Genomic DNA, 72,089 nt, shown 5'->3' with positions numbered 1-72,089 from the left:
TAAAAAAGTTCTTAAGTGTCTGCTTAAGGACATTTGAAATCAGCTAGGAATTGCAAGAAACCCACTTTAAATGCATATCTCTGGCACGAGCCCATTGCAGTGCATCCACCGGAATGGTGCTGAGTCAGGCGTTCATGTACAGGGTACATGAGCAATTGGATGGGAACATATTCCAGCATCCAAATCTCATCTCAGCAGGAGGCCTGGCTTGTGCTGCCTGTGTGTCAGGCTTTAGGCATGGCTGTGACTTCCACAAAAGCCAGAAAAAACAAATGGGTCACCCCAAGCCCCTACCCTCATACAGTTTAAAAGGGGGAACTCACCAAGTGAAACAGAACTTGCCTGGCAGAGCACATGTTCAGGAAGGCTTATTTTCCAGCATGGCCTGGGCCCACAGGAAAAATGAAGGCCTCTCGGTAAAAAAACCTCCATCTATTAGGAAAAAAAATCATAAAGAGGGGCATCTCCGCTGGCACAAAGTAATCCAATTAGGTCAGATCAAACCAAATTAAAATGCCCATTGTTTTATTAAATATGATGCTCTTGGATAGCCGAGCACATGGCAGGGAGACAGGAAAGTGGGGAGCACATGCAAACCCGAAACCTTGTGTTTCTCCTCTTGCGAGCCCACTTAATACCCTGTGGGAGTGGTTCTGACCCTCCCCGATGGAGAGGCCAGGACCTGGCATGCTGGGATTCGGAGTCCAGACTAATGCAACTCCCAGGCCAGGGGTGCTGGGATGGATGCCAGAGTTTGGGGGGCTACACTCCAGACATAACAGCTGGGTTATAGTAATTCAGGTCGGAAAGAGAAGCTGAGAGGTCTCCCTACTGAAAAACCCCACTTGGTATTACCAGCGATTCAGGGTCTGCCAGTGTGGCAAATGGATAGTGGTGCCCGTGAGACTGCGAAGCTGAAACAGGGATCCGGTTATAATAACGTAAGAATTTGGGTCTTTGGATGTGGTGACAACTTTGTACACTGACTGTATATGAATCATTAGGAGAATGAGATACAGTAGATTGAACACAAGCTCCACAAAGATGCCCATGGCCACCCACAGCAGCCACAGTTCCACTCAGACACTCGGGGTAAGAGCAAGCTGTTTTTGTTTTTTGTTTTTTTATTGAGAAAAGGAAAAAAAAAAACAAGTTTCCGTCTCCTCCCAGCCTCCCATTTCCCTCCCCCTTCTCTCACCCTTCTCCCCCTCCTCCCATCATTCTTCCCCTCCTCCCACTCCTCTCCCCCTCCCTCTCCAGTCCAAAGAGCAGTCCGGGTTCCCTGCCCTGTGGTAAGTCCTAGGTCCTCTCCCCTCTGTCCATATCTAGGAAGGTGAACATCCAAACTGGCTAGGCTCCCACAAAGCCAGCACATTAAGCAGGATCAAAACCCCGTGCCATTGTCCTTGGCTTCTCATCAGCCCTCATTGTTCACCATGTTCAGAGAGTCCAGTTTTAACCCATGCTTTTTCAGTCACAGTCCAGCTGGCCTTGGTGAGCTCCCAGTAGATCAGCTCCACTGTCTCAATGGGTGGGTGCACCTCTCCTGGTCCCGACTTCTTTGCTCATGTTCTCCCTCCTTCTGCTCCTCATTGGGACCTTGGGAGTTCAGTCCAGTGCTCCAGTGTGGGTCTCTGTCTCTATCTCCATCCATCACCAGATGAAGGTTCTATGATGATATGCAAGATATTCGTCAGTATTGCTATAGGATAGGGTCATTTCAGGTTCCCTATCCTCAGCTGCCCAAGGAACTAACTGGGGACATTGCCTTGGGCTCCTGGGAGCCACTCTAGGTTCAAGTCTCTTGCCAACCCTATGGTGGCTCCCTTAACTAAGAATAGTTCTTCCGTGCTCCCATATCCAACCTTCCTTTATCCCAATCATCCTTTTTCCCCAAGTTCCCCCCCTCCTTCCCTTCTAACTTTTCTCTCCCCATCTCCCCTTACCCTCATCCCACCCCACCCCCAAGATCCCAATTTTCTCCCCGGCAATTTTGTCTACTTCCCATAGCCAAGAGGATAATTATATGTTTTTCCTTGGGTTCACCTTCTTATTTAGCTTCTTTAGGTTCACCAATTGTAGACTCCGTGACCCTTATTTATGGCTAGAAACCAATTATGAGTGAGTACATCCCATGTTCATCTTTTTGGGTCTATGTTACCTCACTCAGGATAGTGTTTTCTATTTCCATCCATTTGCATGCAAAATTTGAGAAGTCATTGTTTTTTACTGCAGCGTAGTACTCTAATGTGTATATATTCCACACTTTCTTCATCCATTCTTCCATTGAAGGGCATCTACGTTGTTTCCGGGTTCTGGCTATAACAAATAATACTGTTATGAACATAGCTGAACAAATGCTCTTGTCATATGATAGGGCATCTCTTGGGTATATTCCCAAGAGTGGTATTGCTGGGTCCAGGGGTTGATTGATCCCAAATTTCCTGAGAAACCGAAACACTGATTTCCACAGTGGTTGCACAAGATTGCATTCCCACCAGCAATGGATGAGGGTACTTCTTCCTCCACAGCCTCTCCAGCAAAGGCTATCATAGGAGTTTTCGATTTTAGCCATTCTGACAGGTGTAAGATGATATCTCAAAGTTGTTTTGATTTGCATTTCCCTGATCGCTAAGGAGGTTGAGCATGACCTTAAGTGTCTTTTGGCCATTTGAACTTCCTCTGTTGAGAATTCTCTGTTCAGTTCAGTGCCCCATTTTTTAATTGGGTTAATTAGCATTTTAAAGTCTAGTTTCCTGAGTTCTCTATATATTTTGGAGATCAGACCTTTGTCTGTTGCTGGGTTGGTGAAGATCTTCTCCCAGTCAGTGGGTTGCCTTTTTGTCTTAGTGACAGTGTCCTTTGCTTTACAGAAGCTTCTCAGTTTTAGTAGTTCCCATTTATTCAATTTTGCCCTTAATGTCTGTGCTGCTGGGGTTATACATAGGAAGCGATCTCCTGTGCCCATCTGTTTGTTTACTTAAATTTTCCATGTCCAGCCAGCCCTCTGTTTGTGTTTTCTTCTTTGCCTCCATTTCAGTTTTCAAGTCTTGAACTGTTTCCATTATCTGTTTGATTGTTTTTCCTTGGTTTTCTAGGGTATCATTCACTGATTTATTCAATTCTTCAAACTTTCTGTTATATTTCTCATCCATTTCTATAAGGGCGTTTTTTACATGCTGTTTAAGGGCATCAATCACTTTCATGAAGTCACTCTTTTCTACTTCTTCTTGATTAAGGTGTTCATGTCCTCCCGTTGTGAGGTCGCTGGTTTCTGGTGGCTTCATGTTGCTTTTCAGCTTGTTGGGTGAATTCTTGCATTGGCGTCTGCCCATCTCTTCTTCCGAATGCTCCCTTATGGATCTTCTTTTACCAGATCAGGTCTCCTTGCCTACTGATGTACCTTCCCAGTGATGGCTCTCCTGGTGCCAAGATCAGATCTCCATGCCCAATGATGGCTCTCCCCAATGCTGGCTCTCCTGGCACCCAGATCAGGTCTCCGTGCTGGTTGGGTAGCTCGCAAACAAAGCGCCTACCTTGCTTGGCGCAGGCAGGCTATAGAAACAAAGGAACTCCCGCCCGCTTGGTTGCCCTGAGGATTCGGACCCAGTGCCGAGACAGGCTGGGCTGGGTGATGTTATGTGCTGAAAGAGGGCAGTGGGGCCAAAGTGGGGAGGGTTCTGGATGCAAGCTGGGTGGGATAGGAAGAAAGAGGCAGTATGTAGGGAGTATAGTCCCCGCATAGAGCCCAAGAAGGATAGGGGGCTGAGGAACTTCTGAGTTCCCAGTCCTGGGCTGGCGCCGCGGGGTCAGAAACTCACCCCAATGTTGGCTCTCCTGGCGCCGAGAGATCAGGTCTCTGTACTGGTTGTGTAGCTCACAAACAAAGAGCCTACCTTGCTTGGTGCAGGCAGGTATAGAAACAAAGGAACTCCCGCCCGCTTGGTTGCCCTGAGGATTCGGACCCAGTGCCCAGACAGGCTGGGCTGGGTGATGTTATGTGCTGAAAGAGGGCAGTGGGGCCGAAGTGGGGAGGGTTCTGGATGCAAGCTGGGTGGGATAGGAAGAAAGAGGCAGTATACAGGGAGTAGAGGCCCTGCAGAGAGCCCAAGAAGGATAGGGGGCTGAGGAACCCCTGAGTTCCCTACCCGGGCTGGTGCCGAGGGGTCAGAAACTCATCCCAATGTTGGCTCTCCTGGCGCCGAGAGATCAGGTCTCCCGAGCAAGCTGTTTTTAAGATTTGTGTAGACAGGATCAGCTTTTTTAAAAAAATAATTATTTTTTCTTCTTTTCACGTTATGCATCTCAGTCTTTTCCGTCTCCCCATTCCTATGTATCTACCCTTACCCTTTCACCCATAATAGTTGCTGACTTCCTGGGACCACAAGGTGCTGGGTGGGCCTGTGTTTTCTCCCTGGAACCCAGGGTGAAGTGCCCCGGGTATGGGACAGGTTCATATTTGGTGAGCGCTTTGTTTCTGTGTTTAGAATAATATTCTGAGAGTTCATTCTATGTCTGTGTATAATGTATTTTATACCTTTTCTGCTGCTACATAGGACTGCATGGTATGAAGGTATCCAAAAGTGTTAATCTGTTTTCCATGGTGTAGACATTAAAATCTTTTCTGGTTTTAATTGTTTTATATACAAACCTCTGTAACTCATTCAGGTCCTTATCCTGTGTGGGTGGATATTTACATTTCAGAAAACTGAACCACATAAAGGAATGTTCTCCAGTTTTATTGGTTCCGGGTTGGAATTGTGTTCAAAGATAATGGACTTTAAGACTAAATGAATATAACCCTTATAGAATATAAATAATGTTATTGTAAATATTCTTGAAGTACTCATTCACATGGCTCAGATGAGCTACATCAGCCTGGACTGAAATGTGATGTATGAGGGAACACATTTTCTGACTTCTAGGTACATCAGATGGCAACTTGTTTGTCTAAGGTGTTTCTAGGTAGAAGTTTTTAGCATTTGTTTGAATAGACCATTATACTTTGCTATAATTTACTGCAAGCTCCAATCCCTTGGATCTTGTCCAACCACTAAATTGCTTAGCAAACATTTCGTTGCAGGAAGTGTGAGCTAAACAATGGAGACATAACAGATTCCTGGCTGATGAGGCCAATTAATAAAGCTGTAACTTAATGTGAGTAGAATTTAGACCCCAGTAACTCAGCCCATGAGGAGGAGCAAGTCCCTAAGATGCTAAGTGAGTCCATGGGAGCAGAGGCTGATGTTCAGTGTCGCAGCACTGAGTGATAGGCTTCTTCTAAGCACACGGCCCCTGGTAGGATATTTTAAAGAAAAATGTCACAGACAGGAAGGGTGTGCTAAGCTAAAGCAGTAAAAGCAGAAATCTTAGTTCTGAGCATACCAGCTGACCCTGGTGCTCAAACTTAATTACCTAAGAATTAATCTCAGGAGAGAGGAAAGTGGGAACACTACTAAATCCATCCTCCCATATAGATAGAGTAGAAATTGTGTAGTTGATGGTCAACAAGACAAAACAGATGCCTATAGAATGGGAAAAAGATTTTCACCAACCTCACATTGAACAGAGAACTAATCTCTAAAATATTCAAAGAACTCAAGAAATTGGTCATCAAAAGCACAAATGCTATGAAAGAAAGGGAATACAGTCCTAAACAGGGAACTCTCAACACAGGAATATAAAATGGCTGAAAGACACATAAGGAAATGCTCAACATCCTTAGCCATCAGAGAAATGTAAATTAAAAAAAACTCTCTAAGATTCTATCTTACACTTGTAAGAAGGGCCAAGATCAAAACACTGATGACAACTTATGCTGGAGACAATCTGGAGTAAAGGGAATACTCCTGCATTGTTGGTGGGAGTGCAAACTGGTACAGCCCCTTTGGATATCAGTATGGTGGCTTATCAGAAACTTAGGAAACAACCTACCTCAAGACACAGCAATACCACTTTTGGGTATAAACCTAATGGATGCTCAGTCGCACCACAAGGATATCTGTTCAACCATATTCATAGCAACATTATTTGTCATAGCCCAAACCTGGAAACAGCCTAAACACCCCTAGACCAAAGAATGGATAAGGAAAATTGGTACATTTACACAATGGAGTACTACACAACAGTAAAAACAATGACATCTTGAAATTTGCAGGCAAATGGATAGATCTATAAAACATCATATTGAGTGAGGTCATGCAGACTCAGAATGGCAAATATATATACTCACATATAAGTGGCTTTTAGACATAATGCAAAGGAAACCAACCTACAATTCACAATCCCAGAGAACCTAGACAACAATGAGGACCCTGAGAGAGACATACATGAATCTAATCTACATGGGAAGTAGAAAATGACAAGGTCTCCTGAGTAAATTGGAAGCATGGGGACCATGGGAAAGGGTATAAAGGCAGGGGAGAGGAAGGGAGGAGAGCTGAGGAAAATATATAGTTCATTAAAAACAATTTATAAAAAATATATTCTAATAAAGGAAATAAAGAAAGAAATTGATTGCTTTAGAACTTTCACCAAAGATAGAAAATTGGGAAAATGCAGAGCCTTAGCCAGGACTTTGCAGGAGTGCTGAGGTTGGAAGCATCCTTTCCAGGTGTCTCAGCTGGGCTGAGCCTCTTTCAGGCATCTCATCTGGAGCTTATTTCTTCCAGGCTGCTTGGCCTCTCTGAGAGTGACTCTCAGCACTCTTTACTGTTCATAGGCTTAGGCAAGGAGAGGCCTTGGGAATCAGGTCAGTTACAGGGATTTCCTGAAGCATTTTGAGGTGATCAATTCCTGTATTAATGAGCTTCCCTCTAAGATGAAATGTTTTCACCCAGGAGGGAACTGATACACAGCACAAATGTATCCATCAATAAAGTTAGGTTTTTGAGGAGATAGAAGTAGGGTGATTATTCCTTGCCATGGGGTCACTACTAATTTTTTTAAATGGAGTAAATGGTTTAAATCTTAGAAGAAAATTGCCATATGATGGAGGAAGGTCATTGGCTTATAAAGGCACTGCCCTGGCCCATTTTATTGGTTAGAGGATAGGTGGGAGGAGTAAACAGAACAAAATTCTGGGAGGAAGAGGAAGTGAGCTCAGAGACTTGACAGCTCTCCTCTAGGGAGCAGACGCCTGAGAGAGACGCCATGCCCCGCTCCCGGCATGAAGCTCCGACCCAGGATGGACTAGGCTAGAATCTTCCCGGTAAGACCGGTTCTCACAGATTATTAGAGATGGGTTGATTGGGATGTGAGAAATAGCCTGTAAGTGCTAGAGCTAAAGGGCCAAGCAGTGCTTAAAAGAATACAGTGTCTGTGTAATTATTTTGGGGCATAAGCTAGCCGGGCAGGCAGCCGGGGTGTTGGGGATGCAGCCCAGCCACCTTTATTACTACAGCCATAAATTATGAGAAATCCAAAATATCAAGAAACTAGACCGTAAAAGGCTAACCAACCCAATTATAAAATGGGGCATTGAGCTGAACAGAGAATTCTCAACAGAAGAACTTCAAATGGCCAAAAGACACTTACGGTCATGCTCAACTTCCTTAGCGATCAGGGAAATGCAAATCAAGACAACTTTAAGATACCATCTTACACCTGTCAGAATGGCTAAAATAAAAAACACCAATGATAGCCTTTGTTGGAGAGGTTGTGGAGAAAGGAGTACACTCATCCATTGCTGGTGGGAATGCAAACTTGTGCAACCACTTTGGAAAGCAGTATGGCGGTTTCTCAGGAAATTCGGGATCAACTTACCCCTGGACCCAGCAATACCACTCTTGGGAATATACCCAAGAGATGCCTTATCATACAACAAAAGTATATGCTCTACGATGTTCATAGCAGCATTGTTTGTGATAGCCAGAACCTGGAAACAACCTAGATGCCCTTCAATGGAAGAATGGATGATGAAAGTATGGAACATATACATATTAGAGTACTACTCAGCAGTAAGAAACAAGGACTTCTTGAATTTTGCATACAAATGGATGGAAATAGAAAACACTATCCTGAGTGAGGTAAGCCAGACCCAAAAAGATGAACATGGGATGTACTCACTCATATTTGGTTTCTAGCCATAAACCAAGGACATTGAGCCTATAATTAGTGATCCTAGAGAAGCTAAATAAGGAGAACCCAAAGAAAAACATATAGGCATCCTCCTGAATATTAACCTTCAGCAAGCGATGAAAGGAGACAGAGACAGAGACCCACATTGGAGCACAGGACTGAAATCTCAATGTCCAAATCAGGAGCAGAAGGAGAGAGAGCACGAGCAAGGAACTCAGGACCGTGAGAGGTGCACCCACACACTTAGACAATGGGGATGTTCTACTGGGAACTCACCAAGACCAGCTGGCCTGGGTCTGGAAAAGCCTGGGATAAAACCGGACTCTCTGAACATAGCGGACAATGAGGACTACTGAGAACTCAAGAACAATGGCAATGGGTTTCTGATCCTACTGCACACACTGACTTTGTGGGAGCCTAGGCAGTTTGGATGCTCAACTTACTAGACATGGATGGAGGTGGGGGTTCCTTGGACTTCCCACAGGACAGGGAACCCTGATTGCTTTTCGGGCTGAGGGGTGGAGGACTTAATTGGGGGAGGGGGAGGGAAATGGGAGGCGGTGGCGGGGAAGAGACAGAAATCTTTAATAAATAAATAAATTAAAAAATTAAAAAAAATATGAGAAATCTTGGGTGCTTGGCACAGGGAGGCCAGGTGGATCTATAAGGAGTTAGAGTGAGGAGTGACTATTGCTGTTAGGGTTTCTGTCCCACCTAGTCCTTGTTCTGCCTGATTCTTGCAATCATTAAGTCCCAAAGAAATCACATGAGAGGTGTACATTAACTATAAACTGATTAGCCCATTAGCTCAGGCTTCTTATTAACTCTTATAACTTATATTAGCCCATTATTCTTGCCTATGCTAGCCACATGGCTCGGTACCTTATTTCAGTGAGGCAATCACATCTTGCTTCTTTTGTGGCTATGTGAAAAAATTCCCATAGGAAATAAGAAACATATATTCTGGAAGACTTCTATAAATGATCAAAGACCAAAGCCAAGAGTGCATATTAATGGCATTAGAATTGTTAGTTTGATAGACACAAGTGCAGATGTGAGTCATTACTCCAGAATCTTGGCATCCAAATTGGCCTCTTCGGGAGGCAGATGTTCAACTACTAGGAATTGGAACCATATATCAAGTTAAAGAAAGCATGAGATGGGAAGATTGTATTGGGTCAGAACATCAAAGAGCTGAGGCCATATGTGGGTAATATTGCAATAAATCTATGGGGTCATGACCTGCTGCAGCAACCAGGAAACCTTTAGAGGTATCAGCAGACCTACCTTTAAAATGGTTAACTGAATAGCCTATATGGGTTAAACAGTGGCCTATAGCTGAAGATAAGTTACAGGCTTTAGAACAGCTGTTACAAGAACTACTAGATGCTCACCATATTGAGAAATCAATCATCTCTTGGAATTCTCATCTATTTCTTGTAAAACAGAAATCTGGTAAATGGAGAATGGTGACAGATCTAAAAGCTGCCAATAAGGTAATTCAATCTATGGGTCCTCAACAATCTTGAATTTCTCTGTCTTTTTTATTACCAAAAGGATGGCCTATTATAGTTATTGACTTGAAAGATTGTTCACTATATCTTTATAAGAACAGGATAGGGAAAAATTTTCCTTCACAATGCCTACTTATAATAATTCTCAGCCTACTAGGAGATACAAATGGATTACCCACCCACAAGGAATGCTTAATAGCCCTACTCTGTGCCAATACTTGTAAATCAGCCATTGGAAATAACATGTAACCAATTTCCTAAATCTATAATTTACTATTACATGGATGACATTTTGCTATCTGATACAAATATAAATACTTTATAAAGAATGTTTGAAGACAAAAAGAAAGTTTTGCCAAAATGGAGATTGCAAAGTGATCCTGAAAGAAATACAGAGAGGAGATTCTGTTAATTACCTAGGTTATAAAACAGGTTTGCAGAAAATTAGGACACAAAAGGCACAAATTAGGAGAGACTAGTTGAAGACTCTTAATGACTTTCAAGATTGTTAGGAGACATTTCCAGTCTACGACCAGCTATTGGGATAACACCTGATCTAATAATTCATTTAAACATTAAACCTTAAAACCTTAAATGGTGATAAAGACTTGAATAGTCCCAGAGACTTATCAGATGAAGGAGAAAAGGAATTGACAATTGTTGAGGAGAAATTAAAGGAGGCACATGTGGATAGGGTTAATTCAAATCTTAATTGTATTCTTGTTATATTGCCTTCCAGAATTTCTCCTGCAGGAATTTTGATGCAGAAGGATGATATTACATACTTTAAAAAGTATGTAAAAAAGTGTCTCTGAATTAATTATAAAATTTAAATTGAGACTTTGTCAGCTAGCAGGTATAGACCCAGCAGAGATTATAGTGCCTTTCACTACTGATGAAATAAAAAAAAAATTATGGGAAGACAATGAACCATGTCAAAGAGATGTGCTAATGTTTTAGAAGAATTTAATGGTAATTATCCCCAAACTGATAGACTTAACATCATAAAGAGAACTTCTTGGATTCTTCCTCGAATTGTACATGATGTTCCAATAACTGGAGTCCATGCATTTTGTACTGATGCAGACCAATCAGGGAAGGCAAAATACACACCAGAAGAATTAAATAAGGTGGAACAAAGCCTTTATAATTCTGCCTTCTGAACAGAAGCTATTCTCATGGTGCTAAGGGATTTTAAAGAACCTCTCAATATAGTTACTGATTTACAATATGCAGGAAGAGTTAACTTGTGTATTGAAACTGCTGAATTTATAACAGATGATACATTATTTATCCAGGTGCAAGACATAATTAGGAATAGGCTTTGTCCTATATACATAACACACATCTGATCCCATAAGGGTCTGCCAGGTCCTCTAGCACAAAGTAATGCAGAAAATGATAAATTATTGACTAGAAGCATGCTGCAGGCTTTTATAAAAAGCATCATGTCAATAGCAAAGGTTTATAGAAAGAGTTTTCTATTACATGGCAACAAGCTAAGGAGATTATAAAGAGATGCCCTACTTGCTCTTTCTATAACCAAATACCATAACCTGCAGGGAGTAACCCAGTGGGTCCTCAAAGGAATGAAATCTGGCAGATGGATGTGTTTCACTTTGAAGAATTTGGAAAATTAAAATATGTATACCACACCATTGACACTTATTTAGGTTTTCAATGTGCAACTGCTTTAAGCTCAGTAAAGGCTGATTCAGTAATCACACATTTATTAGAAGTTATGGCCATCATGGTTATTCCTGCACAAATAAAGACAGATAATTGTCCAGGAAATTGTCTCTAGGAAAACGAACCAGTTTTTTGCTTATTATCATATTAAGCATATTACAGATATACCACACAATCCTACAGGTCAAGCTGTTATAGAAAGATCAAATCAAACTATAAAGGATATGTTAAATAAACAGAAATGGGTAGAAAATGACCCCAGAAATAGATTATGTAATATTTTATTAACGTTGAGTTTTTCTTAACACTAATGAGAAAGGGACAACAGCAGTAGAGAGACTGGATAATAGAAAAGTCTTCTGAATTAAATCAACCAGTTTTATTTCAAGGATGTGCTGACCTCACACTTTAAGCCAGGTGAGGTGCTATGTTGGTTTTGCTCTTGTTTTCAGAAGAAGAAAAACTATGGATATCATCAAAATTAATAAAAATTCAGTTTGAAAACTAGAAACTTCTTGAAAATAAGAAATGATAGTGCATCCATAATGGTCACAACCATACAGATGGTAAGGAAACCTCATAAGGTTTGGGCAGGGTTCTGCTCTTATCTTTGCAGAAAAATACTCAGCTTCAAAAATTTAAGAAACCCTAGATGTTTGAATGATGACAGATTTAAAAATAACTACCCAATAAGAATCACCAAGAAAATCAAATATGATTTGTAAGTACAAATGTTAAAACATATACATTGATATAGATAGTTCTATGAATATATAGAACTGATTTTGGAGTTGGACACTGGCTCTGTCCCTCTCTAAATATGAGCATGTTGTTAAAATAAAAATTCAGAGTTTTTGTTTTATGAGAGGAGCCATGATATGGGACTAAAAGAAAAAAGAATTTAAAAAATATTTTTAATTTTCTTCATATTTATTTTTGTCTCTATCATACCTTTCGTTGAATATATATATATATCTGTACATGTGTATATAAATAATGTTTAAGTTTTCTACAATGAACAATGAATTTTTATACAGTATCGTTGAAGTTTCCAGGAAGAAGATAGGGCCCCACAAGAACAACTCCACCTGGTTGACATGATGTCATGATGCTGACAGTGCTACTACAAGACCTATTTTGGGTACCAGATGCTTGAGATGGCTCCAACTTGGTTAACTGACATGGTACAGTTTTTTTTATAATGTTCTGTCCAGAACTCTAAATAGGAAGCTCAGAAAAACCCTACCAAATACTCAGAGATTATTTGCAATTATACCAGACAGTAACCTTGGAGTGTAACCATCATTTTAAATTCAAAGGATCCCATAGAAAGAATATTGCCCCTCCCATGACAGCTAAAGGTAACATCCCCTCTTGCAACAGAGTTTGTCCTCAGGGTTAGCGACATTATTTAGGGGTTGATTATAATTGGTATAGGGTTGGGGTTTGGAAGGGAAATTTTATAGGATCAGGGATCTCTTTGAAAAAAAGGAAAAGAAAATTGGATCAGATCATAGATTTTGTGAGCATACTCATATTACTACAAATAATAGTGAGTAATAGAGTGAATACGTGTGAGTTATTATTTATAGACAATTACATTGGTATAGATTCTTGTATATTGATTCAAAGTTAAATTACATTGAATATTATACAAATGCATGCTTCTACCTCTGATTAAAACATTTTTACACATATATTTATCATATTGCAATGTGCATTTCTACCTCTGATCAATATACTTATACATTTTCTACATTTTGAGGTCATTTTCCTCATTTGTTGCACATTTGTTTATTGTATAATATTCTAAAATGAAGTCTTAGTCTTTAAGTTATATAGGTATATAAGGATTATAGATCAATAGTCATCTATGTTTGTCATATGTATAGTTAGACTAATCAGGTTCTTTGGATACATACAGATTATATTCTGCATAGATATATAATCTTCAACCACTTCAAATAGCTGTAGAATATGGCATTTAAATAACTTGGAGTACTGTTGAAGTGAAACAAAATTGGTCCTGGAAGCACCAATCTATTTCCAAGAGAATGTTGAGCACTGCAGAAACTCCACTTGGAGCTTGTTTTCTTTTTGGCAAAACTGGCTTTTGGGCAAAGAAATGTCCATGCCTCAACCAGTGATGAGATACATTGATGGAGGAAGGTCATTGGCTAATAAAGGAACTGCCCTGGCCCATTTTATTGGTTAGAGGATAGGTAGGTGGAGTAAACAGAACAGAACGCTGGGAGGAAGAGGAAGTGAGCTGAGAGACTCGACAGCTCTCTCGGGAGCAGACGCCTCAGAGAGAGATGCCATGCCCCGCTCCCGGGATGAAGCTCCGACCCAGGATGGACTAGGCTAGAATCTTCCCGGTAAGACCGGTTCTCACAGATTATTAGAGATGGGCTAAATTAATATGTGAGAATTAGCCAGTAAGGGCTAGGGCTAAAGGGCCAAGCAGTGATTAAAAGAATACAGTGTCCGTGTAATTATTTTGGGCATAAGCTAGCCGGGCAGGCGGCTGGGGGTGCTGAGAACACAGCCCTGCCGCCCCTATTACTTCATATGGCGCCCCACGTGATGGACTAAACCCACTTAAAAAACCTGAGAAGACTTAAAAATAAGGGAGCGAGAGTTTAACACAGATTTTTGCTTTTTGTTGGTGGCGTGCTGTAGAGAGATTTCCTGATTCGGCAACAATAGCAGAAAAAAAAAAAACGCTGTGTCATTTTAAAGCGCGACTTCCTGGGGCTGTGCCGCCATTGCGATCTCTGTCTGGCTCCTGCAGGAGACAGAGCTTTTGAATAGAGCATTTGGAGTAAAGGGCTATGATTTGTTTGATGGCAACTAGACTCGCTGTGTTCTCGGGTGTGCTCTGCTTGCTAGAGGCAAGCAAGCGCCTCATCTAAGAGAGGCTTCCTGACTCAGCTTTAGCTGCAAAGCCTGCAGCTCATTAAGAGGTCCTGCCACGAAACACTTAAACAGTGTTGACGAAAAGCTGAACACATGCTTTTCGGTTTTTAGCCGTAGCAGGAAAAAAGCTGCACCGTTTAAAAATGCCGGCTTTCTGGGCCATCCTGCCAGGGCAAACTCTGACTGTTTGAGGCAGGAGGGCCGGCTACCTAGAGAGGACTTGAGTGTTGTCTGTTGTAGCTCGCTGGCTGGCAGGGACCTTGACATGCCATACAGTTGTTGCAGTAAACATGGCTACAGCCTGTATATCCGCCATGAGGCTGGAAAGCTAAGGAATGGACTGAATCTAGCTGGCAAAGCCACGCCTTTAGTCCTACTGAGATTGCTTGGTAAATTAAAGATTCATGTGGTCAGAAAAAGAGAGATATACAGTAAAGAGAGATTCAAAGACAAAGAAAATTTCTAAATGGTTTACTGTGTGTTAAAAATATATGCAGACTAAAAGTTGAAGTTCTTAAAGTAAAAAACATAAAAAAAGGAAGAGAGTTGTTGTGTGTGGTAGCACACGCCTTTAATCCCAGTGCCTAGAAGGCAGAGACAAACAGATCTCTGTGAGTTCAAGGTGTAGTAGTATACACCTTTAATCCCAATGCCTGGGAGGCAGAGACAGGCGGATCTCTGAGAGTTCAAAGACAGCCTGGTCTACAGAGTTACTTCAGGTCAAAGATACAGAGAACCTGTCTCAAAAAGCAAAGAGTTAAAAGTAAAAATAAACTAAATAGAGGTTAAAACACAGCTGCACAAAGATGGAAAATACACAGAGAATTTTGATACTGTATGCTATTATGCTCTCTTTGAATTGTTTGAATGCTGAGGAAGGACAAACAACTGCTAAAAGATATTTGTTTATAAATGCTGCTGAACTAATCCAACATAGATACTTTGAAAATGCCTTAAATTTGAAATTTGGATCTAAGGACATGATACTTTGGAAAGGAGTTTCTTATTTTGTTTTCACAGAGGATGAGACGCTGTTCATTTCTTGTATTCCGATTTGGTATGATGGACCACGCCCTCCTGAAGGGTTGGTGTGAACGCCTTCAAAAAATTGCTTCGCTCAACTGCCAACTGAGATGAAACTAGCACACAGGTTATACCATGAAAGACCAAATTAACGACGCCCCCATTCAGCAGGAAGCAGTTTGGAGAGAAATAACTGCGCCCAAATTCCCAAAAAATGTTTATAAATGTTCTTTTACATTTAAAGGGGGATATGATATAGATATGAATAATTTACATTAGTATAGATTTTGCTTTATTGATAGTGATTTAAGGTCAATTTTGTTAAATGTATGTGTATTTCTGATATTGATTAAGGTATTGTGATTGTGTAGTTCATTTAAAAATGTAATGTATATAGGTAGTTAATAGATAATCATAATAGTCAAGTTTGTAGTCATGTTAGTTAGATTTTCTAGATATATAGAGATATATTTTAGATAGACATCCTTCATGTCTTTCAAAGATTACAGAATAGGACATTTAATGTTTTAATAACTGAGGACTTTTCATGACAATGAGACACTCTGCTCCTGGCAGCACCAATCTATTTCAAGAGGAAGATGGGCATCGAAGAGGCTTGTTATGGAGTTTTGATAGCCATTTGGGCAAGAAACTGCTCTTGCCTGGACTATTGCATAAACTGGACACAGAGAACCCGCAGAGAGAGGACTACTGAACTTGCCTAAGGTGAGATGATCTTTCGGAGTTCCTGATTCATTTTGAAAGAGTCTGCGAGACATTCTGCAGGACACAACAGATAGTGACTGAACTGACTTTGAATTTTCCTGCTTTATGGAAATGTCTGCTGGATACCATGGGCCTGAAGGCTGAAGATGGATGCCCCAACGGTACAAAAGAACTTTGGGTGACTGTCCAGGCAGCGAGATGTCTTTGTCATTTCTAGAGTTTTAAAAGTTGCTTTTTTCTTGTTAGCTTAGGTCGTATTGTATCTTTCTGGAGTCTTTGATGGAGTTAAGAATAGTTAGTTATAGTTATAGTTTTCCTTAGTTATGATAAAGATTATTGTAACTTTTACTTGATAACTGTTTTGTTATATGTAATTTTGCTATGTTAAAGCCTTTTTTTTTGTTTAAACCGAAAAAAGGGGAAATGATGGAGGAAGGTCATTGGCTAATAAAGGAACTGCCCTGGCCCATTTTATTGGTTAGAGGATAGGTAGGTGGAGTAAACAGAACAGAACGCTGGGAGGAAGAGGAAGTGAGCTGAGAGACTCGACAGCTCTCTCGGGAGCAGACGCCTCAGAGAGAGATGCCATGCCCCGCTCCCGGGATGAAGCTCCGACCCAGGATGGACTAGGCTAGAATCTTCCCGGTAAGACCGGTTCTCACAGATTATTAGAGATGGGCTAAATTAATATGTGAGAATTAGCCAGTAAGGGCTAGGGCTAAAGGGCCAAGCAGTGATTAAAAGAATACAGTGTCCGTGTAATTATTTTGGGCATAAGCTAGCCGGGCAGGCGGCCGGGGGTGCTGAGAACACAGCCCTGCCGCCCCTATTACTTCAATACATGATACCCGGAAATGCATGAGCGGGACTGTCAAATCTTGCCAAGACAGAGTAACACAGTTTTGAAAAATTTCCTGCCTCTGAAAATGGTCTGTCAGTTATTCTAAGCCTTAGCTAAAGTTGGTTGCTTCAACTTTGCAAATGAGACTTTGGATGATTGCCCAGGTAGTCAGTTGTCTCTTTTATTTGTTGCACATTTTGGAAGTTGCTTGATTGCACTTCCTGCTTACTCAAGTAATATAATTGCCCTTCTCAGGTCTTCAATGGGGTTGAAGACTAGTTAGTTGTAGTTAGTTTCCTCTCATGAGTTGGCCAAGTTATTTATTTCTACAGGACTTAAACTAGTTAGGGTAGGATAATTATTGAATATATTTGTTCTTATTGTATATAATTTTGTATTAGGCTTAGAACTCTCGTATTTAAACCCAAGGGGGAGGTGCTGTAGGAAGTCTTACACCTAGTGGTTACTCATCCACTGGGGCATGGCCTCTTATTCTATATATGCTGATGTAGAGCATGCACCTGGCCTGTTTTCTGGCCTCTCTGTTCCAGTTGCGGGATTTGATTTCTGGTCTCTGTTCAAACAGAGGATTTTGATTTGTGAGTCTACTCCTAAATAAATAACCATCCAATTCTCAATTCTGAGCTAGTGTGGGATTACTTTTAAGCATCGATCCACAATGTTGTGCTCCCCAAACCCAAGAACAACTGGGCAAGAGAGCCTCTAAGGATGTTTGTCAGCATTTAGGGGGAACAGAAAGCTGTGCTGTCCTGGAAGCTGATGGAAGAGCATGAAGGATGCTGTGGCTTTCACTGAGTCATATGGGATGAGTGAAGAGAGTAGAATAACACCCATAACCAACCAGGAGGCCACTGCTGACTTAGCAGTCAGGGGAGGAGTAAAAGACCCAACACTGCTGAGTGATGGGAATGGCTGAAATAGGGTGAGACTGCAGATGGGTAGCTCTGCAGTGCCACCTGTTGGTGTGCACCCAGATAGCACACAAAGAGCCCTGTAGTGCCACCTACTGGTGTGTATCCAGATAGCACACAAAGAGCCCTGTAGTGCCACCTACTGGTGTGTATCCAGATAGCACACAAAGAGCCCTGTAGTGCCACCTACTGGTGTGTATCCAGATAGCACACAAAGAGCCCTATAGTGCCACCTACTGGTGTGTATCCAGATAGCACACAAAGAGCCCTGTAGTGCCACCTGCTGGTGTGTACCCAGAGAGCACACAAAGAGCCTTGTAGTGCCACCTGCTGGTGTGTATCCAGAAAGCACACAAAGAGCCCTGTAGTGCCACCTGCTGGTGTGTATCCAGAAAGCACACAAAGAGCCCCACAGTAGCAAGCTATCTACTGGGTCTTAGTTCTCAGGGTATACCAGTTGACAAAGACTGAATACACCAGTATAACCATGCTACTGCTCTGTGGTGTTGCCAAATGAGTTAAAATGTCATTAAGTGAAAAACACTGTAATAAACATGACATTATTATGTGGAGGTGGCAGATACACACATGCCATGGTGCATAAATCGTTGTAGGTTCTGGAAGAAAACTCATATCATCAGTTTTTTTTAAAAAAAGATTTATGTATTTTTTATTTTATATGTGTTGGCACTTTGCCTACATGTCTGTGCACCACATGCATGCACTGCCCACAGAGGCCAGAAGAGGGTGAGAGATCTTCCGGAACTTCAGTTACAGACAGCTATGAGCCACCTTGCAGGAGCTCAGCCTTGATCTGGAATTTTCAGGCAGAGCAACTAGTGCTGTTACCCACTGAGCCATCTATCCAGGCCCCTGGGTTTCTAAGGTTCATTGCATTTTCTCTATGGATACCAACTGAAAAACAAAAAATTGTCAGTGTAGGGCCCGAGTCTACCCTTGTTTCTGGGGTGCATCTTGAGTACAGTTTCTGGTCAGCTAACTAAAGCATTCTGTTTGTTCCTGTGCTCCCTATGCCCTGCCTGGTGATTAGCTGTAGGGCATTGACTCCATTGTTGGTATGGTAATTCCCCACCTGCCTGGGCGGAAATCCTTGTGGAGCAGTTAGGTACATAAGGATTTCCCCAAGTTTGAAAAAATGGCATTCGGCTGATCTCCTCTCGAATGACCCAGGTCTCTTTGTGTGTTCTTTCAATCTCCAGGCCCTTGCCCAACTCGCGTATGGTACAGTGGTGCGCGAACTGTACCAAGGGTGTAACACAAAATCGGGTGTTACAGGTCAGCACACTTGCACCCAGCTCTGTTTCACTAGCTAAGTGTGAGGGTTATTCTTCATTGTCATTGTGGCTGTTTTTTGGAGACCCATCTCTTCAAGTGTCAGAGATGACACTTCCAGAGACTTTAACTGAGGGAAGACCCTCCCTTCCTGCAGCTGGCTCCATCCCATGGCCTGGGGATCCAGATCTGAATCAAAAACTGAATATAGAGAAAGGGAAACTAGTCCTGGCATTTATCTCTCTTTGTTTCCTGATTGGGATACAGTTTTATCTTCATTCAGGCTTTCCTACTCCCATGCCATTCTTGCTATGGTAGACTATATCCCTCAAATCATGAGTGACAAATCCTTCTCCCTTAAGATGATTTTTGTTAGGCATTTGTTTCAGTAACCAGAAAAATAACTTGGAGATTGGTTGATAGGTGTGTGTAAATGCCTCCAGTCCTGCCTGAACTTTAGCTCCCTTGTTCTTTCATCCACCCTCTCTTTCAATGTCTGGTCTTAGGCTCTGCTTTAGGTCATGGCCCCTTGGGATGGACTCTGGGATGGAGACTTGCCTGTAGCAAATAAGTGGGATGATTCTCATGGAGATATGTTGGGATAACATGGCTTGAGAAACAGAACTGGCTGCTGTGACATTTCTCAGGAGCACTTATGGATGGTGCTGGAGCCTGGACCACCTTGATGTATACTGAATGAAAGCTAAGAGTGAGGGGTTGATACTTGTGTGTTACTTCTTAAGGAGGGAATGAATCTATGGAGAAGGTGGCTCCCTTCAGCTTAGGATGAACTTCTGATAGAAGTTATTTTAAAACTAGAAATTTGAAGAGGACACAGTGCAGTCATTAGCAAGATTGTTACTCTAGCTACCAAGAATGGCCATTCCTCTACAAATAGCAGCTGATTAAATGCTTGCCCACAGGTGACTCTGTGGGTCTAACAGATCTGTGTAATATTCTATTCTCCAGTTTAATGTGTACCCATAGCAACTGCTTCCTCTGCAGGTCTGGGTCTGTCATATCCATGTCTGATGTGTGTAGTCTCAATGTACTGACCTAAGATAGAGTAGAAGAAAATGTCACAGGGAGTGATGTACAGTGATATTTTGTTTATGATCTAACAAATAAAGCTTGCCTGATGATCAGAGTGCAAATTTAGTCACACTAGTCAGTCATACAAGCCAGGCAGTGGTGGCACACACCTTTAATACCAGCAGCCACACTAATAATTCATAGAGGCCTGGCAGTGGTTGTGCATGCCCTTATCACCAGCGCTAGAGAGGTATATAAGATGGGATGAGACATGAGCCTGCTCTTTTTCAGTCTGAAGATTCTAGAGGAAAGAACTCTCTAGTGATGTGACTGCTTTGCTTCTCTGATCTCTCTGCTTGGACTCCAATATCTGTCTCTGGATCTGTTATTAGTTGTTCTACAGTGATGGGAGTGCAGTGGCAGGTTTTCTCAACAGAGACAGATCCAGATGTCAGGCGATTATTATGGCTCAGTCATCTTTCCTCACAAAGGGTTTCACATCACTATCTGTTATTGATGCCCAAGAAGTCATTTTCACAGAAAAACATGAAACATTTGTCCTTGGCAATCACTCATTCACTCATTTTCTACTAAGCATGCATTTAACAATGACACATGCTAGGAATGTCAGTATACTAACCAGCTTGTGTCACTACAGTGAAACCCAGGATGTGGGCTTCCTGGAAGCGAGGAAGAACCTTATGATTGATGGGATTCAAATGCAATGTCAGGTGACCTCATTTCTTGGTCTTCTGGCAAAGGTTGCATGTTGCACGTACTGTGACACGAAGAAAAGTGTTCCACAATTCTTTTTTGAGAGCATATTTCAATGACCATTGGACTTCTCTATAGCACCTTCTGATACCAGCCCTGGGGCCCTGGGCTGCTGCTGACTAAAACAGAATGTGATGTGTGTATGTGTCATGGACATGGAGGCAAAAAGCCCAAGGAAGTTAGTAAATTAAATTTTAGTGTTGGGGAGATTGCTCAGTTGGTAAAGGGCTTGTCTTGCAAGTATGAGAACGTGAGTGTGACTTGCCACCCCCAGAAGCCACCACACACACACACACACACACACACACACACACACACACACACACACACCACAAACCAGGTGTGGTGGCATACCATTATTCCTTGCTCTAGGGTGGGAAAAATAGGATTCCTAGGGCTCACTTCTCCCCAGCCTTTTTTAATTGTTGGGTTTGGGTGAGTGAGAGAGCCTATCTCAAACAATGACACTATCACTAAAGAGGAAATACAACTTTGTCCTCTAGCCTTCATGAACACACACAAACATGGATATACTTACTAAGTATATATGTATCTATATAGAGATCATTAAGTGTAATTTTAATGTAGTTTCTCGCCCTGCATTGCCATCTGGTGGTAGAAGTCAAGTACTACATGTTTATGCTTTTCTGTGATAGCCTCATAAAGGTAACTTGAAGAGTTTTTAATATAAAATGGGAAACAATTAATAATTCCCTAGAGCGCCAAGTGTGGATGAAATCTCTCTACTACTAATGCACCCTGAAGGAAAAAGCGACCATTACACTGAATCAGTGAACACACACCTCATTTCAGATGTTGGAAATGGCTTGACTCTCAGGTTTAGCTTACTAATTACCATGTGTGGACTGTGGAATTGCCAGGTAAACTGTAAGGCAGCTAATTACAGACCATCAATGACTACCTCAGGGGTTCTCAAATATCCTGATAAGCAGAAAATATGTTTAGGGTAAATGAGTCCCACACAAAGTATGGAATACCTTTGTACTGAAAATATTTGTCCCTTATTTGAAATTGAGACATTCCTAAAGGGTTTGTTTTCCTTTCTCCCAAGTGTAGGCACTTAGGTTAGAGAGGTCCAGTAACTTACTTAAGACTAGAGCATTTTTAAAGACAGTTCTGGGGACTGAAACTATTTCTTGCTTAGAATGACGCAGTGTGTAGGGTGTCACCTGCCTTGTTTCAGAATGATACAGTGTGTAGGGTCTTACCTGCCTTGTTTCAGAATGATACAGTATGTAGGGTGTCACCTGCCTTGTTTCAGAATGATACAGTGTGTAGGGTCTCACCTGCCTTGTTGTCTCAGGAGTTGGGGACACTGTGTAGTAGGAGAGAATGCTATAGTGGCACATAGTGCTTAGAGACTTGAGAATGGTGACTTGGGACTCTTGGGTTGGGGTTACTTCTGTGCTCATGTGCCAAGACAGTGTCAAAGATGCACCCTGCAATCCAAGAAGGGACAGTGCCTCTGACAGAGGTGGGAAGACAGTAGGGTGGGCTCTGGGTATAAGTGCTGGGTTTGAGCAGGAGGCATCAGCTTCTAGAATCTTCATCTTAGGCACTTTGTGGCATCAAACTTTTTTTTCCCTCCCGTATAGGAGAATCTGAAATCTATTTCTGAAGCAGTGTCTTATCCTCATGACCACAATAGCAGCCGGTCTGGGGGCACCCAACTAAGGTGGAACAGTTGGAGTCCAGACTCCAGGAATTTAAAAACTGTGATCTAAGGTGTTAGACACAGGTAGAAAAGAAAGTCTTGGATCTGGAATCATTTTGCCAGTAGGGAGGTGGGAAGGAGAGAGGAGGATAAGGAAAAGGGCATAAAGCTAGGGATGGGAGCTGTGCACTGGGCTTCTTCGGAGCTTCCCAAAGATTTTCACTGTGTGATTCAGGTTAAACACTGAGTTAGAGCTGTGTTCAAATGACAAAAATGCTGTGCAGTTTTATACACAAGGGCACATAAATAAAAGGGCACTTTTCAGTCCAGAGAAGGTTTTGGTGTCTTCTGCCACCCCAGCTAGCTTCTTCTTCTTTTTTTTTTTTCCAGCTAGCTTCTTTCCCTCTGTTCTATCAACATATTTGTATTCAGTTTCCTCTTGGCCTGTGGCAGAGGGCATTACCCAGCACCGACTCTTAACTTTCCTGTGCCTCACTTTCTGCATCTGCAAAATGGGAAAAATGAATCATGTCTTCATCATTGCTCTAGTGCTTAGGATGCAGGGACATTTCCCAATGAGGTTCTTTAACCTTGCACGAATGTTTCCTACGAGAATCTTTTCTCTCTTGGTAAGGGAGCATCATGGTCTTTGGAGTCTTTGGAGACTCAGGACCCCAAACTTGGCTTGCATTGAAGTAATTTTAAAGTTGACTTTGAGACTGTCCCCTGTGAGGGCCTGAGCGCAAACCCGGTATGTCTCTGCAGAGGATCAGTTCAATTGCTTGTGCCAGGGAAGATGCTCTGGCCAGCACACTCGGGAGGGGTACCTTCGCAGGCAGTTATGCTGCTTGTCAGCAGAGCAGCTAGCAGGTCTATGGTCCTGGGGCCTAGGCACTGACTGACCTGAGCTGTGTGCCATGGGAGTCAAGTGTGCCTCTTCTCACCACTGTGCACCTATCACAGTCCCTGAGCACATTGCCCTGCTCTCCTCCCACTTGCAAATGCCTGCCCAATCAGCGACCACTCCAGCTTGCACTGCACCTGCAGGACCCCTGAACCCTGGCACTACCCCTGCCTCAGCTCCAGCCTGAAGAAGGTCAGGAAATGCCGGGACCCCTGGGCGAGAGTACCGCAGGGCAGGCTGGCATCCATGTGTTCCTTCTTCCTATAAAATTAAGGCAGGGATGTCACAGAGCTTGTTCGAGCCTTGGTTCACTGACAGAGTCTTGTATACACATACTGAAGGAAGTTGTGTTTCTGGGTGGGTAACAGCACACACATACATGAGGGCTACACATCATATGGACACAGTGCATGATTCAAAAGAACAACCCGAGCTAGAGGAAATAACATCAGGGGAATCATCCTGCCGCAGCAGCTCCTGCAGTGTGTGGGCCCAGGGTTGAGAAGAAGAAAGGAAAAAGCCATCTTCTTAGCTAGGGGTGACAGCCAGGGACTGACTTCCTGGGGGCGGCTCTTCTGGTCATTTCTAAGTTCTGGGAGTGCCTGGGGCTTGGTAATCAGCATTTTCTTTGGGGGAGGGTGAGTGGGTAGGGGAAAGCTGTGATATGATAATGATGATGGTGGTGGTGATGGTGATGATGGTGATGATGATGATTATGATGATGGTGATGATGAGTGTGTGCACCCATCAAGCAAAAACAGAAAATACAGCATTTGTGCCCCCTCATCTCATTTCAGTTCACAGGTTTCTAATTTATGGGACAGAGCCAACTTTCAAATAATGGGAACTAAGTCACAAGAAAGTTGCTATAGATTTCTTTTTCACTTTTCTATTTGTTCAAACAATTTATAAAACCCCCTCTTTTTTGTTCCTATGTGTATCTAGCATCTCCTCCTGTGTTTGTTTCTCCTTCATTTACTATTTCTGCCCTGGGTCAAAGGGATGGGGGAATAGGTTTTTAATGAGGTGGGGTCTGGTGAAGGTTCTTGCTCCAGTCTATGCTGGGGTGCTCAGTGGTTGTTCTTGTCTATTTTCTGAATGTAGAGAATTCTTAGTTGCATGGCTGAATTCTTTACACACTTAATACCCATTCTTTTCTTCCTTTCTCTTTTGCCTTCTGTTTTCTTTCTTTTTGTCTTTTATGTTCCTTACTTCTTTCTTTTGTTTTCTTTCCTTTTTCCTCTTCCTCTTTCTCTCCCCCCCCACTCCTCTTCTCCTCCTCTCCTTCCCCTTCCCCCTCCTCCCCCTCCTTCTCCTTCTTCATCCTTCTTCTTCTTCTTCTTCTTCTTCTTCTTCTTCTTCTTCTTCTTCTTCTTTCTTCTCCCTCACCCTTCACCCTCCCCCTCTCCTCCTCCTCTTCTTCCTCCTCCTTCTTCTTCTTCTTCTTCTTCTTCTTCTTCTTCTTCTTCTTCATCCTTCTTCTTCTTCTTCTTCTTCTTCTTCTTCTTCTTCTACTTCTTCTTCTTTCTTCTTCCCTCCCCCTCCCCCCCCTCCCCCTCCTCCTCCTCCTCCTCCTCCTCCTCCTCCTCCTCCTCCTCCTCCTCCTTCTTCTTCTTCTTCTTCTTCTTCTTCTTCTTCTTCTTCTTCTTCTTTCAGGGTTTCTCTGTGTAGCCCTGGCTGTGGCTGTCCTGGAAATTAACCATAGACCAGGCTGGCCTCAAACTCAAAGATCAGCTGCCTCTCCCTCCATTTCTCAAGTGCTGGGATTAAAGGTGTGTACTACCACCACCATTGCCACCACCACTCAGCTTGCCCATTCCTGTATAATGAAAGCTTTTTTTTGTTAAATTATAGCTTTGGACAAGGAATATAGCTTAGTGGTAGAGATTTCCCTGACATGTGGGAGGCTTTAGCTCAATCTTTGGAACTAAAACCAACAAGAAAAACAAACCTGTCTGTTTACCTGCCTGCCAATCATCCATCAGTCTCATCTGTGCTCCATCTATCTGCCCCATCTTTTTCAGTGTTTCTCCTCTAAAAAATATTGTGAGTAATATGCAAATTAGTCTTCAAAAAGATGTTTGTCTTAAATAGTGATTATGCATGGCTCTGTTCTCCGTTACCTTCAGTTTTTGTTGTCTCTTTCTCAATCTAAAAGGCAAATTAAAAAAGTAAGTATATAGATGTTAGTTAAGTCCATTTGAGTCATAACATCTGTTAATTCCCTTATTTTTCTGTTAATTTTCTGTCTGACAGACATGGAATGGAAAAGATCTTCACTAACCCCGTATCAGACAGAGGGGTGATCTCCAAAATACACAAAGAACTCCAGAAATTGGTCATCAAAAGAACAAATAATTCAATAAAAATATGGAGTACATGGCTAAACAGAGAACTCTCAACAGAAGAATCTAAAATGACTGAAAGACACTTAAAGAAATGTTCAACATCCTTAGTCATCAGAGAAATGTAAATCAAAACAACTCTGAGATTCCATCTTATACCTGTAAGAATGGCAAAGATCCTCCCCTCCAAAAAAAAAAAAACAACAACAACAACAAAAAAAGCCGGGCAGTGGTGGTGCACGCCTTTAATCCCAGCACTCGGGAAGCAGAGGCAGACAGATCTCTGTGAGTTTGAGACCAGCCTGGTCTACAAGAGCTAGTTACAGGACAGGATCCAAAACCACAGAGAAACCCTGTCTCAAAAAAACAAACAAACAAAAAAAAAACAACAAACAAACAAGAATGGCAAAGATCAAAAACACTGATGACAAATTATGCTGGAGAGGATGCGGAGAAAGGGGAACACTTCTGTATTGCTGGTGGGAATGCAAGGTGGTACAACCCCTTTGGATGTCAGTGTGGTTATTTCTCAGAAAATTAGGTAACAACTTTTCTCAAGACCCAGTAATACCACTTTTGATTATATATGCAAAGGATGCTCAATTGTGCCAAAAGGTCATATGCTCAACTATGTTCATAGCAGCTTTGTTTGTCATAGCCCAAACATGGAAACAACCTAAATGCCCCTCAATTGAAGAATGGATAAGGAAAATGTGGTACATTTACCCAATGGAGTACTACACAGCAGAAAAAAATAACATCCTGAATTTTGCAGGAAAATGGATGGAGCTTGAAAACATTATTTTGAGTGAGGTAACACAGACAGAGAAAGATAATTGTCACATGTACTCACTCATAGGTGATTTTTAAACATAAAGCAAAGAAAACCAGCCTACAAACCACAGTCCTAGAAAAGTTAGACAATAATGAGAAAACTAAGAGAGACTTACATAGATCTAATCTACATGGAAAGTAGAAAAAGACAAGATATCCTGAGTAAACTGGGAGCAAAGGGATCTTGGGGGAGGGTTGCGTGGCAGAGGGGAGAGGCAGGGAGAAGAGCAGAAAAAAATGTAGGGCTCAATAAAAATAAAAAAAAAAATCGGGTATACCTAAACAGAGAACTCTCAACAGAAGAATCTAAAACGGCTGAAGTAAATGCTCAATATCATTAGTCTTCAGAGAAATGCAAATCAAAACAACTCTGAGATTTCATCTTACACCTTTAAGAATGGCCCAGATTCCCTGAGCTAATGGCGGCTTGCCAACCGCAGCGGGACAAGCACAGGACCAAACTATTACCTCTAAATGTGGTTGACAGTTGCATGCCTGGGGTAGACTGAAGGGCCACTGGCAGTGGCACTGGGATTTATCTCTACTGCAAGTACTGGGTCTTGGGATCTGATTCTCTTTGGATGTATATTTTGCTCAGTCTGGATGAAGTAAAGAGGGCCTTGGACTTTCCACAAAGCAAAGTGCCTTACCCTCTTTTAGGATTAGGGGTGAGGTGGGGTGGGAGGTGTGTGGAGGGAATTGGAAGGAGGGGAGGGAGTGGGTATTTGGGTTGATTTTTTTTAAAAAAAATAAGTAAACCCAAAATAAATAAATTATTTTATTTATTTATTTTATTATCATTATTTATTTATTAAAAATTTCCACTTCCTCCTCCACTCCCCCTTCCCTTCCAATTCCAGTGCTAAGAGCAGTCAGGGTTCCCTGCCCTGTGGGAAGTCCAAGGTCCTCCCCCCTCCATCCAGGTCTAGGAAGGTGAACATCCAAACAAACCAGGCTCCCACAAAGCCAGTCCATGCAGTAGAATCAAAACCCAGTGCCATTGTCCTTGGCTTCTCAGTCAGCACTCATTGACAGCCACATTCAGAGTCCTGTTTGATCACATGCTCCATCAGTCCATGTCCAGCTGGCCTTGGTGGGCTCCCATTAGGTCAGCCCTACCATCTCAGTGGGTGGGTGCACCCCTCATGGTCCTGACTTCCTTGCTCATGTTCTCCCTCCTTCTGCTCTTCATTTGGACCTTGGGAGCTTAGTCCAGTGCTACACTGTGGGTCTGTGTCTCTATTTCCATCCATTGCCAGACGAAGGTTCAATGGTGATATGCAAGATATTCATCAGTGTGGTTATGGGACAAGGCCAGTTCAGGTACCCTCTCCTCTGCTGCCCAACGAAAAAGCTGGGGACAGCTCTTTGGACCTGGGAACCCCTCTAGAGTCAAGTCTCTTGCAACCCTAAAAAGGCTCCCTTAATTAAGATATCTACTCCCCTGCTCCCATATCCACCCTTCCTCCATCCCAACCGTCTGATTACCCAAGTTCACCCCAAACCTCCCCTTCTCCCTTCTCTCTTCCCCTGTCCCCTTACACCCATCCCACCCTCACCCCTGTGCATCCAACTTTTGCCTGGTAATCTTGTCTAATTCTAATATCCAGGAGGATAACTATATGATTTTTTTGGGTTCACCTTCTTATTTAGCTTCTCTAGGATCATGAATTATAGGCTCAATGTCCTTTATTTATGGCTAGAATCCACTTATGAGTGAGTACATACCATATTCATCTTTTTGGGTTTGGGTTATCTCACTCAGTAAAGTGTTTTCTATTTCCATCCATTTGCATGCAAAATACAAGATATTATCATTTTTTACTGCTTAATAAAACTCTAAAGTGTATATATTCCACACTTTCTTTATCCATTCTTCTATTGAGGGGCACCTAGGTTGTTTCCAGATTCCGGCTATTACAAATAGTGCTGCTATGAATATAGTTGAACAAATGCTTTTGTAGTATTATTGGGCATCTCTTGGGTATATTCCCAAGGGTGGAATTACTGGGTCCTGAGGTAGGTTGACTCCCAGTTTCCTGAGAAACTGCCACACTGATTTCAAAGTGGTTGCACAAGTTTGCATTCCCACCAGCAATGGATGAGTGTTCCCTTTACTCTACATCCTCTCCAGCATAGGTTATCATTGGTGTTTTTGATTTTAGCTATTCTGACAGGTGTAAGATGGTATCTCAAAGTTGTTTTGATTTGCATTTCACTGATCGCTAAGGAGGTTGAGCATGACCTTAAGTGTCTTTTGGCCATTTGAATTTCTTCTGTTGAGCATTCTCTGTTCAGTTCAGTGCCCCATTTTTTAATTGGGTTAATTAGAGTTTCAATGTCTAGTTTCTTGAGTTCTTTATATATTTTGGAGATCAGACCTTTGTCTGATGCAGGGTTGGTAAAGATGTTCTCCCAATCAGTAGGTTGCCTTTTTGTCTTAATGACAGTGTCCTTTGATTTACAGAAGCTTCTCAGTTTCAGGAGGTCCCATTTATTCATTGTTGCCCTTATTGTCTGTGCTACTGTGATTCTACATAGGAAGTGGTCTCCTGTGCCCATGTATTGTAGGTTACTTCCCACTTTCTCTTCTATCAGGTTCAGTGTGTTCACACTGATATTGAGGTCGTTAATCCATTTTGACTTGAGTTTTGTGCTTGGTGATAGATATGGATCTATTTTCATTCTTCCACAAGTTGACATCGAGTTATGCCAGCACCATTTCTTAAAGATGCTTTCTTTCTTCCATTGTATAATTTTAGCTCCATTGTCAAAAATCAGGTGTTCATAGGTTTGTGGATTAATATATGGGTCTTTGATTTGATTACATTGGTCAACACCTCTGTTTTTATGCCAATACCAAGCAGTTTTCATTACTGTAGCTTTGTAATAGCATTTGAAGTCAGGGATGATAATGCCTCTGGGAGTACTTTTATTGAATAGAATTGTTTCGGCTATCCTGGGTTTTGTGTTTTTCCATATAAAGTTGATTATTGTTCTCTCAAGGTCTTTGAAGAATTTTGCTGGGATTTTGATGGGGATTGCAGTGAATCTATAGATTCCTTTTGGTTGAATTGCCATTTTTACTATGCAGATCCTCCCAATCCAAGAGCATGGGAGATCCTTCCATTTTCTGCTATCCTCTTCAATTTCTTTCTTCAAAGACTTAAAGTTCTTGTCAAATAGATCTTTCACTTCTTTGGTCAGAGTTACCCCAAGATACTTTATGCTATTTGTGGCTATCGTGAGAAGTGTAGTTTCTCTGATTTTTCTCTCTGCTTCTTTGTTCTTTGTGTATAGGAAGGCAACTGAATTTTTGGAGTTGATCTTGTATCCTGCCACAGTACTAAAGGTGTTTATCAGCTGTAGGAGTAGTTCTTTGGTAGAGTTTTTGGGGTTGCTTATGTACACTATCATATCATCTGCAAATAATGAAAGTTTGACTTCTTTTCCAATTCGACTCCTGTTGATCTCCTTATGCTGTCTTATTGCTATTGCTAGAACTTCAAGCATTATTGGAGAGGTATGGAGAGAGTGGACAGCCTTGTCTTGTTCCTGATTTTAGTGAGATGGCTTTGAGTTTCTCTCCATTTAATTTGACTTGATGTATATTGCTTATATTATATTTAGGAATGAACTTTGTATCCCTAATCCCTCCAAGACCTTTATCATAAAGGGGTGTTGAATTTTGTCAAATGCTTTTTCAGCATCTAATGAAATGATCATCTGGTTTTTTCTTCAGTTTATTTATATGATGGATCACATTGATAGTTTTTCGTATGTTTAATCAGCCCTACCTCTCTAGGATGAAGCCTATTTGATCATAATGTATAATTTTTTGGATGTGTTCTTGGATTTGGTTTGCCAGTATTTTATTAAGAATTTTTGCATAGATGTTCATGAGGAGATTGGTCTGTAATTCTCTTTCTTGGTTAAGTCTTTGTGTGGTTTTGGTATCAGGGTATAACTGTAGCTTCATCAAAAATTAGGCAATGACTCTTCTGTTTCTATTTTGTGAAACATATTAAGGAGTATGGGTATTAACTCTTCCTGGAAGTTCTGGTAGAATTCTGCATTGAAACCATCTGGTCCAGGGCTTTGTTTTTGGTAGGGAAGTTTCTGATGACAGCTTCTATTTCTTTGTGACTTACAGGTCTATTTAAACTGCTCATCTGGTCTTGACCTTATTTTGGTATATGGTATTTATCTAAAAAAGTGTCCATTTTTTTTTCACATTTTCCAATTTTGTGGCATACAGGCTTTTGAAGTAAGATCTAATGATTCTTTGAATTTCCTCTGTGTCTGTGGTTATGTCCCCCTTTTCATTTCTGATCTTGTTAATTTGCATGTTCTCTCTCTGGTGTTTGATTAATTTGGATAGGGGTTTGTCAGTCTTGTTGATTTTCTCCAGGAACCAGCTTTTTGTTTAATTGATTCTTTGAATTGTTTTCTGTGTTTCTATTTTGTTGATTTCAGCCCTCAGTTCGATTATTTCCAGTCTTCGACTCCTCCTGTTGAATCTACTTCTTTTTTTTTTCTAGAGTTTTCAGGTGTGCTGTTAAGTCTGTAATGTGTGCTTTCTCTGTTTTCTATATGTGGTCACTTAGTGCTATAAACTTTCCTCTTAGCACTGCTTTCATAGTGTCCCATAGGTTTGGTATGTTGTGTCTTTATTTTCGTTGAATTCAAGGAAGACTTTAATTTCTTTCTTTATTTCTTCCTTGACTCAGGGATGGTTCGGTAGTTGACTGTTCAGTTTCCATGAGTTTGTAGGCTTTCTGGGGGAGAACTGTTGTTGAATTCTAACTTTATTCCATGGTGATCCGATAGTACACAGGTGGCTACTACAATTTTTTTGTATCTTTTGAAATTTGCTTTGTTACCAATTATGTGATCAATTTTTGAGAAGGTTCCATGAGATGCTGAGAAGAAGGTATATTCTTTTCTGGTTTGGTGGAATGTTCTATAGATGTCTGTTAGGTCCATTTGGTTCATTACATCTGTTAGTTCTCTTATTTCTCTGTTAAGTTTCTGTCTGCTTGATCTGACCATTGGTGAGAGATGAGTGTTGATATCTCCTACTATTAGAGTGTGAGGTTTGATGTGTGCTTTGAGTTCTAGTAATGTTTCTTTTACATATGTGTGTGCTTTTATATTAGGGGCATAGATATTCAGGATTGAGACTTCCTCCTGATAAATTGTTCCTGTTATGAGTATAAAGTGTCCATCTCCATCTCTTCTGATTGATTTTAGTTTCAAATCAATTTTGTTAGATATTATAGCCACACACACTTGTTTCTTTGGTCTATTTGATTGGAAAACTTTTTCCCAACCCTTTACTCTTAGTAGATGTCTGTCTTTGAGTTTGAGGTGTGTTTCTTATAAACAGCAGAATGTTCGATCCTGATTTCTTATCCATTCTCTTAACCTGTGCCTTTTTATAGGTGAATTGAGTCCATTGATATTAATTGATATTAATGACCAATGGTTGTTAACTCCAGTTATATTTTTTTTCTGGTGGTAGTGTTTGTGTGTTTCCCTTCTTTGAGTTGTGCTGGTGGAGTGTTGTCAGATACTTGTGTTTTTATGGGTGTTGTTGGCTTCCTTGGTTTGTGATTTTCCTTCTATTATTTTCTGTAAGGCTGGGTTTGTGGCTACACATTGTTTAAATCCATTTTTTTGTCCTGGAATATCTTGTTTTCTCCATCAATGATGAATGCAAGCTTTGCTGGGTATAGTAGTCTGGGCTTGCATCCATGGTATCTTAGTGTCTGAGGCAATCTATCCAAGATCTTCTGGCTTTCATGGTTTCCATTGAGAAGTCAGGTGTAATTCTGATAAGTTTACCTTGATATGTTATTTGACCTCTTTCCCTTGCAGCTCTTAATATTTGTACTTTATTCTGTATGTTTTGAGTTTTGATTATTATATGATGAGGGGATTTTTTTTTGAACCAGTCTAGTTGGTGTTCTATATCCTTCTTTAGTTTGGGAAAGTTTTCTTCTGTAATTTTGTTGAATATATTTTCTGGGCCTTTGAGCTGTAAATCTTCTCCTTCTTCTACCCCTATTATTCTTAGGTTTGGTCTTTTCATGGTGTCCCAGATTTCCTGTATGTTTTGTGTTAAGAATTTTTTGGAGTTGTTTTGTTCTTTAATCAGTGAGTTTATTTCCTCTATAGTATCTTCAGTGTCTGAGATTCTTTCTTCCATCCCTTGTATTCTGTTGGTAATACTTGTCTCTGAAGTTCCTGTTCATTTACCCAAATTTTATATTCCAGCCTTCCCTCGTTTTGTGTTTTCTTCATTACCTCCATTTCATTTTTCAAGTCTTGAACTGTTTCCATTACCTGTTTGATTACTTTTTCTTGTTTTTTTTTGGGGGGGGGAATCTTTGAGACATTTATCCATTTCCTCTACCTTTTTGTTTGTCATCTCCATTTCTTTACGACAGTTTTTTACTTCCTGTTTAAGTTCCTCTATTATTTTCATAAAGTTCTGTTTAAAGTCCATTTCTTCTATTTTATCTGGAGTAGGGTGTTCAATTCTTCTTGTTGCATGATCCCTGGATTCTTGTGATGTCGTGTTGCCTTTCAGGTTGTTAGAGGAATTCTCACATTGGTGCCTGCCCATCTCTTTCTTCAAATGCAACCAGGAGAGTCTTGTTGTCTTGGTCCAGTCTTTGATGTGACTGCCTCTCTGGGTGGATCTCCTCAGTGCAGGTGCAGGAATTGTTCTAGTCTGGATGGAACTCTTCAGTACCAAAACAGGGACTCCTGGTAGTCCAAGGACCCTGTCTAGATAGAACTTCTCAGAATAGAAATAGGAACGCCTTATAGTCCAAAGACCCTGCAGACAAAAGGGCCAATAAATAAATTCCTAACAGTTAAAAAAAGAAGGGCCCAGATAAAATACACTGATGACAACTTATGCTGGAGATTATGTGGAGTAAAGGAAACACTCCTCCAATGCTGGTGGGAGTGCAAACTGGTATAGCCCCTTTGGATATCAGTATGGAAATTTCTCAGACTATTAGGAAACAACCTTCCTCAAGACTCAGCAATGCTACTTTTGGGTGTATATGCAAAGGATGCTCAGCAGAAAAAAAATTACATCTTGAAATTTGTGGGCAAATGGATGGATCTAAAAAACATCGTATTGAGTGAGGTAACCCAGACCCAGAAAGACATATATCATATGTACTCACTCACAGTGGCTTTTAAATATAAAGAAAAATAAACAAGCCTACAATTCACAATCCCAGAGAACCTAGACAACAATGAGGACACTAAGGGAGACAGACATGGATATAATCTACATGGGAAGTAGAAAAAGACAAGATCTTCTGAGTAAATTGGGAGCATGGGACCATGGGAGAGGGTAGAAGGTGAGGGGAGAGGAAGGGAGGAGAGCAGAGAAAAATATATAGCACAATAAAAAAAATAAAAATTTAAAAATTGAAGATTAGAAACATAACAAAATAAAAAGAATTTCTCAATAGATATACTTAATGGCCAAGGTTGAAACCTGCTTTATATTATCTTGCTCTTTCTCAGGAAACATAATGTAAATTATTCATTCAATATTGGGAAATCTTCAAAATAAAAACATTTTTTTTAAATAAAAGAAAGTTTAATTTTGAGGGAAAAGCTCAGGGTGAGGCTGTTGGCATCAAGTCCCAGAAGTGATCTTGGGGAGCAGATACTTCTTTCATTTCCCCACCTCCAGCTTGACGGAGACAATTGTTCCTTTATGGATGCTCCTCTCACCAGATGTCCCTTTTTTTGTGGGTTGTGGGCAGGTGCTCTGAATAAACAATGGGCTTCTCTGAGACTGGACTTTATGAGATGAGGCCAGGTGTTCTGACATGCTGGGGAGCCTCCTTTAAGCTGGCCTCTCCACCTTCTATTGCCACTTGCTGATTACAGGCAGTGGAAGGAAAAGTTAGGCCAGTGCAGAGGAATCGAGGACTTCCAGAGGTGGTCTCTGCTCTTCTGAGTTTGACCTGGGCCTTGAACTCTGAGCTCAGGAACCTGCCATCTGTCCTGTTTGCTCATTGAACTGGGCATCAGATCCTATTTCTCCTGGGTTTTCTGGTCCTGAGAGTCACTCCTAGTTCCTGTGGTCTTGAATAGTTTCCTGGTATCTTCTGTCCCCAGTAAGTAAGTTGAATGAACAGGATGTGATCCTTCCTTGAGCCTGAAAGAGCTAGTGTGTCCTTTTCCTGATTCTAAGTGTCAGCTACCAGGAACTCAATGCACAATAATTGCTCCACTCTGGGTTGGGTAATCTGAGTGTGTGTGTGTGTGTGTGTGTGTGTGTGTGTGTGTGTGATATGTGTAGGGGTTGGGGTGGGGTTGAGGGTGAGGAGGGTGGTGATGGGAGTTGGGGAGTGCCAGTACCAGTTGGTTTTTCTCCTGATCCCTATTGCTTGTCTCTGCTCACTTCCCTGCCATCAGAGAAGCACACAACTGTCAAAGGATCTTTCTACTATTCCTGATCTCAGGCTTGGGATTGTGCTACATCAGACTTTGGACTGGCCTCCTGTGGGTTTTGACAACACTTTACTTTGCTTCTGGTAAGAGGGAATTATCTGAGTGCATGTCTGAAGCTGCAGAGTGAAAGGGTGGATAAGATGGATGATAGAGGTTTTGGTAAAGTTTTTACTCAGTTTAAAGCCAGGATCATGAGATTGAGTGTCCCCAGATGGAGCTTTGAAATAACTGATGACCAGCTGCCCTGCTAGTCATATGGCATGAATAAATTAAAGCCTGGACTCTGGAAACCACAGTCCTTGGCTGCTAGTTATTAAGTTAGTTCATATTCTCCATATCCAATTAAGGGGGAGTGGAGTGGTGATGTCCCAGACAAGATCTGTATGATCTTGATGCCACGTTGACATACCAAATAAACACTGGGTTTTCATAATTTCAACATAGAGATGAAAACACACCATCCAATGCTGAGAAAGATCTGAGCTTGTCACAGCCCTTATAGCTCAGCCTGAATGAGTGACCCTTCAGAGAGCACACTTGCTCTGGGAGAGGAGAAGGGTCCTTTGGAATATAAGCTGACTGTGGTAGTCATTATCCATCTATTGAAATTTCTAGGTGGTTCTCTGAACTGGTTAGCCATATATATTCTGTACTGAGTAGGGAAAGGACCTACAGACCCAGTTATGGTAAGACGAAATTATATAAAGCAAGAACATGGCTTCTTCAAGGTATGGCTGAGGGGAAGGTTCTTACTGTGGGCATGAGGGGTGAACAGTCAAAGGCACCTGGAAGAGTCCACAGCAGGAACAGGAAGTAGTAGACTGAACTGAGCTTTGAGAGCAGAGGGGAGTGGGGAGAGGAGAGCAAGAGAGGAAGAGAAGAGAAGGGAAGGGAAGGGAAAGGAACGGAAGGGAAAAGAAGTGAAGGGAAAGGAAGAGAAGAGAAAAGAGTAAAGAGGAGAGGTCAAGAGGGGTGTATGGATCAAATGGCAGGGTTATATAGGAAGGAGAAGCTGGGGAAGGGAATCCTCTGACCTGGACAGGTTTATGGAGCATGGTTGGAAGACCTGAGAGAAGCCACAGGAACTGAGTAAGCTTAGAGACCAGCTTGAACCCATGATAAATCCTGGTCCCACTGCCAGGGCCTCCACAAACAGACCAAGCCACACAAATGTCACCCACATTCAGAGGTACTAGTTGGGTCCCAAGCAGGCTCCACAGTTGTCAGTTCAGAGTCCATGAGCTCCCACTAGCTTGGGTCAGCTCTTTCTGTGGGTTTCCCCATATTGATCTTGACCCACCTTGCTCATGTAATCCCTCATCCCCCACTAGACTCCAGGAGCCAGGTCCAGTGCTTGGCTGTAGATCTCTATATCTGCTTCTATCAGGTTCAGGATGAAGGTTCTATAATGACAGTGAGGGTAGTCACCAATCTGATTACAGGGGAAGGCCAGTTCAGACACCCTCACCACTATTGCTAGGAGTCTTAGCCAGAGTCATCCTTGTGCATTCCTGGGAATTTCTTCCTAACCTCAAAATGGCTCCTTCTATTAAGATAACTCTTTCATTGCTCTCCCTCTCCTTCTCTCCCCTAACTTGACCACCCTGTTCCCTCATGTTCTCATCCTCTTTCCCCTCCCATATTCTGTAACCCCAGCACTCAGTTTACCAAAAAGATCGTATCTATTTCTCCTTCCTATTATGATCCATGCATGTTGCTTTTAGGGTCCTCCTTGTTACTTAGCTTCTCTGGGGTTGTAGTCTATTGGCTGGTTATCCTTTGCTTTACATCTAAGATCCACTTATGAATAAGTTCATACCATGTTTGTCTTTCTGGGACTGGGTTACCTCACTCAGAATGTGTTTTTTTCTAGTGCCATCCATTTGTATGCAAATTTCAAGATGTCATTGTTTTTACTGTTGAGTAGTACTCTATTATGTAAATGTACCACATTTTCTTTATCCATTATTTGGTTGAGGGCATCTAGGTTATTTCCAGGTTCTGGCTATTAAAAATAATGCTGCTATAAACATACTTGAGTAAATGTTCTTGTAGTATGATTGAGCATCCTTTGGGTATAAGTCCAAGAGTGATATTGGTTGGTCCTAAGGTAGATTGAGTCCCAATATTCTGAGAAACTACCATACTGATTCCAAGGTGGCTGTACTAGTTTGTACTTCACCAGCAATGGAGAAGTGTTCCCCTTATTCTGCATGCTCTCTAGCATAAGGTGTCATTGGTGTTTTTGATATTAGCCATTCTGACTGCTATAAGATGTTATCTCAGGATCATTTTGATTTGCATTTAATTTCTGATTTTGTTAATTTTGATATTTTTTTCTCTTCCTTTTGGCTAGTTTGGATAAAGATTTGTCTGTCCTGTTAATTTTGTTGCAAACCCAACTCTGTTTCATTGATTCTTTGTATCATTATTTTTGTTTCTGTTTTATTGATGACTGCCCTCAATTTTATTATTTCTTGGTGTCTATTCCTTCTGTGTGAAATTGCTTCTTTTTATTCTAGGGCTTTCAGATATTTTGTTAAGTCAGTAATATAAGATTTCTCCAAATTTGTTATGTAGGCACTTAGTGCTATGAACTTTCCTCTTAATGCTGCTTTCATAGTGTCCCATAGGTGTGGGTATGTTGTGCATTCATTTGCATTGAATTTTAGGAAGTCTTTAATTTCTTTTTTATTAATTTCTTGACCCCGTAGTGATTCAGTTGAGCATTATTTCATTTCCATGACTTTGTAGGCTTTCTGCAATTTGTTTTGTTGTTGTATTTTAACTTTAAGTCATACTAATCTGATAAGAAACATGAAGTTATTCCACTTTTTGTATCTATTTAGATTTAATTTGTGACTGAGTATATGGTTAATTTTAGGGAATGTTCCATGAGGTGCTGAGAAGAAGATATATTCTTTTGTCTTTGGGTGAAATATTCAATAGAAGTCTGTCAAGCAAATTTGAGTCATAACATCTGCTAGTTCTTTTATTTCTCTGTTAAGTTTCGGTCTGGCAGACCTGTCTGTTAGTGAGAGTGGGGTGTTGAAGTCTCCCACTATTAGTATGTGAAATTTGATGTCTGCTTTAAGCTTTAGTAATGTTTCTTTTACAAATGTGGGTGCTTTTGTATTTGGGACATGAATGTTCAGAATCGAGACCTCATCATAATGGATTTTTCCTGTGTTGAATAAGAAATGTTCTTCTCTATCTCTATCTCTTTTGATTAATTTTTGTTTGAAGTCTATTTTGTTTGATATTAGGATATGTTGGAGGGATCAGTATCATCTGTAGTTTTTCTTGAATAGAGCAGAAGTTCCATGCTTGTGCCATACAGGGTGAGGGCCAGCAGGTTATTCACTGCATGTAATGTCTATTCTTTGAAAAAGATGATTTATATAAGATAGTGGCAGCTTTAACAGGTATCAGATTGCAGGCTGAGGGACAGAGCTTGAATATAGCACCGATACTCCCCACCCTCTGCATTGGCACACTGTCCCCAAATCTGTGTTTTCAGGCAAGGTAAGATGACATTTTCCACATCTGAGAAGGAAAATTTGAGATCAAGCGTAATTTTACAGCAGGAAACCCCCCTGCTTGACCTGAAAAGTGCAACATTCCTTCAGAGACAGCACCATGTCTGTGGAATTGAGAGAGGTGCCCTCTGACTGTTGGAGATGATGCCTGTTGTGAACTGTATTAGCATCCTCTAATTCATAGGCAGAGGCTTAGATAGCTTCCAGAGCACTGGCAGAGCTGAGCAGGTTTAGGTGAGATCAGCACTGTGAAGTCCTGGCAAAGGGAAGAGTGCCCCTCATAAGAGTAGGAAGAGACAGCTGGGCGTGTTGATGCATGCATTTAATCCCAGCACTCTGGAGGCAGAGGCAGGTAAATCTCTGAGTTCAAGGTCAGCCTAGTCTCAGAGTGAGTTCTAGAATAGTCAGGGTTTAGAGAGACCCTGCCTTAAAAATCTAGAGTGAGAAGAAACATTAAAATTATCTCTGATGTGCAAAGACACAGCAAGGTAGGGAGAGGGTCCTCCCTAAGCAGCTGATTCCCTCTTGGGGCCTTCAACTTCAGAACTGTGGGATGATACATCTGTGTGGTTGGCCATTAGTGTGTTTTCCTACCATAGCTGAACAATTGGAGAAGCCTCCTAAGTGACCCATTTCTTTGATTTCTTGGTTCTGAGACTGGTCATGACAAGGCCATGTGGACTAGCCTCCTTAGGTCTTCCCTTAGCTGAAGCTTTCCCTCCACACACTGCACTGTTACCTACCAGGCCATCTTGGATGCCCTGTCTCTACTCATTGACTCCCTGGAGTAGGAACATCCCCATGTGAGACCTCACTGGCCTGGGCCCTACCCACTGGTTTTAGGTAAAACTCCTTGACCCAGCCAGTCATAGAGGTCAGATGTGTGCTTGCACTGCTCTTTAAGAGAAAGTCATTGACCTCTGAGGGACTTGTCCCTGTCTGTGCTCTTTGTCCTAGAGGCGAGGCTTGGTATGTAAGCAAGGAGCTTGGAGCAAGGCTCTTATTCTTATTTATTTATTTATTTATTTATTTATTTATTTATTCATTCATTCATTCATTCATTAGATTTTTTAAAAAATAGTACCAATCCAAATTCCCACTCCCTCATCTCCTCCCATCCCCTCCACACACCTTCCCATCACACCCTCCTCCAATTCTAAGAGAGGGTAGGGTACTTTGCTTTTGGGAAGGTCCAAGGCCCTCCCTACTATGTCTAGGTTGAGCAGGGTATACATTCAAAGAAAATAGGATCCCAAAATCCAGTACATGCAGTAGAGAAAAATTCCAGTGCCACTGCCCATTTTCGTCAGTCAGCTCCAGCCATTCAACTTTCAACCATATTCAGAGGGACTAGTTTGGTCCTTTGCTTGTTCGTTCCCATTCCAGCTGGAGTTGGTGAGCTCCCATTAGCTCTGGTGAACTGTTTCAGTGAATGAACCCTTCATGGTCTTGACTACTTTGTTTATATTCTCATTCCTTCTACTCTTCAACTCGTCTTTGGGAGATAAGTCCAGTGCTTCAATGTTGGTCTCCATCTCTGTTTCCATCTGTTGTTGGACGAAGGTTCTGTGGTGATATTTAAGATAATCATCATTCTGAATATAGGGCAAGGCCAATTCAGGCACCCTCTGCTCTATTGCTTAGTGTCTTAGCTGGGGTCATCCTTATGGTACCCTGGGAATTTTTATAGAGCCAGGTTTCTTGCTAACCCCATAATGACTCCCTCGATCAAGATATCTCTTTCCTTGCTCTCATATCTGTCCTTAATCCATCTAGACTATTCCATTATTTCAAGTTCTCCTCAACCCTCCCCTTCTCCTCTCCTCTTCCCCCTCTTCCCTTCTTCTACTTCCAGCCCAAATGCCCACAATTTTTTCAGGTGATCTTGTCTGCTTCTAATTTCCAGGTGGGTCTATATATGTTTTTCTTTGGGGTCATCTTATTATTTAGCTTCTCTGTGATCATGAACTATAGGCTTAATACCCATTGTTTATAGCTAATATCCACTTTTCAGTGAGTACATACCATATTCATTTTTTGTGGTCTGGGTTACCTCACAAAGGATAGTGTTTTCTAATTCTATCCATTTGCATGAAAAATTCAAGATGTCATTGTTTTTTTTAACCACTGAGTAGTACTCTAATGTGTAAATGTGCCACACTTTCTTTATCCATTCTTCAGTTGAAGGGCATCTAGGTTATTTCCAGATTTTGGCTATTACATATAATGCTGTTATGAACATAGATGAACGAGTGCTTTTGTTGTATGATTGAGCATCTTTTGGGTATATGCCCAAGAGTGGTATTGCTGGATCCTGAGGTAGGTTTATTCCCTGTTTTCTGAGAAACTGCCATACTGATTTCCAAAGTGGTTGTACAAGTTTGCATTCCCACCAGCAATGGATGAGTCTTCTCCTTACTACACTCCTCTCAAGCATAAGCTATTATTGGTGGTTTTTATGCTCTTAGCCATTCTGACAGGTGTAAGATGGTATCTCAGAGTTGTTTTGATTTGCATTTCCCTGATAGCTAAGGAAATTGAACATTTCCTTAAGTATCTTTTGGCCATTTGAAATTCTTCTTTTTGAGAATTCTCTATTTAGTTCAGTACCCCATTTTTTTATTGTATTATTTAGAATTTTAATGTCTAATTTCTTGAGTTCTTTATTTATTTTGGAGATAATTCTTTTGTTTGATATGGGGTTGGTGAAGATCTTTCCCCATTAAATAGACTGCTTCTTTGTCTTATTGACTGTGTCCTTTGCTTTACAAAAGCTTCTCAATTTCAGGAGGTCTCACTTATTTATTGTTGCTTGTAATGTCTGTGCTACTGGGGTTGTATTTAGGAGGTGGTCTCCTGTGCCCATTCATTGAAGGCTACTTCCCACGTTTTCTTTGATCAGGTTCAGTGTGGTCAGATTATATCGAGGTGTTTGATCCATTTGGACTTGAGTTTTGTGCATGGTGATAGATATGGATCCATTTTCATTCTTCTACAGGTTGACATTCAGTTATGGCAGCACTATTTGCTGAAGATCCTTTCTTTTTTCCATTGTATAATTTTAGCTTCTTTGTCAAAAATCAGGTGTTCATAGGTGTGTAGATTAAAATCCGGATCTTCAATTTGATTCCATTGGTCATTGTCTCTGTTTTTATGCCAATACCAAGCTGTTTTCATTACTGTAGCTCTGTAATAGAGCTTGATGTCAGGGATGGTAATGCCTCTGGAAGTTCCTTTATTGTACAGGATTGTTTTGGTTATCCTGTGGTTTGTTTTTTTCTATATGAAGTTGATTATTGTTCTTTCAAGGTCTGTGAAGAATTTTGTTTGGATTTTGATTGGGATTGCATTGAATCTATAGATTGCTTTCGCTAGAGTTGTCATTTTTTCCTACGTTGATCCTTCCTATCCAAGAGCATAGGAGATCTTTCCATTATCTGATATTTTTTTCAATTGTTTTCTTCAAAGACTTAGTGTTTGTCAAATAGAACTTTCACTTCCTTGGTTAGAGTTTTACAGATGCCTTATATTATTTGTGGCTATTGTGAAAGGTGATGTTTCTCTGATTTCCCTCTTGGCTTCTTTATCCTTGTTGTATAGGAGGGCTACTGATTTTTTTGAGTTGATCTTATATCCTGCCACATCACTGAAGATATTTATCAGCTGTAGGATCTCCAGTAGAATTTTTGGGGTGATTTATATACACTATAATATCATCTGCAACTAACAGTAGTTTGACTTCTTCATTTCCAGTTTGAATCTCCTTCGTCTCCTTTTGTTGTTTTATTGCTGTTATAACTTTAAGAAATATATTGAAGAGATAATACCTTTATAATATACATGCTGGTTTTGTTTAGCAGCCCACACAATGAAACATGTCTCTGTACTTAGCTCCTTCACAGTCAAGAAATTTAAAGAAAACACAATAAAATACATAATCCATATTCTCTGTGAATTTTCCATTTTTATGTGTCTTATTTTTTCTTTATTTTTTTAATCTATGACTATCTGTACTCTGTCTCTTTAAAGACTTTACCCCCTCTTTTAAAAAAGCATTAACTTTATTTTATGACTTTATATACTCTTTTTCTTCTCTCTCCCTAGTCTATGTACTTTATCTAACAGTATGACCTAGTTAGAGGTCTTTTATGTCTTAATCTGTTCTATTGTACTGTCTTTAATTTTTTTACTGTCTTGAAAAGCTTTTAAAATGCTAAACTCTTAACAATCTAAGCTCCAACAATCCCAGGTCAAACACAGGTACTGCCTGCTTTCCCTGCCCAGTCCAACATGGCAGAGACGTTTATGACTTTGAGTCACTTGTGCCTCTGAGCCATGGCATGCAATGCTCCCCTTTCGGGCACACCATAGCAGTTTACTTACAAAGCCCCATCTAAATGCTTTGCCTCCTGCAAGAGACAGAGGTCATGCTAGGAGCATAGCCCAGAAAGCCGGCATTTTAAAACTGCATGACCTTTTTTTTTTCAGTACAGCTGAATCAGGAAAATCACTTTTAAAGCAGCTGTGGCAAGCCACCAGCAAACAGCAAGAAGCTGTGTTAAACTCTGTATTGATGGAGGAAGGTCATTGGCTAATAAAGGAACTGCCTTGGCCCATTTTATTGGTTAGAAGATAGGTGGGAGGAGTAAACAGAACAGAACGCTGGGAGGAACAGGAAGTGAGCTCAGTCTCGACAGCTCTTCTCTCGGGAGCAGATGCCTGAGAGAGACACCATGCCTCGCTCCCGGGATGAAGCTCTGACCCAGGATGAACATAGGCTAGAATCTTCCCGGTAAGCGCACCTTGGGGTGCTACACACATATGATTAGAAATGGGCTAAATTAATATGTGAGAATTAGCCTAGAAGAGAATGGGCCAAGCAGTGTTTAAATGAATACAGTTTGTGTGTTGTTATTTTGGGTAAAGCTAGCAGTGCGGGCGGCTGGGGTGCTGGGGATGCAGCCCCGCCTCCCTCATTACTACACTGTATTCTTTTTAAAGCTCTCTGAGATTTTATGTGGAGTCATTTCACCATGTTGGAGTGCCAAACTGTTGTGTGAGAGGGCCTGCTTTTGGTCCCACCCACCCTGCTAGCATACACCTGAAATCACAAAGAAACTGTATTCATTTAAACAATGCCTGGCCCATTAGTTCTAGTCTCTTATTGGCTAACTCTCATATCTTGATTCAACCTATTTCTAATAATCTGTGTGTCACCATGAGGTTGTGGCTTACCAGGAAAGATTCAGTGTGTCTGACATGGCAGCTCCATGGTGGCTCTCTGTCTGACTCTTCTCCTAGCATTCAGTTCTGTCTTCCTCACCTATCTAAGTTCTGCTCTATCAAAAGGCCAAGGCAGTTTCTTTATTCAACCAATGAAAGCAACACATAGATAGTCAGAAGACTCTCCTACACCAGTGGTCTTTGTCCTAGAGATGAGGCTTGGGATGTAAGCAAGGTGCTCGGAACAAGGCTCTTATTCTTTAGACTCTCTAGTTATCCATGGAGAGGAAATTTCCATTTATAAACAGGAAGGCTGGCACCCACAAAGGCTCTTGAAAAGGTGGGGCACAAGGGTCAGAACCAAGCTGGCATCCCTGAGTACCCTATGTGGATGCTACTGCATTATAGTTGGAAAAAGTCAGTTACCCTGTTTTCCATGTGATGAGGGATTCAGGACGGAAGTGTGGAGCATGACACACCATGCTGGGATTGAGCTGGAATGAGAACAGCTTTCTTTGTGTGTGTGTGTGTGTGTGTGTGTGTGTGTGTGTGTGTGTGTGCATATGGAGACTGGAGGTCAACTTCAGGTGTCATTCTTCACCCCTGGAACTTGCCAAATGGCCTAGGCTGGTTAGCCAGTGAGCCCCAAGCATTTGCTGTCTGCACTTGTCCGGTGTTTGAATCAGATGTGTATGCCACCGTGCCCAGCTTTCTTCTGAAGATAAAACTCAGGTCCTGTGCTTGCACCAGCTGAACCAGTCTTGTGAGAAGTCTTCTGATTCCAAGTTCCTGGTCCCCTCCATCCTAGTTGTATACTGGGATTCCTGTACCTGAGTCTGCTGCCTCAATGCCCGTTCATAATGGAAATCAAACAGCCTTTGGCATGTAATTGACTGACTCAGTAAGTTATGAAATATTGCAAGAGCCATTGTGCAAACTCTCAGGGATCAAGGGTCCTACCAGGCTCTAGTCTAACACCAACTGATGCGAGTTTTGGATTGGACTGAAAGAACAAAGCCAGTTTTCTTCTTGGGGCCTGTGTTGTGACACACAACAACATGAACTGCATTGTGGGGGAAAAATCAAATCTGTGGCCAAATGAATTTGGGTAGTTTTGGAGAAGATGCCAAAATTTCAGAGATGTATTTCTAATTGTGATAAAGGTATTAGCATATATTACATCATTTTTGTAGGTGTGATAAAACACTCTCCTAAAAGTTACTGACAGAAGAAGGAGTTTATTTAAGCTGATGGCTCCAGGGGGATAAGAGCTCCTTATGGGAGGCATGTCAGCAAGGATGAGAGCAGGAGTGGGGGAGCTTAGAGGTCACCTCTTCAGACAGGAAGGAGAGAGAGAGACAGAGAAACAGAGAGACAGAGAGAGAGAGAGCAGGAGGTTGGAGTAGGAGATAAATCCCCAATGCCTGTCTCCAGTGATGTAAGTTCTCCAGCAAAGCTTCACCTCCTGAAGGTTTCATAGCCTCCCCAAACACCACCACCAACTGGGGACCAAGTGTTCAAGCACATGAGCCTTTGGGGACATTTCTCATTCAAACCACAGTAGTGTGTGCCGAGAACAAAAGGCACAGATCTTAGCTGTCGGGTCCAACAGATCTTAACATAAAATCATTTCCTTGTAGCCACCATTCTGATCAAGGATAGAATATATTTAGCTCTCCAAAATGTTCCTTGTGTCCCTCCCAGTTAAAATCCCTCATCAAAGATAATCACTGCTCTATCTTCCTCTACTGTGGAAAGGTTTTTCCTGTTTCATATAAATGTGTCCATCCTTGTGTAGTTCCTTTCTACAACACAGTGTCTGTTGTGTTAGCACACAGTGCATATGTTGTTTGTATTTCACAACTGTGTGGGTTTTCACTTATTTGTCTTTCTGTTAATGCGAATTTTCTGACAGCAGCTGTTTTAGGTATCAGTGTATTCCTACTGGGCTCCCAATTTGCCCTTTCTCAAGGGTTGTGAAAGTAGATCTGGACCTTTTGAACATCGTTCCTCACAGTCCAGCTTTTAAAGCTTGTCAGTAGAGGATGAAGCCGGAGAAGCTTTGTAGGGGGAAGAGTTTTCCTAATGGATCAGAACGTTCCTTTCTTATACAGCATTGTTTTAGCTATTGTTTTTTTTCCATATGAAGCTAAATATTTTTCTTTCAAGGTCTGTGAGGAATTGTGTTGGGATTTTGATGGGGACTGAATAATATGTAGATGGCTTTTGGTATGATTGCCATTTTTATTATGTTGATCCTACCTATCCAAGAGCAAGGGAGATCTTTCCATTTTTTAATATCTTCTTCAGTTTCTTTCTTCAAAGACTTAAAGTTCTTTTTGTACAAGTCTTTCACTTTCTTGGTTAATGTTACCCCAAGATATTATATGTTATTTGTGGCTATTGTAAAAAGTGATGCTTCTCTAATTTTATTCTCAGACCTTTAATCATTTGTCTATAGGGAGGGCTACTGATTTGTATGTGTGTGTGTGTGTGTGTGTGTGTGTGTGTGTGTGTGTTGACCTTGTATCCTGCTACAGTATTTATTTATTTATTTATTTATTAAAGATTTCTGCCTCCTCCCCACCACCGCCTCCCATTTCCCTCTCCCTCCCCCAATCAAGTTCCCCTCCCTTGTCAGCCCGAAGAGCAATCAGGGTTTCCTGCCCTGTGGGAAGTCCAAGGACCACCCACTTCCATCCAGGTCTAGTAAGGTGAGCATCCAAACTGCCTAGGCTCCCACAAAGCCAGTACATGCAGTAGGATCAGAAACCCATTGCCATTGTTCTTGAGTTCTCAGTAGTCCTCATTTCAAGCTCTGGATCAGTTGTGGGTGGATCTGTTGATGGAGAGAGGGTTTGCTTTTTGTTCCAGCCACGTGGCTAGCTTACACCCAAAATAACCACACAGAAATTGTATTAATTAAATCACTGCCTGGCCCATTACATTTATACATTCTATCATATCATCTGCAAACAGCAAAAATTTGACTTCTTTTTTTCCAATTTTGTATCTTCTTGATTTCCTTTTGTTGTTTTATTTCTCTAGGTATAACTTCAAGTACTATATTGAATAGATATGTAGAGAGTGAACAACTTTGTCTTGTTCCTGATTTTAGTGGAATTGTTTTAGGATTCTCTCCTTTTAATTTCATGTTGGTTGTTGGCTTGCTGCACAATGCTTTTATTATGTTTAAATACATTTCTTGTATCCCTGATATCTCCAAGACCTTTATCATGAAGGGATGTTAGGTTTTGTCAAAGTTTTTTTCACCATCCAGTGAGATGATCATATGGTTATTTTCCTTTCAGTTTATTTATATGCTGGATTACATTGACAGATTTTCATATGTTGAATCATCCCTGCATCTCTGGGATGAAGTCTCCTTGGTCCTAGTTGTTGGAGCAGGAAGGGTCACATGTTTGTCCTAGCCACCCAGCTAGCTTAGAACCAAAATAATCACACAGAAACTGTATTAATTAAGTCACTGCTTGGCCCATTAGCTCTAGCTTCTTATTGGCCAACTCTTACATCTTTATTTAACCAATGACCATTAATTTGTGCATCACCACTAGGTTGTGTTTTACCAACAAAGTTTCAGCACATCTATCTCTGGTAGCAACTCCATGGTGTCTCCCTACTCTGCCTGCCTCCTACCATGCTATAGCCCAAGCCAGTTCTTTATTCATTAACCAATAAAATCAATACACCGACAGGAGGACCTCCCATACCACCTAGTGGGTGATTTTTCCACTAGAACAGCAGATACAGGTGGTTGCTGACAGAAGTGCTCCTAACCACTGAGTGGTCTTTCTAGCCCTGTGTTGGGAACTATCAAATACTTCTCTGTTAGTACCTTATAAAGTATAAATTCTAGCCCTGCTACTAGGCTTGGAACACCAGAACAGAGCCCTCAGATCTCTTTGTGTTTGTGTATCTGTTATTCCACCTTCTTTCTTGGGAAACCTGGCAGTTTGTCTTTGTTCTTTCAGATGGAGTTCATGAAGATGAGGCTTGTTTATGCTTTCATTCTGATGATGGACATTCTTTGCTTGTACTTCAGCATGGAGCCTTTTAAGACACAGCCATTTGTTCTCAAGAAAGGTCACAGGAAGTTCCTCCAGCTTCCAGATATAGACTGCAAGCAGAAACCACCTTTCCTTGTGCTGCTGGTGACTTCATCCCACAAACAGCTGGCAGCTCGCATGGCCATCCGCAAGACATGGGGTAGAGAGGCAGAGATTCATGGGAGGAATGTGAAGACCCTCTTCCTCCTGGGGGCCTCAGACAGCATCAATGAGATGAATGCTACAGCCCAGGAGGGCAAGCAGCACCGTGACATCATTCAGAAGGATTTCAAGGACGACTATTACAACTTGACCCTGAAGACCATGATGGGCATGGAATGGGTCCACCACTTTTGTCCGCAGGCAGCTTTTGTGATGAAAACAGACTCAGACATGTTTGTGAATGTTGGTTATCTGACTGACCTGCTGCTAAAAAAAAACAAAACTTCCAGGTTCTTCACGGGTTACATAATATCTAATACTCCCCCCTTTAGGGAGATATTCAGCAAGTGGTTTGTGAGTAAATTTGAATATCCCTGGGACAGGTACCCACCTTTTTGTTCTGGTACGGGTTATGTCTTTTCTAGTGATGTGGCCAGCAAAGTATACAATATCTCAGAGAGTGTTCCATTCCTCAAGCTGGAGGATGTGTTTGTTGGGCTCTGCCTGGCTAAGCTGAAGATCCGGCCTGAGGAACTCCACACCAAACCAACCTTTTTCCCAGGTGGCTTATACTTCTCTGTGTGCCGCTTTCGTAAAATTGTGACCTGCCACTCTGTGACACCCCAGACCTTACTCTCTTACTGGCAGATACTGGAGAATTCTCAGAAAAAGTATTGCCCTTCTTAGTGTTGATGGTATCCACAGTTCAAACTTCCAATAACCTTTAGTGATACTTTGGAAAGATCAGGGATGGCCTTGATGGGAACTGTCAGGGGTAGAGAGAAGGAGGAGAAAGGCAAAGAATGCTGTTCTCAGTGCCCTGCATATAATAGAGTGGATGTACACACACACAAACACACACACATACACACACAAGTCAAGACTTGTTTTCACTTGGCACTCAGAGCTATATCAGATCTCATCTCTCATGCTTTTGCACTATGTTCTCGAGGTTTGAGACATGCCCTCATCTTCTCATTTAAGGGTTCACTATGCATATGAAGCCATAGATGTGATCATTCCCATTTTACAGGTTAGGAACCAGTAGCCACAGCCAATTACTTGTCCAAAGACTCCCAGTCTGCAAACAGAGCAGGAATGAGAATTCAGTTGGAAGCCCCCAACTGAGTGTCCCATTCTTTGCCAGAGAGCAGTGGTGGAAGAAGCTTAGGGTGGGTGTCTTAAAGCAAACTAGCATCCTTCAGGACCTTTCCTGAGTCCCCTGCCCCTCACTTCCCAATTCTTCTATTTTTAAATGCTATGTCTGTGATGAATCAGCTTTCTAAACTCTCTTCCCTCAATTGAATAATGTAGGTAGCTGCTGCATACTTAATGCATCTTCAATATGAGACATGCACACCTGCAGACACTTGCTCACCTCCATGCTAGAAGAAAACTGCGCTATTTGACCATATGAATTAGCCTGAGAAGCCACTGGTGAGTCTTTCTATATAGGCTGATCACACTGCTGAAATCCTAGTGAGGGTGATGTCTCCTCTGAGTCTTTTGGAACACATTGTCTCTGCTGCAGATGGTTGATGGATTGATGGTGATCAGTTGCAGCTCTGGAGCACTTCAGACCTCTAAGTTCAAACTCAAATGCAGCCAGGCACAGGCATAGCCTGTATTGGTGTCCAGGAACGTTACTGGAACCTGGACTGGTCCAAGCTCCTGGGATGCAGACCATGGATGTAGGCCCAGTCTGGTTTTGGGGTTTTCTGTCCTGCCTGGTTCATGCAGTCATTAAGTCCCAAAGAAATCATACTGAAGTCTACATTAGTTATAAACTGATTGGCCCATTAGCTCAGGCTTCTTATTAACTCTTATAACTTTTATTAGCCCATTATTCTTGTCTGAGTTAGCCACATTGTTCAGTACCTTTTTTAGTGAGGTAGTCACATCTTGCTTCTTCTTGTGGGCTCAGGACTTCAGAGGAATGGGCTTCCCTCTTCCCAGAATTCTCTTGTTCTCATTGACCCACCTCTACTTTCTGTCTGGTTGTTCTGCCTATTCTTCCTGCCTGGCTGCTGGCCAATCAGCATTTATTTAAATATCATCGACAGAATATAGGCAGTTGTTCCACATCAAAAGTCAAAGGGTTCTCCCTGCATCTGTGATCCTTCCTGAACCTGGCTCTTCACACTGTAGTAATAGGAGTGGTGGGCTGCATTCCCGCCCAGCTCCGCATGGCTAGCTTTACCAGAAATAATTACACGGAAAATGTATTCTTTTAAACACTGCTTGGCTCATTAGTTTTAACCTCTTATTGGCTAACTCTTACATATTGATCTAACCCATTTCTAATATTCTGTGTAGCACCACGAGCTGGCTTACCAGGAAAGATCTTAACCTGCATCTGTCTGGAGTGGGAGAATCATGGCGACTGACTGACTCAGCTTCTTTCTCCCAGCATTCTGTTCAGTTTACTCTGCCTACCTAATTTTTTGTCCTATCAGGCCAAGCAGTTTTCTTTATTAGTTAACCAATGAAAGCAACAGATAAGATACAAGACCCACCTCCATCATCACACTGCATTTATCACATGGTCAGAGATCTGCTGAGTGGTTTGGTTCAGAATTTAACCCTGAAGGTTTTCAGAGCTGGGTAAAAACAGGGGCTCATGGCCATTTGGCCAATGTCACCAGACACATAATCTTGCTCTATATTGTGGGAATTATTATTTTCCCCTGCTTTTTACTTTAGTAGATTTTACTATGTGCTTGGAGCCAAGACTTCTTGTGACTGTATGATTGTAAACATTGCAATATGCTCTCATCTAAACTCAAAAAAACTCACTCAAGTCAGAACTGTTATTCCTCAATTGGAGGAGGCTGGAAGCTACCTCCTGGGCCTCATTTCCATACTTGTTCCTGTCCTTCCTCTGAGTCTCTCCCATAACGCTTGGGGGGGGGGGAATTCTTCTGTCTGTGACATTCTTCATAGTCATACAGCACCAAGTTCTAGACCCTTAGTTCAGACTATGTGAAAATCCGAGCCAGGGAAAGAGAAATGGTGATTATTCCTGGGTGTGTACTAGAGACTACATACACCATCAAAACCAAACAAAGCCAGATCGTCTCTTGATAGGAAAGCCAAAGCTTGTAACAATATGGTGGCTTTGCTGTCTAGAGGGTGGAAGAGCTGGCATCAGGATCTGGCTCCAGCCACTCTGTGTCAGACCTTCCCTCCATTCTTTCAGTAGCCATGTTTGCTCACTGCATTCACGCACTTCATGAGCAAGGTCAAGGTGAGGATCTCCAGAAAGCAGACCGGAGTGAGCTCAGTGTAGGGAAGCTGGTCAAGCACAGGTTCTCTCGGTCTATGCACAGTGCATGGGAGCATAAGCAGGTGTGGTCACCTGTACCCAGACTTGCTCTTGCATTGAAGATGGAGGCATTTTTTGCAGGTAGCTGCACTTCATTCTTACAACCAAACTGGTTGTCAGCAGAGGCAACTGAGGTGACTCGGTGACTCACCCAGGGTCTGAGATGCAGTGGAGGCCCAGCCCCCAGCCTTCTCCATTGGCACAGCATTAACAACCTTCTGCATGCTTACTTCTCTCAGAAGCCTGGGGCTGGTGCTACCCAAGGAGTCACCAGCATCTCTCTTTGCCTGCACAATGCCACCTCTGTCCTAGGTGTTGGCTGGAGTGTTGGTTTACTTCTTCATGGTTCTCCCTGAAACTCACGTGGCCCTGGGGCCCTCCGTGGAATTCTCACAAACCTCCCATTTAGACTAGCTTTATCATGAGATCATGTGCATTTCACATGTGCACACACAGATCCAGGTGTCTACATGCAGGCAGGAGGCTAGTTTTATTACTTGGGATATGGCATAGCAAGTGCCTCCAATCTTCTCTTTAGAGTGTGAGGTTGCCTTGATCTCTCCCTTGCACAATCAGCTGCACTTTGTCATGAGGCCACTATGGTGGGGACATGAGCTGAAGGAGTGGCTCACAGTTGCACACCCAGAGTGTTCTTGACCTCCAGCCTTCAGGAAGAAGTGAAACACACACACACCTCCCTGCTGAGGAAACATAGCTTTTATCATCACAGCTGCACCTGTGGTCGCACTAGAATGTCCATCGCTGGCCTCAGGATGATGTTTTGAAAGAAGAAAGCCAGGTTTCAGACATCCTCTGGTTTCCCCACTGAATCTGCAGCCTCATTGCAGACTAAATAATTCACAAGCTGAATTTAATAAGGCAGCTGTTGGGCATCATTTAAAAAATAGATGAGACGTTGCTCTAAGCATCTTGTCTTCTCCATTCCTCCTTTTGGAAGCATTAGCTTTCTCATACCATGTTTTTAAATTAAGAATGAATTTCCTATTTTTGCCTGGCAATCTTGTCTACTTCCAATGTCCAGGAGGATAACTATATGTTTTTCTTTTGGTTTACCTTCTTATTTAGCTTTTCTAGGATCATGGATTATAGGTTCAATGTCATTTATTTATGGCTAGAATCCACTTTTGAGTAAGTACATACCATATTCATCTTTTTGGGTCTGGGTTACCTCACTCAGGATAGTGTTTTCTATTTCCATCCGTTTGCATGCAAAATTCAAGAAGTCATTGTTTTTTACCACTGAGTAGTACTCTAATGTGTATATATTCCACACTTTCTTCATCCATTCTTCCATTGAGGGGCATCTAGGTTGTTTCCAGTTTCTGGCTATTACAAACAATGCTACTATGAACATAGTTGAATAAATGCTTTTGTAGTAAGATAGGGCATCTCTTGGGTATATTCCCAAGAATGGTAATGCTGGATCCTGGGGTAGGTTGATCCCAAATTTCCTGAGAACTGCCACACTAATTTCCAAAGTGGTTGCATAAGTTTGCATTTCCACCAGCAATGAATGAGCTTTGTGGTGGGGGTGGGATGGGGGTAAGAAGAGATGGGGAGAGAGAAGTGAGAAGCTGATGGAGGAGGGTCATCAGTCTATGTGTTACTTTCTTTGGTTAATAAAGAAACTGCCTTGGCCCTTTGATAGGACAGAAAATTGGGTAGGTGGAGTAAACAGAACAGAATGCTGGGAAGAAGGGAAGCGAGGCAGATGTCATAGGTCTCTTCTCCGAGATGGAAGCAAGTTAGAATCTTCCTGGTAAGCGACCACCTCATGGTGCTACACACATTAATAGATATGGTTTAATCAAGAGAGGAGAGTTAGCCAAGAAGAGGTTAGATATAATGGGCCAGGCAGTGTTTAAATGAATAAAGTTTTCATTTAATTATTTTGGGTAAAGCTAGACGTGCAGGAACCGGGCGGGAATGCAGCCTGCCACTCCCGCTCTCCTGTAATTATTTTGGGTAAAGCTAAGGCCCGCCACTCATCACTACAAGAAAGGGAGGATGGGGAGAGTTTGGGGGAATGGGACGGTTGCAATGGAGGAAGGATGGATATGGGAGCAGGGAAGTAGATATCTTAATTAAGGGAGCCATTTTAGGGTTGGCAAGAGACTTGAATCTAGAGGGTTTTCCAGGTGTCCAAGGAGATGTCCCCAGCTAGTTTCTTGGGCAGCAGAGGAGAGGGTGCCTGAACTGACCGTATCCTATAGCCACACTGATGAATATCCTGCATATCACCATAGAACCTTCATCTGGTGATGAATGGAGATAGAGACAGAGACCTACAGTGGAGCACTGGACTGAGCTCCCAAGGTCCAAATGGGAGCAGAAGGAGGGAGAACATGAGCAAGGAAGTCAGGACTGCGAGGGGTGTGTTTACCCACTGAGACGGTGGGGCTGATCTAATGGGAGCTCACCAAGGCCAGCTGGACTCGGACTGATGGAGCATGTGATCAAACCAGACTCTCTGAACGTGGCTGACAATGAGTGCTGATTGAGAAGCCAAGGACAATGCCATTGGGTTTTGATTCTACTGCATGTATTGACTTTGTGGTCACCTAGACTGTTTGCATGCTCACCTTCCTAGACCTGGATGGAGGGGAAGGACCTTGGACTTCCCACAGGGCAGGGAACCCTGACTGCTCTTTGGATTGGAGAGGAAGTGGGAGGGGAAGTGGGGGGAGGTGGAGGGAAATGAGAGGAGGAGAGGAGGTAGAAATTTTTAATAATTTTAATAAATTTTTAATTTAAAAAAGAATGAATTTCCTATATTCATCACATTAGGATTGGTCTCTTAGCCTTCTCTAGGCTGGGACTCTCCTGGGTAGATGGGATGCTTCCTCTTCTCTCTGTCTGGGACTTTGGCTTGGTATGGTGGTGGGGAGAGTCTTGTTATTATTCACAGGTCCCAAGGGGACTTCCCAAAGTAGGTGTCTGATACCAGCCAAGCTGCTGCATCATGTTAGCCTGGGAGTCCCTTCTGGCCTGGGTAAGATGGATCAGTGGGTTAAAGTGATTGCTGCCAAATTACTCTAGCAAATGCAATTCAGTCCTTGAGACCCACATGGTGAAAGAAGACAATTGAGCTTCACAAGCCAGTGGTTGGCCTGCCCACATGTGCATGCACACACATAATAAATGAAATGCAAACAAAAATAATCTTTGCAAAGGCTCCTGCAAACACTGACCTCCCAGGCTCTTTGCTTATTTTTATTTCTCTGTGGCTCTCCAGGATGTAAACTGTGCGTGAACACTGGCACAGGTGAAGTAGAAGTAAACTCTCATTCACACCTCTATGTTTTGTATGGTGCTTTTATTTGGCTGAGAATTTGTTGGGAAAATTCATTGCCTCAGGTGTCTCCTGCCTTTTAGCCTGACTCTCAGGAAAGGACAGATCCTCACAGATGGCCTTAGATTGTTCCTGGAGGTGAAGATTGAAAGTGCCCAAGCAGCAGGCATAGTCATTTTAAATATAAGTAGAAAAATGGATTCTGTGGCCAAATGTCTTTTTTTGGTTCATATCATTTTGGTGTTTTGGTGCTGGGGATGGAGCCTGTGACTGCACACATGCTCTCCCCAGCCCCTGGTGAGTGTTTGCATCATGCATCCTACATGCATGCTTTACTTTGGCATTTATAATATAAGAGGCCATGGCCAAGTAGGTGGGTAACTTAAATTCTACTGGCTCTAGGATTTCCACAGCACGCCCCCCATTTGTTTAAATAAGAGAGTTCTAAGCTAATACAAAATTATATACAATAAGAACAAACATCAGGTATAAAAATTAGAATTGCAACCAGCATAAACAATATCAAACAAGAAACACATGATAAATGTTTCAATAATTATCATATCCTAAGGAGTTTATGTCTTGTATTATAAATAACTTGGTCAAGTCATGAAAGGACAGTAACTAAGACTATCTAATCTCCAACTCCAGTGAGCTTCTCTCCATTTTGATGTTTGATGTTGGCTGTCGGCTTGTTGTATAATGCCTTTATTATGTTTAGGTATGTTTCTTGTATCCTTGCTCTCTCAAAGACCTTTATCATCAAGGGATGTTGTTTTTTGTCCATATCTTTTCTTGGCATCTAGTGAGATGATAATGTGGTTTTATTATTCAGTTTGTTTATATGGTGGATTACACTGACAGATTTTTGGATGTTGAACCATCCTTGCATCTCTAGGATGAAGCTGATTTGATCATGGTGGATGGTGGTTCTGATGTGTTCTTGGATTCAATTTGCCATTATTTTATTTAGTATTTTTGCATTAATGTTCATGAGTAAGATTGGTCTGTAATTTTCTTTCTTAGTAATGTCTTTCTGTGATTTGGGTATCAGGGTGATTGTAGCCTCATAAAAAAGTTTGGCAATGTTCTTTCTGTTTCTATTATGTGGAACAATTTGAAGAGTATTAGTATTAGTTCTTCTTTGAAAATCTTGTAGAATTCTGCCATGAAACCATGTGGATATGGGCTTTTTTTTTGGTTGGGAGACTTTTGATTAATGTTTTTATTTCTTCAGCAATTATAGGTCTGTTTCTTTTGCTCATCTGGTTTTGATTTTATTTTGGTAAGTGATATTTATCCAGAAAGTTGTCCATTTCTTTTAAGTTTTCCAATTTTGTAGAGTACAAGTATTGGAAATATGACCTAATGATTCTATGTATTTTCTCCATGTCTGTTGTTATGTCCCCTTTTACATTTCTGATTTTGTTAACTTGAATATTCTCTCTCTGCCTTTTGGTTAGTTTGGATAAAGGTATTTTGTTGATTTTCTCAAAGAACCAACTCTTTTTATTATTGATTCTTTGTATTGTTTTCTTTGTTTCTATTTTGTTGATTTCAGCTCCCAATTTAATTATTTCCTTCTGTCTAGTTCTTATGGGTGAGTTTGCTTCTTTTTGTTCTAAAGTTTTCAAATGTTCTGTTTATTGACAAGTGTGGGATTTTTCCAGCTTCTTTATGTAGGCATTTAGTGCTATAAAGTTTCCTCTAACACTGCTTTCATTGTGTCCAATAAATTTGGGTATGTTTTGTGGTCATTCTCATTGAATTTCAGGAAGTCTTTAATTTTTCCTTTTATTTTTTCTTGACCCATTGATGATTCATGTGAGCACTGTAAAATTCCTTGTATTTGTTGGCTTTCTGGAATTGGTATTGTTGTTGAATTCTAGCTTGAAGCAATGGTGATATGATAAGATACATGGGGTTATTCCATTTTTTTGCATTGGTTAAGGTTTGTTTTGTTACCTAGTATGTGGTCAATTTTTGGGAAGCTTCCATGAGGTTATGAGAAGAAGGTGTATTATTTATGTTTGGATGGATTATTCTATAGATGTCTGCTAAGTCCATTTGAGTCATAACATCTGTTATTTCCCTTATTTCTCTGTTTATTTTCTCTGACTGGCCTGTCCTGTGGTGAGAGGGGAGTGTTGAAGTCTCCTACTATTAGTGTGTGGGGTTTAATGTATGCTTTAAGCTCTAGAATTGTTTCTTTTACATATGCGAGTGCCTTTGTATTCGGGGTCTAGATGTTCAGTATGAGATTTCCTCTTGACAATTTTTTCCTGTGACTAATAGGAAATGTCCTTTTTTTTTCTCTTTTGATTGATTTTAGTTTGAAGTCTATTTTGTTAGCTATTAGGATAGCTACATCAGTTTGGTTCTTAGGTCCATTTGATTGGAATATTTTTCCCAACCCTTTACTCTGAGGTGAAGTCTGTCTTTGAGGTTGAGTTATGTTTCTTGTAAGCAGCAGAAGGATGGATTCTGTTTTCATATACAGTCTGTTAGCCAGTGCCTTTTTATAGGTGAGTTGAGTCCATTTACATTAAGGGCTATTAAATAGCAGTGATTGCTATCTCCTGTTAATTTACTTTTCCTTGTTGATGATGTTAATTTGTGTGTTTCTCTATCTTTGGGATTTGCTGCTATGTGACGATCTGTGTTTTTGTTGATGTAGCCAGCTTCCTTGGGGTAGAGCTTTCCTTCTAGTATTTGTGTAGGGCTGGGTTTGTCATTAGGTACTGGTTAAATCTGTTTTTTCCCCACAGAATATCTTGTTTTGTCCTATGGTAATTGAAAGTTTTGCTGGGTATAGTAGTCTGGGCTGGCATCCATGGTCTCTTAATGTCTGCATAATGCTTGACTATGACCTTCTGGTTTTCATTTTCTCCAATGAAAATTCAGGTGTAATTCTGATAGGTCTGCCTTTATAAGATACTTGGCCTTTTTCCTTTGCAGCTCTTAATATTTTTTCTTTATTCTGTATGTTTAGTGTTTTGATTATTATGTGGCATGGGGACTTTTTTTTTTGAGATCTGGTCTGTTTGCTATTCTGTAAGCTTCTTGTATCTTTGTAGGTATATCTATCTTTAGGTTGGGAGAGCTTTCTTCTATGAATTTGTTAAATATATTTCCCAGGCTTTTGAGTTGAGCTTCTTCTCCTTCTTCTATGGCTATTATTTTTAGGTTTGCTCTTTTCATGGTGTCCCATATTTCCTGGATATTTTGGGTTATGCTTTTGTTAGATTTAATGTTTACATTGACTGATGAGTCTATTTCCTCTATTGTATCTTCAGCGCTTGAGATTCTTTCTTCCCTCTCTTATATTCTGCTGTTCATGCTTGAGTTTGTGGTTCTGGATCATTTTCTCAAGATTTCTGTTTCTATAATTCTCTTGGCTTGTGTTTTCATTATTGACTCTATTTCAGTTTTCAAGTCTCGAATAGTTTCATTAATATGTTTTATTATTTTTTTTTGGTTTTTCTTTAAGGGATTGCTCATGTCTTCCAATTTTTGTTTGTCTTTTCCTCCATTTCTTTGAGGGAATTTCAATTTAAGAGTTCTCAACATTCTCCTGAAGTTATTTTTTAGATCATTTTCTTCAGCTTCATCTATAGTTAGTTGTTCAAGTCTTGATATTGTAGGATCTTTAAGTTTTATTGGTGTTGTATTGTTCTTTGTGGTGTTGCATGTGTTCTTAGCTTTTCTACTCATCTTTTCCTCTAATAGGTGTAGTTAGGGCTGTCTGTGATTCTGTTGATTAATCTCTGGGTGTCAGTGCATCCAAGGCTCAGATGGTTGTTCCTTGTGGTACAGTAAGTGCCACATGGTTCTAGTTACCTTGGTGGTCACTCTGTGTTCCTGGAGGTTGCTCAGCTCTTCCAGGCTTTTGTCCACTTTCTTGGACTTTGCTGTCTCATGCCTGCCAGGGCTGGAGCTACACTCCAAACTTAACATTTAGACTCTTTTGATATAGGGGTGACAGGAAGTTGAAGTGATAATTATGACCAACATTTTAGACTCTCTTTTGAAAAAGGGCAAAGACCCAAGTCTGGCTACTTCCTGTGGGCATGGGGAGTAGTTGGAGAGGGGAGAGCTGGGTGTTGGTGGGTCCACATTCAGTGGGTGGTGTGGCTGGAAAGGCATTCTGTTTGCTGTCATCCCAGAGATGCCAGGCATTTGTTTCTTGAGGAAGGTAAGAAGGCAAGTATCTAGGAAAAAATAATGTTGTTATTATTGAATCTTTGAAATGGGGCTAGCCATGGGATGAGACACGATATCAAAAAAACCAGATTTTAGTTGGTAGATGTCCTTGATCAAGAAGGGCTGGTACAAATGGTGAAGTCCCGGACCTAGTACAGGTGCTGTTAGTGTTGTCCTAGGAGCAGTCTTGACTTAGGCAGCAGGAATAACCTGCAAAATATGCGTAAAACTGGCTGGAGTTAAAAATTAAGAACCTTGGATTTTATTAGACCTGATTTTGATGTAGTGATAGAACTTTTCCAGGAACATGTAAGAAAATTGGAACATATTTTATATTTTGGTGTCATAGGTTAGAAGTCTATTAAGAGGAAATTGGGTGATATGCAAGATATTCGTCAGTATTGCTATAGGATAGGGTCATTTCAGGTTCCCTATCCTCAGCTGCCCAAGGGACTAACTGGGGACATCACCATGGGCTCCTGGGAGCCACTCTAGGGTCAAGTCTCTTGCCAACCCTAAGGTGGCTCCCTTAACTAAGAATTGTGCTTCCGTGCTCCCCTATCTAACCTTCCTTTATCCCAATCCTCCTGTTTCCCCAAGTTCCCCCCTCCTCCCCTTCTCACTTTTCTCTCCCCATCTAGCAATGCTGACAAATATCTTGCATATCACCATAGAATCTTCATCTGGTGATGGATGGAGATAGAGACAGAGACCCACACTGGAGCACTGGACTGAGCTCCCAAGGTCCCAATGAGGAGTGGAAGGAGGGAGAAGATGAGCAAGGAAGTCGGGACCACGAGGGGTGCACCCACACACTGAGACAATGGGGCTGATCTATTAGGAGCTCACCAAGGCCAGCTGGACTGTGAATGAAAAAGCATGGGATAAAACCGGACTTGTCCACAGGTTTTCCCACTAGCTTTAGTTAGAGTTACTCCAAGATATCTTATTTTATTTGTGGCTATTGTAAAGGTGATGTTTCTCTGATTTCTTTCTCAGCTCATTTATCATCTGTATAAGAGAGGAGCATTTAGGTTGTTTCTAGATTCAGACTATGACAAACAATTCTGCTATGAACACAGTTGAGCACATGTCAGTGTGGTATGATGGAGAATATTTTGTGTATATACACAAAAATGGTCTTGCTGAGCCTAATTTTCTGGGAAATTGCCATACTGGTATCCAAAGTGGCTGTATCAGTTTGCACTCCCACCAGCTATGGAGGAGTTTTTCTTTACCCCATATTTTTTTTCAGCATAAATTATTGACAGTGTTTTTGATTTTGGCCATTCTTACAGGTATAAGATGAAATCTCAGAGTTGTTTTAACTTGCAATTTTCTAATGGATAAGGATTTTGAGCATTTTTTTAAGAGTCTTACAGTCATTTTAAGTTCATCTGTTGAGTTTTCTGTTTAGATCTGTACCCTATATTCTTTTATTGGCTTATTTGTTCTTTTGATGACCAATTTCTTGAGTTCTTGTATGTTTTGATGTGGATTAGAAAAAATCTTTTCCCATTCTGTACGCTGACATTCTATCTGTTAACTGTAACTTTTGCTTTAAAGAAGCCTCTCAGTTTCAGGTGATCTCATTTATTAATGGTTTATCTCAGTGTCGGTGCCACTGGGGTTGTATTTGAGATGTGCCAATGCATTCTAGTATACTTAGAACTGTTTCTTCTGTGAAATTAAATGTGTTTCATTTTATATTGAGGCCTTTAATCCATTTGGATTTGAGTTTTGTGCAGAACAATGAATATGAATCTATTTTTATTTTTCTACATGTTGATGTTCAGTTATGCCAGCATCTTTTGTTGAATATGCCTTCTTTTTTATTTTTCTATCAGCTGGCAGATTTGCAATATAGATTAAAAGGATAGCATACAAACTTTTAATTAGGGTTACAATGGCTAAAACCTTAATTATAATATTCTTAAGGGAGATCTTGTAGGAGGAGGGTCAACTTGTTTGTCCCAGCTACCCAGATCCAAAATAACCACAAAGAAATTGTATTAATTAAGTCACTGCTTGGCTCATTAGTTCTAACTTCTTATTGGCTAACTCTTACATCTTAATTTAACCCATTTTATTAATCTGCGGATAAGAGCATGCTTTTTTTTTTTTAGATTTGGTCATCTTCTAATTTGAAATTTTTAATCATTTTTTATGTCTTTTATATCGTGCATCTCAGTCTCTTCCATCTCCCTGTTCCTTTGTATCTGCCCTTGCCTTTGCACCCATAATCATGGCTGACTTCCCGGGACCACGAGGTGCTAGGTGGGCCTGTGTTTCACCTTGGCCCCCAGGATGAAATGCCCCAGGTATGTGACAGGGTCATATTTGATGAGTGCTTTGTGCCTGTGTTTAGAATAACTTCTGAGAGTTTATTCTCTGTCTGCTTATAACATATTTTATTCTTTTTCTGCTGTTAAATAGTGCTGCATAAATGAAAATATCCCAAATTGTTAATTTGTTTTACACAGTGTAGACATTTAAATCATTTCTGGTTTAAGCTGTTTTAAATAAAAGCTGCTGTGACTCTTTCAGGTCCTCATCCTGTGTGGGTGGATATTTACATTTCTGAAAACTAAACCACATAGAAACATATTCTCTAGTTTTATTGGTTCCGAGTTGGAATTGTGTACAAAGATAGTGGACCTTAAGTCTAAATGAATATAACCCTTATAAAACATAATTGGTGTTTTTGTAAATATTCTTGAAGTGCCTGCAATGCTCTCATTCACATGGCTCTGACAATCTACATCACATTGAGGTTGTGATGCATGAGGAAACACATTTTCTGATTTCTGGGAACATAATATGCTACCTTGTTTGTCTAAGGTGTTTCTAGGCAGAAGTCCTGTGGCATTTGTCTGAGTAGACCATTATACTTTGTTACAATTTACCACAAATTCTCATCCCATTAGCAGCCTCCCTTGGATCTTGGCCAACCACTAAATTGCTTAGCAAACATTTCCTTGCAGAAAGTAAACAATGGAGACATAACAGATTCCTGGCTGCTGAGGCCAAATAATAAAGCTGTAACTTTATGTGAATAGAATTTGGACCCCAGTATCTCAGCCCATGAGGATCAACAAGTCCCTAAGATGCTAAGTGAGCCCATGGGAGCAGAGGCTGATGTTCAGTGTCACAGCACTGAATGATAGGATCCTTCTAAGTGCATGGCCCCTGGTAGAAGATTTTAAAGACAAATGTTGCAGACAGGAAGGTCATGCTAAGCTAAAACAGTAAAAGGAAAAATCTTGGTTCTGAGAACACCAGCTGACCCTGGTCCTGAAACTTAACTACCTAAGGATTAGTCTCAGGAGAGAGGAAAGTGGGGATACTGTTAAGTTAATCCTCCCAGATAAATAGTGTAGAAATTGTATGCTTTATGGTCAACAAGACAAAACAGAATCTTACAGAATGGGAAAAAGATCTTCACCAACCCCACATCAAATGGAGAACTGATCTCCAAAATACTCAAAAACCTCAAAGAATCAGTCATCAAAAGAATGAATAATCCAGTGAAAAAATGGGGTACAGACCTAAACAGGGAACTCTTAACAGAGCAATCTCAAATGGCTGAAAGACAAATAAGGAAATGCTTAAAATCCTTAGTCATCAGAGAAATGCAAATCAAAACAACTCTAAGATTCTATCTTACAGCTGTAAGAATGGCCAAGATCAAAACACTGATGACAACTTATTCTGGAGAGAATGTGGGATAAAGGAGACACTCTTAGATTGTGGGTGGGAGTGCAAACTGGTACAGCCCCTTTGGATGTCAGTGTGGCAATTTCTCAGAAAATTAGGAAACAACCTACCTCAAGACCCAGCAATACCACTTTTGGGTCTAAAACCCAAAGGATGCTCAGTCATATCACAAGGATATGTGTCCAACTATATTCATAACAACATTATTTGTCATAGCCCAAACCTGGAAACAATCAAAATGCCCCTTGACCAAAGAATGGTTAAGGAATATTGGTACATTTAAACAATGGAGTAGTACACAGCAGAAAAAACAATGACATCTTGAAATTTGCAAGCAAATGGAATGGATAAATCTAGATAACATCATATTGAGTGAGGTTACCCAGACTCAGAATGACAAATATCATATATACTCACTCATAAGGGGCTTTCAGACATAATGAAAAGAAAACCAGCCTACAATTCACAATCCCAGAAAATCTACACAACAATAAGGACGCTTAGAGAGACATACATGGATCTAATATACATGGGAAGTAGAAAATGAAAAGATCTCCTAATTAATTATGGAGCATGGGGACCATGGGATATGGTATAAGGGCCAGGGAGAGGAAGGTAGGAGAGCTGAGTATAAAATATCATTCATTAAAAACAATTTTTAAAAAACATATTCTAAAAAAAGAAAAAAAGAAAGAAACTGTGTTCTTTACTGAAAGACCTTCTGGATCCTCCCCCCCCCCCCCAGAACCCACAGCTGGCCTGTTCCCATGAGAACATCCTGTTTGCTTGAGACCCTCAGGACCCTCTCAGGCTCTCATGAGAACATTCCGTTTGCTTAGGGAAACAGGATGCCTATAGTCAGCACATGTGCCCAACTTAGAATATCAGCAATTCACAAAAGAAACAATTCCCCCTATGAAAGATCCCAGCTTAGCTGCTGTAATGTCATTTCACAAGGCTTTTGATGAACAAATGTAAGTGCAGAGGGAGGTCAGGGTCCCTGGCTGTAAAGCAGGATATCTATTAACAGGAAATCTATTGCCATACATCTGTGCTGGGAAAGGAAAAAACAAAAGAGGAACAGGATATCTGTTCCCATACATCTGTGCTGGGAAAGGAAAAACCACCTATGTCCCTTGCCCCATTCCAACTGACCACTAATCACGCATTTGCTTCTGTAATCTGCTTCTGCTGCCCTCTTTCCTATAAAAAGACCTTCCCCCAGTCTGCAGGCGCGCAAGTCCTCCAAAAGACTTTGCCGCCCGCAGGTACCTGTGTTTACTTAATAAACCTCTTGCTAATTGCATCCAGTGGTCTGGACTCGGAGTGTCCTGGTTCTGGGGACTTCATTGGAGGTCCTCTCTGAGGGTCTTTCATTTACAACCTGCACCAAAGACAGAAAATGGAAGGACTGCGTAGCTGTAGTTCGGTGGTTGGAAAGCATCTTTTCCAGGTGTCTCAGCTGGGCTGAGCCTCTTTCAGGCATCTCACCTGGAGCTTGTTTCTTCCAGGCTGCTTGGCCTCTCTGAGAGTGACTCTCAGCACTCTTTACTGTTCATATGCATAGGGAAGGAGAGGCCTCGGGAATCAGGTCAGTTACAAAGACTTCCCGAAGTCATTTTGAGAACTTCTTGGATTCCTCCCTGAACTGTATGTGATGCTCCAATAGCTGAGCTCATACCTTTTATACTGATGCAAACAAATCAGGGAAGGCAGGATACAAAGCAGAAGAATTAAGTAAGGTGGAACAAAGCCCTTATAATTCTGCCTTCTGAACAGAAGCTATTCTCATTGTGCTAAGGGATATTAAAGAACCTCTCAATATAGTTACTGATTCACAATATGCAGAAAGAGTTAACTTGCATATTGAAACTGCTGAATTTATAGCAGATGATACAGAATTGACTTTATTATTTATCCAGGTGCAAGACATAATCAGGAATAGGCTTTTTCATATATATATATATAACACAATCTTATCCCATATGGGTCTGCGAGGTCCTCTAGCACAAGGTAATGAAGACATTGATCAATTATTGACTGGAAGAATGTTGCAGGCCTCAGAATTTCATAAAAAACACCATGTTAATAGCAAAGGTTTAAAGAATTTTCTATAACACAGCAACACCGTAACCTGCAGGGGGTAACCCAAAGGGTGCTCAAAGGAATCAAATCTGGCAGAAGGATGTGTTCTGTAGGGCCTGGGTCTACCCCTGCTCCTTGGGTTCATCTTGAGGACAGTCTCTGGCCAGCCAGTGTTTACATTTGAACCTGTGCTCTCTCTGCCCTCACCTGTTGATTGGCTGTAGGGCATTGTTTACTCCATCTTGGGTGTAGCAAATTCCCACCTGCCTAGGGGAATTCCTTGTGCAGCAGCTAGGTACTTAAGGATTTCCCGAACGTTGAACAAAAGGCTCCTTTCTCGTGCTCCCTCTCCTTCTGCTCCTGATTTGGACCTTGAGATTTCTGTCCAGTGCTCCAATGTGGGTCTCTGTCTTTGTCTCCTTTCATCGACTGGTGAAGGTTAATATTCAGGAGGATGCCTATGTGTTTGTCTTTGGATTCACCTTCTTATTTAGCTTCTCTTGGAACATGAATTATAAGCTCAATGTCCTTTATTTATGGCTAGAAACCAAATATGACCGCGAGGGGTGCACCCACACACTGAGACAATGGGGATGTTCTATCGGGAACTCACTAAGGCCAGCTGGCCTGGGTCTGAAAAAGCATGGGATAAAACTGGACTTGCTGAACATAGCGGACAATGAGGACTACTGAGAACTCAAGAACAACGTCAATGGGTTTTTTATCCTACTGCACGTACTGGGAGCCTAGGCAGTTTGGATGCTCACCTTACTAGACCTGGATAGAGGTGGGCGGTCCTTGGGCTTCCCACAGGTCAGGGAACCCTGATTGCTCTTCGAGCAGATGAGGGAGGGGGACTTGGTCAGGGGAGGGGGAGGGAAATGGGAGGCGGTGGCGGGGAGGAGGCAGAAATCCTTAATAAATAAATAAATTTAAAAAAACAACAACAAAAGGCTCCTTTAGAATGATTCAGGTCTCTTGTGTGTTCTTTCACTCTCCAGGCCTTTGCCTGGCTCATAGATGGTACAGTGGCGTGCGAACTGTACCGAGAGGGTAACACAGAATCAGGTGTTACAATTGGAGGCCCCACTGGGACGATCAGGAATTACAGTCAGAGGCCCATCAGCGAGATGGGGAAGTAGGGGTGAAAAACCCTGGTTTTCAAGGGTGGTGGGAGAAATCCCCCAGTCTCAATAATTCAGGCCAACAGATGCAATCAGCAAGAGGTATCTGTATTGATTATACAGGCGCCTGAGGATGCTGCAGCAACTAGTTACAATTAAGTTACTGAGCATGTCAGGCTGATGGCACATCATGTATTTATAAGGATTTAGGAGTTACATAAGAGGCTTGTCTAGCAGCAGCATTTCATTGGTTCTCAAATTGGTGGGCTTAGCTCACCCTGGGGACGGCCCCTTGTCTATTCTCGAATTTTCCCGAAAAACCATAAAGCCAGATAAAAAACCCTGTAGCAGATTGACAATTTAGATAGGATGTCTTGGGTAAGGGGTAGAATAGTCCCGGCAAACCACAAAGCTAGATAGAGCACTCTGCAGCAAGTTTGACAGTTTAGATAGACTGCCTTAGGGGGGGCGGTGGAGGATTCCCTATTCTTAGCCTAGTCAGTAAGTCTGCCCCATAGATATCCAGTTTTAGCATCGGCTGAGCTGAGGGGCCCAGCTGAATTTCAGCAAAGTTTAACATAGTACATGGGCATGGGGGGGTCTTTCAAATATGGGGGTCTTTCAGGGGAACCCTGAGAGATTGCCCTTAGAAGGCTGGCCAGCAGGTAAGAAATTGAGTGGTGAGGGTCAATTGAAAATGGGTGCAAGTAATTCTGTTCCAGTGTTAAGGGGCTGATTAATAGGCCAGTTGTTAGTTCTTTTGGAAAAACAAGGCACCGGTATTAAAACTGAGACAGCACAAGAGATCATTAAGACAGTTTTAGCGTTTAGTCCCTGGTTTCTACATGCAGGGGGCTTTAATATTACTAATTGGGAGCAGGTAAAAACTGACCTTCTAAAAGCATTGAAAGAGCGAGGGCCAGAAGAATTTCCCACAGTGATATTTTCACTGTGGCGCCTAGTCAGAGATGCTTTTCTCAGTGATGATATAAAAGTAAAAGAGCAATTAGAGAATTTGGACAAAACCTTTGAGGAGATTCAGAAAGTAGAATCTGCGAGTTCTATTAAAAACTTTGAAGAGGGTGAGGTTAAGAGTATTAGAAGGGATATAGAAGAGGAAGAAGAAACTTTAGAAATGGGGATTACACTGATAAAAAAGGTTAGAGAAAGAAGAAAGGAAGGAAACAAACAGAGATGTCTCCACAAGACCTCCACGGCAAAATCCATTCCTTGCCACTTCAAATCCTTGTGCTGCTTCCACCCCTTATAGACCTAGAGGTGGGAATCTGAGAGATCCAAAATAGGCTAAATAATCTAAGTAGAGAAAGGCAAACTTATCCTGTTGTGGAAATTATTGATCCACAAGGACAAAGGATCAGGCAGCATAACCCCCTGGCCTTTAAGAACATTAAGCAATTAAAAGAAGCAGTTACAGCCTATGGAACACATGCCTCCTTCACTGTGGCTTTATTGGAATTCTTTGCAGAACTCAACCTTACACCCAGTGACTGGATGTAGCTTTGCAGGGCTTGTCTTTCCAGGGGAGATTATTTGTTATGGAGAGGCGAAATGCAGGAAAATTGCAAAAATACCGCACTGAGCAATGCCACTGCGGGTTTCCCCAGCATGACCTTGACATGTTAACTGGTGAAGAACAGTATGCTTGTTTAGTGGCACAGATTGCATATGATCCTGTGATTTATGCTCAGATAGCTGCCACGGCAGTTAAAGCTTGGAAAGCTTTACCTAACAAGGGAGCAGGAGAACAACTGTCTAAGGTCCTTTAAAGACCTTCAGAACCTTATTCTAAGTTTATTGACTGCCTGTCACAGGTGGGAAGTCACATTTTTGGGAATATGGAGTCAGCTATGCTGGTCATAAAGCAATTGGCTTATGAAAATGCTAACAAATAGTGTCAAGAGGCTGTACACCCCCATAGAAATAGGAACTTAAATGACTTTATCCGGTTATGCAGGGACATTGATGGCACTCACGTGATGGCTCAAGTAATTGTTTCTGCCCTTAGGGAGGGTAAAGGTGGAACTGGATCAAGGAATTGTTTTCATTGTGGAAGGTCAGGACACATCAAAAGGAATTGCCCTGCAGGTAAAGGGGCAGTTTATCAGCCCAGGAAAAATCCAGGTGTTTGCCCAAAATGTCAAAAGGGGGCTCATTGGACTAATGACTGTCACTCTAAAACTGACAGTAGAGGAAATCTGTTTTCCAGCCTCTTTGTTCCAGTTGTGGGATTCAATTTTTGATCTCCACTCAAAAAGAGGATTTTGATTTGTAAGTCTACCCCTAAATGAATAAGCATCTATTTCCCGATTCTGAGCTAGTGTGGGATTTCTTTTAAGGATCCATTCACAACGTTGTACTCTCCAAACCCAAGAACAACTGGGCAAGAGAAGTTCTAAGGATGTTTGTCAGCATTCAGGGTTAGCAGAAAGCTGCATTGTCCTGGTATCCCAGGGCAGAGCATGAAGGATGACCTGGCTTTCACTGAATCACAGCATATGAGAGAATGGCGTAGAATGTCATGGATAACCAACCAGGAGGCCACTGCTGACATAGCAGTAAGGGGAGGGGTAAAAGACCACTGCTGAGTGAGGGGAATGGCTGAACTAAGGTGAGACTGCAAACGGGTAGCCCTGCAGTGCCACCTGCTGGTGTGTAACCAGATAGCACACAAAGAGCCTTGCAGTGCCACCTGCTGGTGTGTACCCAGAGAGCACACAAAGAGCCCTGTAGTGCCACCTGCTGGTGTGTACCCAGATAGCACACAAAGATTCTTGCAGTGCCACCTGCTGGTGCGTACCCAGATAGCACACAAAGATTCTTGCAGTGCCACCTACTGGTGTGGACCCAGAGAGCACACAAGGAGCCTTGCAGTGCCACCTGCTGGTGTGTACCCAGAGAGCACATGAAGAGCCCCACAGTGCCACCTGCTGGTGCGTACCAGAGAGCACACAAAGAACCTCCCTCAGGGGGAAAAAAAGAAACAAAAAGCAAAGACGAACCAGTGAACAAAGAAGATCTAAACATCCTGGATGCTGTACCTGTTGTCCACCTGAATTTTGTAAACTGAGGCATTGGCCCTTCTAGGCTTGTTGTTATGTCACAGGCACCATGATAAGTAATTTTTACCCATTAGATTTTTGATAACTGAGCCATCTCTCCAGGACCCTGGGTTTCTAAGGGTCACTGCATTTTCTTTCTGGATACTGACTGAAAAAACAAAAAAAATGGTCAGCACACTTGGACCCAGCTCTGTTTCACTATCTAGGTTTGAGGGTTATTCTTCATTATCAGTGTGGCTAGTTTTAGCCCTGCCTAGGAGACCCATCTCTTGGAGTGTCAGAGATGATACTTCCAGAGACTTTAACTGAGGGAAGACCCTCCCTTCCTGCAGCTGGCTCCATCCCATGGCCTGGGGATCCAGATCTGAATCAAAAACTGAAAATAGAGAAAGGAAAACTAGTCCTGGCATTTATCTCTCTTTGCTTCCTGACTGGGGACACAGTGTTATCTCCTTCCTGCTTTCCTACTCCCATGCTATCCTTGCTATGGTAGGATTGTATCTCTCAAAATGTGAGTGACAAATTCCTTCTCCCTTAAAATAATTTTGTCAGGCATTTGTTACAGTAACCAGAAAAATAACTTGGGAATTGGTTTATAGGTGTGTGTAGATGCCTCCAGTCTTGCCTGAAGTTTCGCTCTCTTGTTCTTTCATCCTCCCCCTCTTCAATGTCTGGTCTCAGGCTCTGCTTTAGGTCAGGGCCCCCTGGGATGGACTCTGGGATGGAGACTTGCCTGTAGCAAATGACTGGGATGACTCTCATGGAGATATGTTGGGATAACTTGGCTTGAGAAACAGAATTGGCTGCTGTGACAGTTCTCGGAAGCACTTATGGATGGTGTTGGAGCATGGACGACCTTGATGTGTACTGAATGAAAGCTAAGAGTGAGGCATTGATATTCGTGTGTTACTTCTTAAGGAGGGAATGAATCTATGGAGAAAATAGCTACCTTCAGCTTAGGATGAACGGCTGATAGAAGTTATTTTAAAGCTAGAAATTTGAAGAGGACACAGTGCAGTCATTAGCATTCCTCTTCCAGTAGCAGCTGATTAAATGTTTGTCCACAGGCGACTCTGTGGGTCTAACAGATCTGTGTAATATTCTATTCTCCAGTTTAATGTGTACCCATTACAACTGCTTCCTCTGCAGGTCTGGGTCTGTCATATCCACATCTGATGTGTGTAGTCTCAATGTACTGACCTAAGATAGAGTGGAAGATAATGTCACAGGGAGTGATGTACTGTGATATTTTGTTTGTGATCTAACAAATAAAGCTTGCTGGGTGATCAGAGTGCAAAGTTAGCCACACTAGTCAGTCATACAAGCCAGGCAGTGGTGGCACACACCTTTAATACCAGCAGCCACACTAATAATTCATAGAGACCAGGCAGTGGTTGTGCATGCCCTTATCACCAGCGCTAGAGAGGTATATAAGATGGGATGAGACATGAGCCTGCTCTTTTTCAGTCTGAAGATTCTAGAGGAAAGAACTCTCTAGTGATGTGACTGCTTTGCTTCTCTGATCTCTCTGCTTGGACTCCAATATCTGTCTCTGGATCTGTTATTAGTTGTTCTACAGTGATGGGAGTGCAGTGGCAGGTTTTCTCAACAGAGACAGATCCAGATGTCAGGTGATTATTATAGCTCAGTCATCTTTCCTCACAAAGGGCTTCACATCACTATCTGTTATTGGTTCCCTGAAATGTCATTTCACAGACAAACATGAAACATTTGTCCTTGGCAATCACTCATTCACTCATTTTCTACTAAGCATGCATTTAACAATGACACATGCTAGGAATGTCAGTATACTAACCAGCTTGTGTCACTACAGTGAAACCCAGGATATGGGCTTCCTGTGGAGCTGAGAAGAGCCTTATGATTGATGGGATTCAAATGCAATGTCAGGTGACCTCATTTCTTGGTCTTCTGGCAAAGATTGCATGTTGCACATACTGTGACATGAAGAGAAGGGTTCCACAATTCTTTTTTGAAGGCATATTACAATGACCATTGGACTTCTCTATAGCACCTTCTGATACCATCCCTGGGGTCCTGGGCTGCTGCTGACTAAAACAGAATGTGATGTGTGTATGTGTTATGGACAGGGAGGGAAACAGCTCAAGGAAGTTAGGAAATTTAATTTTAGTGTTGGGGAGATTGCTCAGTTGGTAAAGTGTTTGTCTTGCAAGTATGAGAACCTGAGTGTGACTTGCCACCCACAGAAGCCACCACACACACACACACACACACACACACACACACACACACACACACCACAAACCAGGTGTGGTGGCATGCTAGTATTCCTTGCTCTAGGGAGGGAAAATAGGATTCCTAGGGCTCACTGTCTCCTCAGCCTTGTTTAATTGGTGGGTTTGGGTGAGTGAGAGAGCCTATCTCAAAGAATGACAATACCACCAAAGAGGAAGTACAAATTTGTCCTCTAGCCTTCACGAACACACATACGTAAACTTGGATATACTTACTAAGTATATATGTATCTATATAGAGATCATTAAGTGTAATTTTAATGTAGTTTCTCGCCCTGCATTGCCATCTGGTGGTAGAAGTCAAGTACTACATGTTTATGCTTGTCTGTGGTAGCCTCATAAAGGTAACTTGAAGAGTTTTTAATATAAAATGGGAAACAATTAATAATTCCCTAGAGCGCCAAGTGTGGATGAAATCTCTCTACTACTAATGCACCCTGAAGGAAAAAGCGACCATTACACTGAATCAGTGAACACACACCTCATTTCAGATGTTGGAAATGGCTTGACTCTCAGGTTTAGCTTACTAATTACCATGTGTGGACTGTGGAATTGCCAGGTAAACTGTAAGACAGCTAATTACAGACCATCAATGACTACCTAAGGGGTTCTCAAATGTCCTGATAAGCAGCAAATATGTTTAGGGTAAATGGGTCCCACACAAAGTATGGAATACCTTTGTACTGAAAATATTTGTCCCTTATTTGAAATTGAGACATTCCTACAGGGTTTGTTTTTCTTTCTCCCAAGTGTAAGCACTTAGGTTAGAGAGGTCCAGTAACTTACTTAAGACTAGAGCATTTTTAAAGACAGTTCTGGGGACTGAAACCATCTCTTGCTTAGAATGATACAGTGTGTAGGGTCTCACCTGCCTTGTTCCAGAATGATACAGTGTGTAGGGTCTT

The 72,089-nt window shown here is 41.6% G+C and overlaps 1 protein-coding gene across 1 annotated transcript; it reads left to right on the top strand.

The window, feature by feature from the left end:
• Window positions 1-35,044: 35,044 nt before the first annotated feature.
• Window positions 35,045-49,855, top strand: LOC121461964 (beta-1,3-galactosyltransferase 5-like). Its single transcript, XM_041673352.1, has 2 exons — window positions 35,045-35,156; window positions 47,828-49,855. Exon 2 carries the CDS (start codon window positions 47,828-47,830, stop codon window positions 48,749-48,751), a length of 924 nt encoding a protein of 307 aa, XP_041529286.1. The 5' UTR covers window positions 35,045-35,156; the 3' UTR covers window positions 48,752-49,855.
• Window positions 49,856-72,089: the final 22,234 nt, after the last annotated feature.

Source organism: Microtus oregoni, unplaced genomic scaffold (genome assembly GCF_018167655.1).
Source record: "Microtus oregoni isolate MIOR12 unplaced genomic scaffold, Mior012 000023F_ref0000262, whole genome shotgun sequence".
Lineage (NCBI taxonomy): Eukaryota > Metazoa > Chordata > Mammalia > Rodentia > Cricetidae > Microtus > Microtus oregoni.
The sequence above is the reverse complement of the archived record's forward strand: the minus strand, read 5'-3'. Positions and strand labels throughout refer to the sequence as shown.

Excerpts from the sequence above, each read along its gene's own strand:
- LOC121461964 (XM_041673352.1), top strand. The coding sequence starts at position 47,828 with ATGGAGTTCATGAAGATGAGGCTTGTTTATGCTTTCATTCTGATGATG.